The sequence below is a fragment of the Schistocerca piceifrons genome, chromosome 2 (assembly GCF_021461385.2).
Source record: "Schistocerca piceifrons isolate TAMUIC-IGC-003096 chromosome 2, iqSchPice1.1, whole genome shotgun sequence".
NCBI classification, from domain to species: domain Eukaryota; kingdom Metazoa; phylum Arthropoda; class Insecta; order Orthoptera; family Acrididae; genus Schistocerca; species Schistocerca piceifrons.
Genome location: NC_060139.1, coordinates 663,634,880 through 663,705,647, shown reverse-complemented (window position 1 = coordinate 663,705,647; position 70,768 = coordinate 663,634,880). Strand labels below are relative to the sequence as shown.

Genomic DNA, 70,768 nt, shown 5'->3' with positions numbered 1-70,768 from the left:
TAAGTTGGTGACTGGTTAATTCCTTTCTGATTTTCTTAACACGCTACTGGCAAATACAATAATCTTTTGGACAAAGACTGCATTCTCAGTGCGCTTTTGGGATATTTGAACTAGAAGTCCTATATTTGGAAGCGTCTGAAGAGTAGAAATCCTTTTGAGAGACCAGGATGAGCTAAAATAGGTGCCGTGAGCAGTCTCCCTTTCAGCATATCGAAATCTAATTGTGATTTATCGGTTCAGTGCCAAATAGTGTTTCTGCCTGTTAGACAACATAATGTTGGTGGAGTCAAATTTTCAATTTAAAAAAATCTATGGTAAAAATTTATTACTCCTAAAAAGCTTCTGATTTGCCATTTAGTCTAAGCTGGTAGGATTTCCCTGATTGCTTCTATTATTTCGGTCCAGTGGCAATACCTTCTAGTGAAATGATATGGCCTAAAAATTTTACACTCTTATTACAAAAATATGATTTTTCTGTTTACTGTCAGACCTGAATCTTTAAAAATGTGCAACAAATTTTTCAAGTTGGTTCTGCTATCGCAATATCATCGACGTAGATGATGATGTCTCCTTAGTTGTCTGGAAGAATAGTGTTCAATCCACGAATAAATGCTGTTAATGAAATGTTTGAACCAAAAGGCAAATTACAGAACTGGTAACAAGTCCCAAAGCGTAGAAAGGCTGTGACAGTACTTGTTGTTGTTGTTGTTATGGTCTTCAGTCCTGAGACTGGTTTGATGCAGTTCTCCATGCTACTCTATCCTGTGCAAGCTGCTTCATCTCCCAGTACTTACTGCAGCCTACACCCTTCTAAATCTGCTTAGTGTATTCATCTCTTGGTCTCCCTCTATGATTTTTACCCTCCACGCTGCCCTCCAATACTAAATTGGTGATCCCTTGATGCCTCAGAACATGTCCTACCAACTGATCCCTTCTTTTAGTCAAGCTGTGCCACAAGTTCCTCTTCTCCCCAATTCTATTCAATACCTCCTCATTATTTACACGATCTACCCATCTAATCTTCAGCATTCTTCTGTAGCACCACATTTCGAAAACTACTATTCTCTTCTTGTCCGAACTATTTATCGTCCATGTTTCACTTCCATACATGGCTTCACTCCAAACAAATACTCTCAAAAACGACTTACTGGCACATAAATCTGTACTCGAAGTTAACAAATTTCTCTTCTTCAGAAACGCTTTGCTTGCCATTGCCAGTCTACATTTTATATCCTCTCTTCGACCATCATCAGTTACTTAGTTCCCCAAATAGCAAAACTCCTTTCCTACCTTAAGTGTCGCATTCCCTAATCTAATTCCCTCAGCATCACCCGAGTTAACTCAACTGTATTCCATTATCCTCGTTTTGCTTTTGTTGATTTCATCTTATATCCTCCTTTCAAGACACTGTCTATTCCGTTCAACTGCTCTTCCAAGTCCTTCGCTGTCTCTGACAGAATAACAATGTCATCGGCGAACCTTAAAATTTTTATTTCTTCTCCATGAATTTTAATACCTACTCCGAATTTCTTTTTTGTTTCCTTTACTGCTTGCTCAATATACAGAGTGAATAACGACCCTGTCTCACTCCCTCCCCAACTACTGCTTCCCTTTCATGTCCTTCGACTCTTATAACTGCCACCTGGTTTCTGTACAAATTGTAAATAGCCTTTCGCTGCCTGTACTTTACCCCAGCCACCTTCAAAATTTGAAAGAGAGTATTCCAATCAACATTGTAAAAAGGTTTCTCTAAGTCTACAAATGCTAGAAACTTAGGTCTGCCTTTTCTTAATCTATTTTCTAAGATAAGTCGTAGGGTCAGTATTGCCTCACGTGTTCCAATATTTCTACGGAATCCAAACTGATCTTCCCCTAGGTCGGCTTCTACCAGTTTTTCCATCCGTCTGTAAGGAATTCGCGTTAGTATTTTGCAGCCACGACTTATTAAACTGATAGTTCGGTAACTTTCACATCTGTCAACCCCTACTTTCTTCGGGATTGGAATTATTATATTCTTTTTGAAGCCTGAGGGCATTTCGCGTGTCTCATACATCTTGCTCACCAGATAGTAGAGTTTCGTCACTTGTTCTAATGGAATGTTGTCTACTCCTGTGGCCTTGTTTCGACTTAGGTCTTTCAGTGCTCTGTCAAACTCTTCACGCAGTGTCATATCTCTTCCATTTCCATAATGTTGCCCTCAAGTACATCGCCTTTGTATAGACCCTCTATATACTCCCTCCACCTTTCTGCTTTCCCTTCTTTGCTTAAAACTGGGTTTCCATCTGAGCTCTTGATATTCATACAAGTGGTTCTCTTTTCTCCAAAGGTCTCTTAATTTTCCTATTGGCAGTATCTATCTTACCCCTAGTGAAATAAGCCTCTACATCCTTACATTTGTCCTCTAGCCATGCTTTTTTAGCCATTTTGCACTTCCTGCCAATCTCATTTTTGAGACATTTGTATTCCTTTTTCCCTGCTTCATTTACTGCATTTTTATATTTTCTCCTTTGATCAGTTAAATTCAATATTTCTTCTGTCACCCAAGGATTTCTACTAGCCCTCATCTTTTTACCTACGTGATCCTCTGCTGCCTTCACTACTTCATCCCTTAAAGCTACCCATTCTTCTTCTACTGTATATCTTTCCCCTACTCCTGTCAATTGTTCCCTTATGCTCTCCCTGAAACTCTGTACAACCTCTGGTTCTTTCAGTTTATCCAGGTCCCATCTCCTTAAATTCCCACCTTTTTTCAGTTTCTTCAGTTTTAATCTACAGTTCGTAACCAATAGATTTTGGTCAGAGTCCACATATGCCCCTGGAAATGTCTTACAGTTTAAAATCTGGTTCCTAAATCTATGTCTTACCATTATATAATCTATCTGAAACCTGTCAGTATCTCCAGGCTTCTTCCATGTATACAACCCAGTTTAAAATCTGGTTCCTAAATCTATATCTTACCATTATATAATCTATCTGAAACCTGTCAGTATCTCCAGGCTTCTTCCATGTATACAACCTTCTTTTATTATTCTTGAACCAAGTGTTAGCTATGATTAAGTTATGCTCTGTGCAAAAGTCTACCAGGCGGCTTCCTCTTTCATTTCTTAACCCCAATCCATATTCACCTACAACGTTTCCTTCTATTCCTTTTCCTACTATCGAGTTCCAGTCACGCATGACTATTAAATTTTTGTCTCCCTTCACTATCTGAATAATTTCTTTTGTCTCCTCATACATTGCTTCAATTTCTTCGTCATCTGCGGTATGGCGTATAAACTTGTACTACTGTAGTAGGTGTGGGTTTCGTGTCTATCTTGGCCACAATAATGCTTTCACTACGCTGTTTGCAGTAACTTACCCGCACTCCTATTTTTAATTCATTATTAAACCTGCTCGTGCATTACCCCTATTTGATTTTGTATTTATAACCCTGTATGCACCTGACCAAAAGTCTTCTTCCTCCTGCCACCGAACTTCGCTAATTCCCACTATATCTAACTTTCACCTATCCATTTCCCTTTTATTTTCTAACCTACCTGCCCGATTAAGGGATCTGACATTCCACGCCCCGATCCGTAGAACGCCAGTTTTCTTTCTCCTTATAACGACGTTCTCTTGAATAGTCCCCGCCCGTAGATGCGAATGGGGGACTCTTTTACCTCTGGAATATTTTACCCAAGAGGATGCCATCATCATTTAACCGTACAGTAAAGCTGCATACCCTCGGGAAAAATTACGCCTGTAGTTTCCCCTTGCTTTCAGCCGTTCGCAGTACCAGCAAAGGAAGGCCGTCTTGGTTAGTGTTATACGGCCAGATCAGACAGTCATCCAGACTGTTCCCCCGGAACTACTGAAAAGTCTGCTGCCCCTCTTCAGGAACCACACGTTTGTCTGGCCTCTCAACAGATACCCTTCCGTTGTGGTTGCACTTACGGTACGGCTATCTGTATCGCTGAGACACGCAAACCTCCCCACCAACGGCAAAGTCTATGGTTCTCATGAGGGGGGAGGAATCTTGTATGCCATAGAAATTTTTGCAGCAATTCGTTAAGTGTCTGTTGTCTGTTTGTTTCCAGAAGAATGATAGTACTGATATGATGCGAGTCCGAGGCCAACATTATTGAACCATCTCTTTTTTCAACGACATACAATGGGTTGTTGTAGGAGCTGACTGGTGGCTAAATAACACCGTTTTCTAACATCGACTGTTTGTCAGCCTTCATCATCTATCGGTAATGAATCGGTATTATATAAGGTCTTACACAGAATTTGTTGTGCTCTCTGAGCTGAAACTGGTATCGAAATCCTTTGATTGTGTAAACCTACTGCATTTTCTTGTAAAATTTCGCTATGTTCTTTCTCGTTTTGTTCATCACAGTTCTCTGCTTCTTGTATCATTTGCTAGATTAATGTGATTAAATTGATAACCTGATCATAACTGTCGTTGTTTGTACGATGATGAGCTCTTATACTGTCAATAGAATTGGTTGAGCGCGGTAAAGAACCATTATATAGGAAACATTGGCGGTTGGTCTCTTTTTCTTGTGAAATTAACAAATCTTCAAATTTTAAAGCTGCATATTGATCCAAAATTGTTAGATTAATTTCTGCATCATTAAAGTTCATTACTGCTTTGTAATGATTAAAGAAATTTACACCTAAAATTATTTGAGTAGAGAGCAATGGCACAACGAGGAATTTCACAGCAAAACTGTGTCCTGGAGAAGTAAATTGAAGAAAGGTCTCATGTTTAACATCAACAGTTTTCCCGAAATGGAACCTTGTATTTTTAATTTTCCTAAATCGTAGTGTCGGGCAAAGTATTGTTTTTGTAAATTTATTATATGCTGACTCGCTGACAATACATACTGTGCTACCTGAGTCCAAAACTGCGGAAAAATTACTATTAGTAATGCAAATATTGATTACAGGGGGTAGAATTTGTTTTGGTTCAAATTCGTTTTCCTTGAGCAGAATGTCCCTAATATCTTTGAACTGCATAACGTTAATAGTTACGGCAGCAGAGTCATCTGTTCGCTGTCATTTCCCTTCAGCTGCCAGGAGTTAGAGTCATTGTTTATTCCTTTTGCCCTGTCGCTGTCTGTCATTAGGTGCCAGTGATCTAAGTTCGACTATTTCTACCTGCCGTCGTCGTAACGACGTACCAGGGTTCTGTCATATAGACTTGTTCTCCTGCCTGGTATTCTGATATTTGTTGTTGCCAGAATTTCAATGTTATGCCAGGTGTCGTTTTGACCTGACCGACTACATTGGTGAGTACATGAATGTCCACGATCTTTATTTTTGTTATATTTATGACTGTTTTCAAAACGATGTTTATTTCCGGAAAAAGAATTCGAATCGTGGCTTCTGAAACTGCTCCTGTCTGTTTAGTTGTCTTGGTACCAGACTTGTGTATCTTAAGGATGATGTCTTTGATCGTGTTTTTTATTCTTTTTACCATGGAATTTATTATATGATCTACGCTTATTGCTATCGTCATGTAGTGAATATGAGCAATCATAATTACAAAACTTATGATTAGCTGATTTTCCTGTTAGAGCATGGTCGTTGTTTAATTCCAACTCTTGAAATAGGCTCAAAAATTCATTTTTGTCTTAAAATGGTAGGTAATTTCGTGAGGCAAATTCTAATTAACTCGGGTGGACTGAGCAGATGATACAGGTATTGGTTCCACCGTATCATGTCCTCGAAATGCTGTACTGGACCTGAGAATTCCGATTGCTCAAAGTTGTTCAACATGATTATACTGTGTTTGATTCTATCCTGCTTTGGTTAATAATTCCTGGTAAGCCCTCTTTTGATTGACAGTCTCTTATAACTGATCACATTCTGACTGCTGGTTCATTTTCTGGGTATTGACACATGAATTATAGCTTGTGTTCAGGGGGTCAATTTGCTGGTAACGCATACATAGACTGAACAGGTCACGTGATAGGATGAATTTTGTTAGTGAAAGCTCGGAAAACATTGAAATTTCGCACAGTGAGGAAGTGTTCGTAATCAAATGTGTCTTTGTATCTTGGCACAGCGTTTCGCGGTTGCTGCAGGCGCTCTGCTCACTGTCATGTCTTGACATGTGAAACGGTTCACCTGAGTAATGTCCCAAACGTCAAAGTTACTATATGTCGAAAACACAGACAAGGAGAAGGGACAAGATGATGGTAGATCTGTTAAGACATCAGGGTATGACTTACATGGTACTAGAGGTAACTGTAGAAAGTAAAACTGTAGAAGAAAACAGAGTTTGGAATACATATACCAAATTATTGAGGACGTAGATTGTAAGTGCTACTCTGAGATGAAGAGGTTGTCACTAGAGAGGAATTTGTGGCGGGTCGTAGGTATAACAGTAGCTTTAGGGAAACAAGATAGGGAATGGGTAGTCTCTCTTGATGAAGCAACATGTTGTCCCATTTCGACTGTAATGGAAATTTGATTTTTACCCACCTTGAATGAAAAGAGGCTAATGATGTATGATTTTTCAGTTGAGGATCCGCCTGATTAGATGAGTGGTTACGTGTTTGCCTACTGTGTAGATTTTTCCGCTAGTGGACGGGGTGTTGTGTTGTCTTCATCATCATCTCATCATCACCAGCACGCAAGTCACCCAATATGGTGTCACCTGAAATACAACTCACAACTTAGCGATCGAGCTTTCCTGGATGGAGCCTCCTGGCCGTCAGTATCACACGATCATTTAATTTTTTTCATTTCGGTTGAGGTCGCATTATGAGATTATATGAACTTTTGCATGACTTGAAAGTTCTCCACCACCAGCGAGTATGTAGATTATGGAAACCATAATATGAGGAGCACTTGAAGATGAGTATTAATAAATAGCAAAACCACCTCCCGTTTGAAGTTAGGCAAGTGCCGTACATGATGATTTTATAAATGAAAGACAATGTAAAGATATGTAAATATGTATGTTATGACATAATGAGTAATGATGACGTTTTGCGAGTATTCTCAATAGTTAAGTGGACTATGTTTTACCGTTTGTTGACATTCATGTTGAATTTCATGTTGTGATTTTTTAATAAAAAAGGAAGATCAAAATGTCAGACTGTCAAATGGTTCAAATGGCTCTGAGCACTATGGGACTTAACATCTATGGTCATCAGTCCCCTAGAACTTAGAACTACTTAAACCTAACTAACCTAAGGACATCTCACAACACCCAGTCATCACGAGGCAGAGAAAATCCCTGACCCGGCCGGGAATCGAACCCGTGAACCCGGGCGTGGGAAGTGAGGACGCTATCGCACGACCGCCAGCTGCGGACTGTCAGACTGTCAATGTATATGTAGTTGTCCATTGGTGATCACACATGTGAGTGAGCTGATAATGTTTTTATGATAAGTATAGTCTTAGTGTTTTTATGATAAGTATTATCGTGACTTGAAGTTAATGGTGTAATAATGATGTCTTTTTCCCTTAGCTGCTTGATTTACTTAGTTATGTAGCGAATAGTTATCTATGATTTGATGTTTTGATGTTCTTGCTGTGTGCTTCTTGGTCCAGGTTTGTTATATATATGTACTTACTGTTAATGATTTTGATATGTGCTTCCTGGTCCATCTTTGCTGTATATACATATACCTACTATTAATAATCTTGATATGCTTTAGAGAGTATTACATATTTATATTTCTGTATAATGAAGAATTAAAATTTGACTGAGTTTCAGGATGTTAACGATTGTTTTACACTTTTATCTTACGTGAGGATAAAAGGAGCTTAGCAAGGCGTGAGATCATGCGACTCATCAGGTTTTAACATGGATAGCGTTTTACAGATAATCAATCCTGAAAGATTAGATTATGTATAACACTGATAGTAAATATAGCGTCTATGATGTGGTGGATAAAGAAATATTATAGGTAACACTATGATCCAAAATAATCTATTGCTGATGTAAACAAATGACAGTGTTACAATAATTATTAATTTCACACATATTTTGCAGATTTTGTTATCTTAGATTTTATTTATTATGATCCATGTTATGAGCCATGTCATGAACCATAAAAGGAGTTAGTCAGTAGTTTTGGGGTCATTCAGTTGTTGAATTTAGGAGCGTAACTGTAGCTTGGTTAAGGTGAAGGTGGTATGTAGCGGGGGGGGGGGGGGGGATGGGGGAGGGACATAGTTTGATGTATGCAGTTAGAAATGTTGTTATCTAAACTAATATGAGATGACTTTGTTAGCGTTTTACCTATCTGTATGATATTTCTACATCTTTATCTACACGCCGCAAACAACCTTACGCTGTGTGACTAAGGATACTTTGTGTACCAGTATCACTTCCCATATTTCGTGTACCAATCGTATATGGTTTGCAGGAAGAACAATCACTGGTCTGCCTCTGTGTGGGGCTCATATCTCTCTGATTTTATCTTCATGTTTTTTTGAGACATGTACGTAGGTGCAACTTATATGTTGGTTGACTCTTCTATGAATATACACTCTCGGAACCTTAGCAGTGGACCATACCATGATGCAGAGCACCTCCCTTTCAGTGTTTGCCACTGGAGTTTACTGAGCATCTCCGTGGTGTTTTCGCACTTACTAAGTGATCCTGAAATTAAAGGTGTTGCCTTTCTTTTTCCATTTGCTCTATCAACCTTATCTGATACATACCCCAGACTGACGAGCAACATTCACGTATTGGCCTTTGATTTTGTAAGCTACTTTCTTTGTTGGTAGATTGCCTTTCCTGTGGATTCTTCCAGTGAATATCAGGCCGGCATCGGCTTTCTTGCGATTAATTTTATTTCTCTAAACTCCGTCCGAACAGGCCTTGGAAGGCTCAACGGTACCGACCGGCCGCCACGTCATCCTCAGCTCACAGAGTGGATATGGATGTGGAGGGGCATGTGGTCAGCACACCGCTCTCCCAGCCATACGTCAGTTTACGAGACCGGAGCCGTTACTTATCAATCAAGTAGCTCCTCAGTTTGCCTTAAAAGAGCTGACAACACCGTACTTGCCAACAGCGCTCGGAAGACCAGATGGTCACCCATCCAAGTGCTAGCCCAGCCCGACAGTGCTTAACTTCAGTGATCTGACGGGAACCGGTGTTACTATTTCGGCAAGGAATTTTACTTGGGAGTTCCATTTCAAATTGCTCTGTACGCACACCATCAGGTATTTATGGAAGTAACTGCTTCCAGTGATTGTTCTCAAATTTTTCTGTTCGTGTTATCGCATTTGTTTGCAGTCAGGGTCAATTTCCGCTTCTTGCACCATGAGTCGATCCTCTGCAGATCGTCCTGTATTTCGCTACAGTTTTCTAGCGTTGGAACTTGTCTGTGTACAGCAGCCTCATTCACGAAAGGCCTCTTGGAACTTTCGACATGACATGACAGCACCTACTAATGTTCTGATGTTTTATTTCTTGAATTGAATTGTAGAAACTTTGAGAATTCTCTCTTTTTGACCTCCACCTGTCATGGCAATAATTACTGTTACCACATGCACTTTTGCTGAAGAGATGGTATGCATACCAACAATGATGGTGTCAAGAGTAGAAGTAGGGCTATTAGCGAAATCATACCAATATCCATTGAATTTATTTTGTAGCACCAGCAGTAGAGTGAGATGAGATTAGGAAGATATACTGTGTGGGAATGAAGATGTTAGTTATGGCAGTGCAGAGGCTCGTGGATAATACTTTGGATCCATGCTGACTGAAGCCATGCACTACCACTGAACTCAGACTGAATGACATAACAATTAGAAGAAACAGTCGTCTGTAAGGATCACAGAGAACTTCTGACATGCAGAACACGGTATACATGTACATATGAGATCCACCTCCTGACAGTCAGGAAGAATATGTTTACACTTGGGCGTGTAGCATGTGTCAATGTAGTTTTGTAACAGATCATAACAATATCAATTCCCGGAGCGTGGTTTATACTTGGGGTTTTCAGTGGTAAATCAAATTCTTCCCACCTCACATTCAACTACTTCCTTTTCTCTTTCTATAGCACTGTCTTCAAGTTCGTTGCTTCTGTACAGCGGTTCCATCTTTCAACTTCATCTTCTTTGTTTAGTATTGGCTTGCTACCTAAGGTATTATTTTATACAGGTGCTTCTCTTTTCTCTAAAGATTTCTTTAATTCTCCTATAGGTGTCATCTATCTTTCACCTAAACATACATGCCTCTACAGCCTTGTGTTTAACCTTTAGCCATTCTTGTCAGGCAGTTTCTGTCAATCTTTTATTTCAGAGATTTGTATTCTTTCGCTTAGGTCACTTACTACATTTTTATATTTTCTACTTTTGTCAGTTAAATTCAATATCTTTTGTTTTATAGGAGAAGTTCTAATACGAAACGTCTTTTTCCTATTTGATCCTCCTCTGCCTTCACTTTATTTTTTGTCTTTCAGATGTACCCATTTGTCTTCTGTTGTATTCTTTTCCCTTTTTTCACTCAAACGTTGATGGATTCTTCTTTTTGAACTCTTAAAAGTTTCTTGTTATTTCAGGTTACCCGTTTCATATTTCCTTAATTTTCGGCCACGAGTCTCTGCACTCGCATTGCTATCATCTCCATTCCCACACACTATATCTACCAATTCTCATCTCATAGGCTGCTGATGCTACAAAATGAACGCAGTGGGTATGATTTCAGTTGTACTCTGGAGTTCATAACCGGTACATTACTTGTAGGAGCAAAGCAAAATCTGCCTCTGTAAATGTGATTTGGAGTTCAGAATATGGTATCTCTGTGTTACTATATATATATATATATATATATATATATATATATATATATATATATATAGTGCCGCGCGCGTAAATTCAAGTTTCAGCTAACGAGTCAAAGCACTTGTTGGGCAATACCGCCCCTGGCAGGCCGCTTGAATGTGAGAGCGCGACGCCCCGATTGGCTAACTTCAATGCTAAATAACTCGGAAACGGAGCAACGTATCGAATTTCTTTCTTAACATTTATGTCTCAGAACAACCTGCCCTGTAACATCCCTACAAGCATTTCACAGATTTTCTGACCACCCTATATATATATATATATATATATATATATATATATATATATATATATATATCACACCAGGTCTCTTCCAGGTACTTGATACTTGATTCCAATCAGGTCTCCGAATGAAGCACTTGAGATGCGGTGTTGAATTCACGACGTCCAGGAATATATGGCACTGTAAGATAATATCGCTTGTTTTTTAGCGATGCATATGGTGCCTTATGATGGTATAGCGGAATGCTGAAAGTGGTAGTCAAAATTAAATAAAATAACAGCTCAGTTACACGGCTGCTGGTGAATTAAAGTTCGCGCAGTTGTGTCTGATCTTCTGTGTGCCAGCGGCCACTGACTCCTTCAGTGTTGGAATTCACGGATACTCTAAGATGACATGATTGACCGATTATAGTCAATCACCTCGCTGCTCAACTGGACGTCTCTGCTGGTAGTTCTGACACATTCGTCCAACAGTTGGGGTGCTGAAAGTCGTGTGGCTGCAGCCCAGATCTCGCACCTTTCGTCTTGGATCTCTTTGGCCCGATGCGGGATACACTCCACAGGAAGCAGTAGGTGGATGATGGGGAGCTTATTGAGGTAGCAAAATGTCGACTCTGACGTCGAACAGTAGAGTGGTACCACCCGGGAATGGTGCCCCCCCCCCTCCCCCCAGTAGGGTGGAGTAAGGCTGTCGCATTGAAAGAGATTGTATTTAAGAATAGGGTTTTGTAACCAAAACAGTGGGTAATGAATGGTGTATTGGAATCCCAAATAAGAACAATTTTCTTGCAGAAAAAACTGTGTTGCATCGCTTATTGAACATCCCTGGTAGAAGCCTACCAACGCCAGACTCACGTTGTGAAGGAATTTGATGATAGTGTAAGTATTGTGTTTGGGGATATGATACATTAATATTACCACCAATCACAAACTACTCACATATTACTTGTGTTCCCTCCCCTGGGAAGTCCTTCACAGAGTGGCAGATTACTAAACTGGCCAAAAAGAATGCAAGAATGCAATAATGCAAGAATCCCCAGTGGACATTCGCATGCTACCTTTGCAATACTCTTGGGAACATATTGAATTTTCTGTTCTGTTACCCTGAAGAAGTGATTACAGAAAATAGCTGTTCAGGAAATTACATGCATGGTCATGACAAACGGTTTAGTACCGAACCATCGACTATTACAAATACTCGAACAACATTTGTGATTCATTTATACTTCATCCGATGTATCAAATTTTTAATAATTTCCACTATGTATATTTGTGAATAAGGCTCTCCCTATGCATGTAAAAGGGGAGATTCGGCCTTTTATCTTTTGAACGAGGTAGAACTGTGATGCGAAAATCACACCGAAAACTGGAGCAATATACAAAAACCTGTACCGTACATCAAGTGTCATCCAAATACAGAAGGTGTAATGTGTCGATGCCACCTAAAGTTGGACAGTTTCATTGATACTAATTATTACTAGATCATACTCTAAGATAGCCACAATGATATGTGCAAGAAATATTGTGCCGATGGTTTCTTTCAGTCTCTCGCGAAAGGAAACTGTTTACTAACGGAGACCAAACCTTCCGTATGTCGTACCACTCAGCAGACTGGTCTCAGTAACCTCTGAGGTTTGTCAGTTGACCTCACATATACTGTGTATCCATGTAAGTGTTTCGGTCGAAACGCTCACCTCTATTGACATTTGTTTAAAAATGAGATAACAAAAGGATCAAGCATTCGTTACATTCCTGTAAGTACAATCCGCACTAAATATTTCTATTAGTACACGTTTATTAGTGTTAATTGTGTTGTAAGTAGAAAACATGAATATCTTCAGGAAGCAGTGAAGATACATGCTATGAATACAATCCAAATAAATTATTTCTATTAACTATCTTTTATTTGTTTTGGTTTTATTGAAAGTAGAAAAGATCAAGGTCGTCGTGAAGCAGTGCAGATATACACTAGTTTCAGTTTATCCTACGAAAATTGGCAGTCACTTGTTAAGTATGAACTATAGGAAACACTCTGTCACATATATACTTCGAGAGAATGTAAATCGGATACACACACATCTTAGCAAAGTTTACTAGCGGTGACGTACTGTAATTACGTCATTCAGATATGTTAGCGAATTGTGCTGGTCGCTAATGAAGCCTCCTTTTGTAAATGACGATGATTCGACGATTATTTCTTATGGCATCTCTTTCAGAGATGTCGACCATTAGATCCTATGCATTTAAAAAGAGACCAAGAGTTTTCAATATGATCATAAAATTCCTTTGTTAACGAAAAGTGGTGCAAGGTATTTCAAGTAGGACAATGTATACGGATTTCTAAATGACTTATAGACAGCGTCATCCAAGTTCTCTTGATCGTTGAGTGCTTTTGCATACTCTGCACCGTGTTTCTCGGAAGTGAGGACCATTCCACTCAAGGAACTGAAGAAAACGGCGATTACTAAGCAGTGGTCCATGTCGTTCTTCAGCTCCTCGAAGGTGTAGGCCTCTGCCTGCTGTTCCAGTCCCAGACGCCGCAGCAGGCCCACCAGCGTGCTGTGGTACTCGCGCAGCAGGTCCTCCATGTGGTGCCGGTGGACGTCTTCGCTGGCGCTCGAGTACAGGAAGTACAGCAGGTCCGAGGCCGGGCTGGTTACTGATGAACACTGTAATGCCACCAAACAGTCAGCTATTAGGTAAATTTCTACGGAGTACGTCGACTTTCACAAGTACAGAGCGTAGAAGTTTTCGAACTACGTTTCAACTTCAGCTACTGTAAATTATTAATATCAAACAGTGATAGCTGATTTCAAATGAAGAGCCGTGGAAGATCACTGAGCAGCTCGTAGCCAGTTTATAGGCAAACAAGTGAAAGAGGGAGTAGTTACACTGGAGTATTGCTCATCAGTGTGGGATCCGTACCAGGTCGGGTTGAGAGAGGAGATAGAGAAGATCCAAAGAAGAGCGGCGCCTTTCGTCACAGGGTTATTTGGTAAGCGTTATAGCGTTACGGAGATGTTTAGCAAACTCAAGTGGCAGACCTGGCAAGAGGGACGCTCTGCATCGCGGTGTAGCTTGCTGTCCAGGTTTCGAGAGGGTGCGTTTCTGTATGAGGTATCTAATATATTGCTTCCCCCTACTTATACCTCCCGAAGAGATCACGAATATAAAATTAGAGAGATTCGAGAGCGCACGGAGGCTTTTCGGCAGTCGTTCTTCCCGCGAACCATACGCGACTGGAACAGGAAAGAGAGGTAATGACACTGGCACGTAAAGTGCCCCCCGGCACACACCGTTGGTTTTTTTTTTCCTTTATTGAATTTCAATTCCCCCCCAAGGGGGCGGGCTGGCAGCAGCTTAGTATCCCGCTCTTCAGTCTACAGACTTTGTTAGAAAAATGAAGAGAATAAATAATAAAAACAGGCGATAAAATCGGAGACTTAAAGAGTAACATGTCGAAAAGAAATCGTGGAACTTAAAACAAAGAACAGAGGGATGATGACGCTAAGAAAATACATACAAAGCAGACAGGTAAAACAACAGACAGACATTTAAAAAAACACGGCGACAGTCTGGTTTCTGTTCGCAAAAGACATAAAATTCACACCCAGCATGGTTTCTGTTCGCAACACGAGAAAGACGAACAACACTGAACAGTCACTGGAACACTGCACTAAAAAGTTGGCAAATGTGACAGACCACAGCCGAGAGCAGGTGGGGGGAAACTGGACAGATGATGGGAAAAAAGGGGGGAGCTGGGAAAGGAGCTGATGGAGGATGAGGACCCATAAGAGGGGTGGGGGGCGCTGGGCAGACGCGACAGGGAGTGGGGTAGGCAGAGGAGGGGAATACAAAAGGACTCAGGGGGGGAGAAGGGAGGTTGGGAGAGGTTTAGTGGGGAGAAAACAGGACGGAAGGGGGGAAGAGGGAGCCCAGGGAAAGAACAGAGGAAAGGAGGGGGAGTGAGGATCAGAGTTGATAGGAGGGATAAATGGAGGGAGAGAGGGCATCATCCGGGAGGGGGAGTTGATGGAAGCCACCTTGGGAAAGGAGATGTAGGGGGTAGAGATGGAGGGTAGGGGGGACACAACGGTGAAGACGTGGCTGGGTTCGGGGATGGGAGAGGAGAGGAGCAACCAGGGGGTGAGGGGGTTCGAGATGGTGGGAGGTGTAGAGGATGCGGATATGTTTGAGGAATAGGAGCAGATGGGGGTGAGGAATGAGATCATAGAGGATCCACGTGGGGGACGGGAGGCGTATACGGAAGGTGAGGTGGAGTGCATGAAGCTCAAGGATCTGGAGGGACTTATAGAATTTGGGGGGCCAGATATCCAGGCAGGACTGGCATAACAGAGGATGGGACGGATTAACGATTTGTAGGTGTGGAGGATGGTAGAGGGGTGCAACCCTATGTCCAGCCAGAGAGGAGTTTGAGGAGTCAGAGAAGCTCAAGGATCTGGAGGGACTTATAGAATTTGGGGGGCCAGATATCCAGGCAGGACTGGCATAACAGAGGATGGGACGGATTAACGATTTGTAGGTGTGGAGGATGGTAGAGGGGTGCAACCCTATGTCCAGCCAGAGAGGAGTTTGAGGAGTCAGAGGCGGTTGTGGGCTTTGGATTGGATGGAGCGGAGATGAGGGATCCAGGTGAGGTGACGGTCAATGGTGAGGCCAAGGTAGGTGAGGGTGGAGGTGAGGCGGACAGGACAGGCGCGGACAGTAAGGGAGAAATCCAGGAGCCGGAAGGAGCGAGTGGTACGACCTACGATGATTGCTTGGGTCTTGGAAGGGTTGAGTTTCAGGAGCCACTGGTTACACCATGCAGCAAAAAGGTCAAGGCGATTCTGGAGAAGGCGTTGGGACTGTTGGAGGGTAGGAGCGAGGGCGAGGAATGCGGTGTCATCAGCATATTGCAAGAGGTGTACTGGAGGGGGGAGGGGGTTGGGGCATATCTGCCATGTACAGGAGGTAGAGGAGAGGGGAGAGGACAGAGCCCTGGGGCACACCAGCACACCAGCAGAGGGGTAGAAGGTGTGGGAATTGGTATTATGGATGGTAACATAGGAGGGGCGGTGGGAGAGGAAGGAGGCCACCAGACGGATGTAGTTGATAGGAAGGGCGTAGGTTTGGAGTTTAAACAGGAGACCGGGATGCCAGACACGGTCGTAGGCCTTTTCGAGGTCAAGGGAGACAAAAATGGCGGAGCGACGGGAGTTAAGGTGGAAGGAGAGGAGATGAGTGAGGCGGAGGAGTTGGTCATCAGCAGAGAAGGAAGGTCGAAAGCCACATTGGGTGTTTGGGAGGAGGTGGTTTTGGCGGAGGTGGTGATGGATGCGCTGGGAAAGGATGGATTCCAAGAGCTTGCTGAACACCGATGTGAGACAGATAGGACGATAGGAAGAGGCATCAGATGGAGGCTTGTTGGGTTTGGAGAACATCAGGATATGGGAGGTTTTCCACAGGCCAGGATAGAAGCCAGTGGCAAGCATGACATTGTAGAGGGTGGCAAGGATTGAAAGGAAGGAGGGAGGGCAATGTTTGAGGTGGTGGTAGGTAACGCAGTCGTGACCGGGAGCAGTGTTGCGTTTAGTGCGGAGTGTGAGGCTGATGTCCTGTGTAGTGATGGAAGTGTTAAGTTCAGATGGCAGTGTGTGGCCCAAATACTGGAAGCTAGGAGCAAGGGGAGGAACAGAGGTATTCGTACAGTCCATGACGTCAGGGAACAGGGAACAATCAAAGTGGGGATCATCTGGGATGGAAACAACATTGGAGAGGTGAGAGGCAAAGTGGTTGGCCTTACTGAGGAAAGGGACGGTCATTAAGGAGGATAGGGTACTGGGGGTGGGGCGGTTCCCAGTAAGGCGGTGGAAAGCAGACCAATACTTGGAAGAGTTTATGGGGAGTGTGGTGTTGAGTTGTGTACATGTCTGGCGCCAGGCACGGCGTTTCTTCACAGTAAGCAGGTTGCGGATGTGTCGTTGTAATTACTGGTGGCAGGTAAGTGTATCCCGGTCATGAGTGCGGAGAAAAGAGCGGTAGAGGCGGCGGGACTCTCGAAGGAGAAGGACGGCCTGTGGAGGCAGGGCGGAGCGGTGAGGGTGGATGGCTTTGGTGGGGATATGGGTGGCGACGGCGTCAGACAAGGTCTGGTGCAGGAAGGCAGCAGTGCGAGAGATGTCATCAGGAGATTGGAGGGTAAGGGCGTGGCCATCAACCTGTGTATGGAGTCCCAGTAGGCATCCCAGTTGGCATGGGAGTAATCATGGACAAGTTTAGGAGGGACGTCAGGGCGAGGGTGAGATGCTCAGCAGGATTGTTAAGGAGAGGTTGGGGCCAGACAGGGAGGTGCTTGAGGTGGCCTATAGCAACTCCGCCACACACCAGAGGGTACGGGTTATCGGTGCGGTGTAGGGTGTAAGGAGCCGTGGAGATGGAGATACGGGGTTGAAAAATGGTTTCATTTAGGACGAAGGCATCCACGCGGTGCTGACGAAGGGTGTGGAGGAAGAGGATTTTGTGGGTTGGCAGGGAGCGAATGTTGTGGTACAGGAGACGATAGGGTTTGTGTACCATGGGAGGGGAGAGTTAGACGAGGGTGGTGAGGGGGGTGAAGGTGAAGTGGGTCTGGTTGTGGGAGTATGTGGCATAGGTGGTAAGATGGAAGATGGAACGGGCAGCGAGGGTGATTTGGGAAAGAGTATGTGAGCGCTGGAAGGGGTGGATGTTTTGGAGCACAATGGTGGTGAAACGGACGATGTCCTCGGCAGTAGGGGGAGGGTGGAGCGAGTTGTTGGGGTGGATGGGATCATCTACAGGACAGACAGGGATGGTGAGCTCAGGGGTGACTGGTGGAGGTTTCGCTTTACACTTCGAGGAGTAGGTAGGATGTCGTTCGTTGCAAGTGTTGCAGGAGGGGGGAGAGGTGCGGTTGGGGCAGTTCTTGAGGAAGTGTGAAGCTTTGCAGTGGGGACAAGTAGGGGGGTTCTTGCAGGCAGAGGTAACGTGGTTAGCAGCGGTAGGATTGGACTGGGGAACAGGAGGGGTCCACCTTATGATGGCGATTGTAGATGAGGGCTGCCTCGGTAAGGAGGAGGTCAATGGAAGAGGAGGATTCGGTGAATATCCGCATGAGAAAAGTCGGCCTGGCATCATTGAAGATGCGACGGGCCAAGCGGATTTTAATGTCGGGCCGGGAGTTGAGTTCTGCCAACACCTCAGCCTCTGTGATCACGGGGCTAAGCTTCGTTATCACAGCGGTGAAGGTTGGCGGACGTCGGGGAGGTTGAGGCTGACGGGGAGAGAACGGGGTGTGGTAGGGGGTGAGGGTTGCATGTTGGCCAAATTGGATACGGGGGATGCGGGAGAGGAGATCGGTGTGGAAGGAAGCATTGGTGGATTTAATGAGGACCGAGTCCTTGTGAGGAATCAGAAGGGAGATGGGGGCATTGGGGTAGTATTTCCGGATGGTGAGGGTGAGGGAGTGGGCATTGGAGAGGACAAAGATGTGGGTGGCAGGCATGGTGAGGGCGGGGGGCAGGGCCGCGTCCATGGGGGTGGGTGGGTCACAGGGATTGGGGTTTTTTTTTGGAGGAGACTTCGGGGGAAGGGTCAACATTCGGGCGCTTTGAAGGTTTCGTGGTCAGGACCGGGTGCAGAGGGGGCAGGGGGATGGGTTGCAGGGGGAGATGGCGGGGGGCAGGACCACCCTGAGCAGCGGATGATGCAGACGGAGGGGGCGTGGGTGTCATAGAGACTGTGGAACGCCGAGCCGAAATCCGTGCTGGCTTGGAGCCCGTCGGAGGCGGTGCAGGGAGCGGCGGAAAGTCAGTAGCTGTCGATCGGGCGACAGTGATAGGGGAGGAGGAGTTGGGGGTGGTTACAGCCGAAAGTGTCGCAGGGGTGGGGTGGACAGGGAGAGAAGGAAGGACGGGAAGTGGGGTGGAGGATGAGCTCCATGTGATGGTGGTTGGAGCAGCGGAGGGAGAGGTGAAAATGATAGTGGTGGTGGGTTGGGAGATAGTGGCGGCGCGCGAGAAGGGCGGCGGCGGCGGCGGCGGCGGTGGCGGCGGCGGCGGCGGCAGGCGGCGACCAGGCGGCGGCGCCGCGGCAGGTGGCGGCGGCGACCAGGCGGCTACAGGCAGCGACCGAACGGCGGCGGCGACGGCGGCGGCGGCGGCGAGCACCGGGAGGCGGCGACCAGGCGGCGGCGGCGGCGGTGGCGGCGCGGCGGCGGCAGGCGGCGACGGCGGCGGCGGCGGCGAGCACGGGCAGGCGGCGACCAGGCGGCGGCGGCGGCGGCAGCGAGGAGGACCGGACGGCGAGCAGCTGACACGGCAAGGAAATGGTGGGGATCTTCCACGTCGTAGATGCATCCTCAGAGCAGCCCAGGCAGTGAAAGTCTTTGATGAAGGAGTGAGGGAATCCAACCCTCGAATGCACCGTTGGGTGGTTTGCAGAGCATAAATGTAGATGTAGATGTAGAGTGTTAGTGGGAACCTAGCGTTCTACCCTGCCAAACAGAAGGATGTGTCAGGTCTCGAAGAAGAAACATGGAGTAGATACAGACTACTAGCAAGTGTACCCCGAGTCATTTGTCGTGAAGTCTGAAAACTATTTCGTCATTCACCGCAGAACTAACGTACTTTCCGTTCCCCTTTCCCTGTAGAGGTCGTGACGCAATTTTATGACGTATTATAAATGTGTATCATGCCGCTACTCTAACCTGTATGATGGAATTCGCTTCCAGAGATCTTATCGAGTGATATACAGGGTGGTCAATTCATAGTGACCGGGCCAAATATCTCATGAAATAATCATCAAACGAAAAAACTACAAAGAACGAAGCTCGTCTAGCTTGAAGGAAGAAAACAGATGTCGTATGGCTGGCCCGCTAGATGGCGCTGCCATATGTCAAACGGTTATCAACTGCTTTTTTAAAATAGGAACCCCCATTTTTTATTACATAATCGTGTAGTACGTAAAGAAATCTGAATGTTTCAGTTGGAGCACTTTTTTCCATCTGTGATAGATGGCGCAGTAAGAGTTCAAATGGTTCAAATGGTTCTGAACACTATGGGACTTAACTTTTAAGGTCATCAGTCCCCTAGAGCTTAGAACTACTTAAACGTAACTAACCTAAGGGCATCACCCACATCCATGCCCGAGGCAGGATTCCAACCTGCGACCGTAGCGATCGCGCTGTTTCAGACTGTAGCGCCTAGAACCGCTCGGCGATACCGGCCGTCCGCAGTAAGTCACAAACGTATAAGTACGTGGTATCACGTAACATTCCGTCAGTGCCGACGATATTTGCTTCGTGATACATTACCCGTGTTAAAATGGACCGTTTACCAATTGCGGAAAGGGTCGATATCGTGTTGATGTACGGCTATTCTGATCAAAATGCCCAACGGGCGTGTGCTATGTATGCTGCTCGGTACCCAGGACGACATGATTGAAGTGTCCGGACCGTTCACCGGATAGTTACGTTATTTAAGAAAACAGAACGTGTTCAGCCACATGTGAAACGTCAGCCACGACCTGCAACAAATGATGATGCCCAAGTAGGTGTTTTAGCTGCTGTCGCGGCTAATCCGCACATCAGTAGCATAAAAATTGCACGAGAATCGGGAGTCTCAAAAACGTCAGTGTTGAGAATGCTACAACAACGTCGATTGCACCCGTACCATATTTCTGTGCACCAGGAATTGCATGGCGACGACTTTGAACGTCGTATACAGTTCTGCCACTGGGGACAAAAGAAATTACGGGACGATGACAGAATTTTTGCACGCGTTCTATTTAGCGTCGAAGCGTCATTCACCATCAGCGGTAACGTAAACCGGCGTAATATGCACTATTGGGCAACTGAAAATCCACGATGGCTGCGACAAGTGGAACATCAGCGTCGTTGGCGGGTTAACGTGTGGAGCGGCATTATGGGAGGAAGGATAATTGGCCCCCAGTTTATCGATGGCAATCTAAATGGTGCAATGCATGCTGATTTGCTACGTAATGCTCTATCGATGTTACTACAAGATGTTTCACTGCATGACAGAATGGCGATTTACTTCCAACATGATGGATGTCTGGCACATAGCTCGCATGCGGTTGGACCGGTGTTGAATAGCATATTTCCTGACAGGTGGATTGGTCGTACGTTCACCGGATTTCTTTCCGTGGGGAAAGTTGAAGGATATTTGCTATCGTGATGCACCGTCAACGCCTGACAACATGCGTCAGCGCATTGTCAATGCATGTGCGAACATTACGGAAGGCGAACTACTCGCTGTTGAGAGGGATGTCGTTACACGTACTGCCAAATGCATTGAGTTTGACGGATACCATTTTGAGCATTTATTGCATTAATGTAGTATTTACAGCTAATCACGCAGTAACAGCATGCGTTCTCAGAAATGATAAGTTCACAAAGGTACATATATCACGTTGGAACAACCAAAATAAAATGTTCAAACGTAACTACGTTCTGTACTATAATTTAAAAAAACTACCTGTTATCAAATGTTCGTCTAAAATTGTAAGCCATATGTTTGTGACTATTACAGCGCCATCTATCACAAAGCGAAAAAAGTGGTCCAACGATAAAATTCATCAGAATACAGTCTCACGTGGAATGTCGTCTTGCATTTATGCATTAGTAATCACTGTATAATATAAAGGGAAATTAAAAGATTCATGAGACTGGATCCGTGTTAAAGGTCTAAAAAATCAGGTCTTTTAACCAAGAGCGTGGACGAGTTAGAAGCGGCCACAGAAAGACATCGGCGTTCGTAGTTTTGCCATTTAGCACTTTAGGCTGACGTATCAGTGACATCTATCCCAGAGCTGTGTGCAAATTCGAACCGAGTACCCTACAAGTGCATTCGACTGACCGCTGCTCAACGGCAGTTCCATTACTGGCCACGCCAGCCTTAAATTCTCTCTCTTTTCTAATGCAGCACGGTTTCATTTAGGGGGATATGGGAACTCGCAGAGTTCTGAAAACTCTCGTCAATTACAGTAGGAGGCTCTGCACGATGTGGAAACGGGAACGAGATGCGCATTTACTACAGCACCAAGTACTGGACCGAGCTTCCTGTCAAACCATAACCGCTGTGGCGCGTCTGCCGCGGGGCACTGGCGGCCAAATGTTTGTCCGCCAGCCGTGCGGGGTAGCTGCGCGCTCTTAGGCGCCTTATCATGGTTCACGCGGCTCCCCTCGTCGGAGGTTCGAGTTCTCTCTCTGGCATGGGTGTGTGAGTTGTCTTTAGCATAAGTTAGAGTAAGTAGTTTGTAAGCCTAGGGACCGATGACCTCAGCAGTGTGGTGCCATACGAACTTACCACAAAGTTTCCAAAAAAATTTTCTACCGGCCACGCATTTCAAACGCCTTTAGCTACATTCGAACCGCGGCAGGGCCAAGAAGTCAGCGACCAGACCATCAGCTGGCGAAGCGAGTGGCCTTGACAAAATCTCATCTATCTCGTACAGCTAGCATTGTCGTGCGCCGATCAAGACTATGTTGTGCTTGCGCGACCCAGCCAGCCATAAAGATGTAGTACTCCGCGCATCGAGGGTTTAAGCTCGGGCCGGGGCGGGAGAAGGCAGTGACATCACCAGTCCGGAACCGATGAACTTCACCAGAGTTTCCGCCGCTGTCGTCGTCAAGTCTGCCAACACCCACCGCTCTTCAACCAAGACGTTGCGCCGTTCAAGACCAGGCTTACAAGTTCAGCGCGTCTTCGTCATCGTTTCAGTAGCTGTAGCTAGGAACATTAACTTTTTCATTACCTCGCGCTTGGCGCAGACTTACCATTCACCTTGAATGTGCTTGTCAGAACTTTAACTTTTGTTCTACGGGTTACATTAGCCAGCAAGGGACTTGATGCTTTATTTTCCTATTACTGAAGTTTTGGTAGACTGCAATACTTACTACATTGTCCAAGAATATCTCTTCCTGCCACAGTAAACTTCCTGAAGAAATGTTAACTGATTAGTTTTGGAAAACACTTCAAAAAGTATTTTTTATGTTATTGTTAATATTTCACTAAAGGCTCAAAACTGTTCACATTCATCATAAGCGTGTAAATAAATATTTTTCCAATTTAGGTTCCTGGTATCAATTATGTCGGACGTAATAAAAACTTCTCATACTTGTATGAGTAATCTACTGCAACCGTTTTTGGGGAAATAATAACTACTGTATATACCTTAGTTTATTTCACACAAGACAATGCCCAGAACGCGTCTATGATAGTATTACGCAATGTTTTTGGTGGTAGAATAGTTGACTGCCCTCCTCGTTTACCAGAACGAAATCCTTGTGATTTTTTTTAATCTATGGGAATGTTAGGAGAAAATGTGTGCGCAGCCAATCCCCATACATTAGAAAAGTTAGAAGACGGCATTGAGCTTGTGATTTCAAGATTACCGGCAGCCGAAATACGACAACTGTATGGTAGTGTGTTCAGAAGGTGTCTTGCTGCTCTTGCCGTAGAAAAAAATTATTTTGAACGCCTGCTGAAAATAAAGTAAGCAGGGAAGTTGCGCTGAGCTGTTTTGCGACAGCTTCTGTGGAAAATAACAGTGCAAATGCATTCTATGATAACTGCGATGTGCCCCTGAATTGTACGAGAAATACAGTTTACTGTAAGTGGTAGTGTAAAAAGTATCTCATCGCATACCTTTTACACTAACCAGCAAAGTGTGACTGTAGTTGTAGATAGATACATTTCAGGTTGTGACAGAAAATTGCTCGTTGTGTATCTGTCACTTCTTTCCGTGACCTCACGGCTTAGTTGCAACTATATTCTGCTACACTGGGTCCCTGTCCAAAATGTAAGGACGACAGTAACTTTTTCATGATGTGTCACTGCCAAGTAATACAGCTTGATGAAACTTGGACTACTACAATACAGTACTGAAAGAAACTGGAAGATATACACAATGAGACAAACAGAAATGAGGCTTTTCGTCAAAACCAATAAATCACCGCTAATTTTGATGGCCCCTGGATACTAGAAAAGGGGAGAGGCGTGGTTCTTAATAGGGTTTGTGGTCATCACAGGCAGTAGCGCATGCTCTGTGATCCACTCCCATACTGGCTAAGATGTTGGTAAGGAGTTCGTGCGGTACAGCGTTCCACTCCTCCACCAGAGTGGTTTTCAGCTGATAGATGATTATCTTGAGGTTGAAGCTCTTCTATTTGCTTTACCAATAGATTTGGCGGACCCCTTTAGAAACAGGTGTGATGGATGCTTGTTGGTACATGTCCATGTGCTGCAATACATCTCCCCAATGCCTCCCACATAAGGTTAGATTGCTACATTCTTGTCGGACACATGGTCTGTAGGATTTAAGTTAGGGAAAAGAGTAGGTTAGTCCATCTGCCAACTATCCTCTTGTTCCAAAATCTCCTCAACATGTGCTGTCATCCACAAAAATGATGTAAGAATCGAATGTACCCATGAAAATACGCAACTGGGGAAGGAGTACAGCGTCACAATAACGTTTACCAGTAAGTGTAGCGCCTTCCAACGCCCTAACACCTGGACCAAGAAACTAACACATTTGACAACGTTCCCCACATCTCACCATATGAGTGTTCATCCAGAAACACTATGCAAACAACCTGCTCTCATCCGAGAAGCGCGTGTAACCCCACTCCTCATCGGTCAAGTCTTTATGCTCGTGGCACTTTCGCAAATGTCTGAATACAGTACACTCACCTATCAATGTCATTCACACACCCACACACCCACCAAACATTCACCCACTCATCCAACCACACACCCACTCTCACACACACATAATGGTTGATTATCGTAATATGTAGATATAGTCACAGATCTCTGATTTCGAATAAAAATTCGAACTATAGCCCAAAATAAAATTGTTTCTCAAAATATGCAAGTCATCGAACACAAAACATGTGTGATACCACTGTTATAACTGTTCTATAAATTAAGAAAATGTACACATGGCATTCGTATTGCCGCTGCAGATAAAAGGTGTAGGTTAAGTAGTGCATGTTGCTGCCCGAAGTCTGGCATCTGCACCACACTTTGCAGGCACAACAGACACTCAAATTAACTATTTCAACAACTAAATTGTCTGTGTTACCCATTAAAATACTCATGGCATTTATATTAGAACTACTGATAGAGTATAAAAGCGTAGTTTGGTCTCTGTATCACATATTAAATTTATCAAATAACACAAGAAATCGTACTACAACAAAGTTCAAAATATTGATGTGGTTAGGAGTTTCAAGTACCTAGGAGAATAGAATGAATGAAACAACCTTGAGGGGGAAGCAATGGAAGCAAGAAGGACCAAAATGGAAATAGATTTCCAGAAAACCAAAAACACATACAATAAGACAGCCCTTTCTTGGAACACCAAAACAAGGCATTGTAACACAGTGATTAAAATAATTAAGCGGGAAGCATTCTATGCAGCAGAGACACTAGCCATGAGGGGGGGGGGGGGGGGGGAATTTTGAGGAAGATCATGGGTCCCAAACTCCAACGTAACAAACAAGTTTTCTGTACAAATAAAGCCCTCTATGCAAAGTCGGAAAGACTCACGGAAATCATGAGGAAAAGCAGGATCGATTTCTATGGACACATACTCCGAATGAATCCCGACAGACTGACTAAACAAATCATTGACTTCTTTTACAAAAAAAAAAAAATAAAAAAAAATAGACTAGCCCAATTGGTTTAAGGAATGGGAAAGGATTTGACAGAGCTTCAGATTACCGAAGTCATGTTAAGAATGGTACAGCCAAGACCGTGACCAAAGACAAAACTAAGAGGAGAAAAGAAAGAAGAGATCAGATAGAATGAAGAACTATTGGGAGAGAGACAGAGCACAAGCTTTTAAGAAGTGATTGATCTGACATAGCCAAAAGACAGGTGACTCAAAGTGAAAAGAAAAGCAAAACACTTATGGACACTATTGCTTATCTAAATTACAGCTTACACAGCACTTGCCGACAAGAATTAGCTCAATAATGTTGGCACTGATAATATCTTATACTTGCACTGATAACATCTTATGTTTGCAAAACGATATTTTAATCAAATTTCCATTCATTCATACATGTTGTCATGCTTGCAATGCATTTAGCATAGGAATATGATTAAAATGACAACCTCCAACAAATTCTTTTTATTGATACGATAAATGAAGATAGTCTATATGAGTAACAAAAACCAGTAGTCTGCAAATGGTACAGTCTGCTCGCTCAAATTCGCTCTAGCACACTAGGGTCGGACTTGGCGTCTATGAATACTCAGAGGGGGCAGGCTCTGGTTGAACGAGGTTCTGTGGTTTGGGGAGGGCGGAGGTAGCCCAGTTTGGTGTGCTGACTGCTGTATGTGTATGCATGTTAGTGTTGCTTCTGACATACTCCCACTAGATGATATAACACTACTTGCAGCAATTTAGTTATGCAGTAAAAGTGTATTCCTGCGAAGTAGTGTGTAAACGCGATATCATTATGGTCAATAAGATAAAATAGCAGCTTCAAACAATCTCAAAAGCTTGGAAACACGAAGTTTGACGGGAAAACTAAGAATAAACTTTTGTAATGACTGTCGGTCTCGAAATAAAAAATCATCTTGCTGTTTTGTTTATAAGACTATCTCCTTTATTGATACAAAATTACATATGCGACTTTTACCACATAATAAATTAGAATTGTCCCCTAATTATTCTCTGTTACCGTTGTAATTACAAGAACTGACAGGATATCGTCTACTCGTTTCAGGTCAAGTCTACTCCGTCTGTCCAAGTTAAGGTTCTCTGCAGACTGAAATACCTATCGCTAGCTGCTTTTGAGACTACAAAAGAAAACATTCTTCTCATTAATTTTTTTTTTTTTAGATAGCTTGAGAAATAGACCACTGTTATGCTTCCACCTCTCAAGTGGATTGTCGTCCTAACCACTATCCATTTGGTTCAAATGGCTCTGAGCAATATCGGACTTAACTTCTGAGGTCATCAGTACCCTAGAACTTACAACTACTTAAACGTAGCTAATATAAGGACAACACACACATCCATGCCCGGGGCAGGATTCGAACCTACGACCGTAGCGGTCACGCGGTTCCAGACTGTGGCGCCTAGAACCGCTCGGCCACCCAGGCCGGCCTATCAAATTGGGATCAGCACTAGTCAACCACATCAGTTGATTGTGCATTACATGGTCCACAGTCAAGACACACTAAAAACAGGGAATAGGTTTTTTTTAACTGGTGAATGTAGCTGACATTCTCTCAATAACGCAAAATAAATATTTGCAGATATCACAAAACAGGATAAGATAGCGGTCATGCTATAATTTTCTTCTAGCCTATCTGGAACAGATATTTCAACACAAATTTGAAGCACAGTATTTAACATCTCATCATTAGCACAGACAGACATCATTTTTAATAATCTGAAGGGCGGCCACAGGAATGCTTCTGTTCAGGCCAATGTCCGAATCGACTCTCCCCTCTATGAGACGGTAAATGCGCACTTTTGGTGCTCTTAGTATCTATAGTTAATAGACGATAATGCGACAGTTGAACTGTGCTGTCAAATACCAATGACAGTGAAACAGTCGTTCTGCAATTAAGTATAGTTTTCATTTTCTTGAAACAGTACGTTTAGACAAAAAAAACTGAATCTGCAGTAATTTAAACGTGCCTTTGTATCTTCAGGCACTGTGTTAGTAGGGGTTTATGCAACATTACCATAAAAACTGAAAGTAGGATAAATCTCGCCTTACATCACTTTCGTTGCTTCTTTGAATGGCTCTGTAAACGTCATGAGTTCTTTTTCAACGTTGTTATCATAACCAATAATTCTTTCAGAGACATCTTTCGTCGTCATCATTTCCTTGATGTTTCCTTAGTGTATACACGTAGCATTCTAAACAAGCTGTTCCACATAGTCCCCGCTTCCCGCCTGAAGCTTGTCTGTATGGAATTCACATTACTAGTTCATCAGTATCTATTGAAAATCTCTGCCCATCACTGCTACGACCATTACCTTCCGCATTCTGTGTATATTCTTTCGAATTAATTTTCGCTTTCACACTCTTCTTAGTGTCACATTCGCATACCATGATCCTACAGCGGGTGCCTGAGCAGCGATCGAGTAGCTAAATTAGATGGTCAGGCTTTTTGAGCATGATACCCTCGAGTGAGCGTCAGTGAGGTGGACTGCAGTTTCTACACACAGAAGGAGAAGGAGTCTCTGTACAAATATCTGTCGAACTTTCGTAGAACTACAGGTAGCAAGTAATTCGAGAGAGCATAAACGCCACATGCAAACCTCTAACAAAAACCTCTGAGAAGCTGGAGCTGTTGATACATTTACCCAAACAGCACCCTGAACAGTAGTAATACACATTTTATAGGTAAGAAAAGAGGGTTTCTAGGCTTTTAACTACGCAGCTTCATAGACAGGCACACGTTATAGTGACTCCATGCGTGGGTATTAACTTAATGTTGCTCTGCAAAATATTTGTCATCATGCTTTCACAATGAAAACTAAGTGGTACTTCTATGCAATAGCATACTGAACAGTAGTAATAAACATTCATATAGATAAGAAACACGTGCATCCCACTAACACAGACAGTCAAAAATTGTATTGTAGGATGTTAACCTTATCATGCAGTACAAAATATTTGTCAACTTCTTATGATAATAGTAACTTGTCCTAATGCAAAGTGGAAAATAAAGTACTAAGTAAGCCATACAATAATTATTGACACAATCAAATATGCATTAATTACTGAAGTAGTATTCTAAAACCAGAACATGGCAAAGTAGTTGACATAATGTGACGCTGTATATCTCACAGCTTGACAATGTGTCTTTCCCTGGATCTTCAAACAGGGTTGTTCCACCAGTAGCTGACAATGTGTGTGTGTGTGTGTGTGTGTGTGTGTGTGTGTGTGTGTGTGTGTGTGTGTGTGTGCATGTGTGTGTGCAGTGGGTGTCAACCACTGGCGTGCAGCTATGGGGTGTGTCCGATGCTGAAGGTATCAGCTACTGGAGGTGTCAGTTAATAAGACACAGGAAGCTGCTATCAAAAGTGCAACGTAACGCCAGTAACGTATAGTGTGTACGTGCAATAGGTGACTTCCATTATCCCAAATGCATGGTTGATACTTTGCCAATGTTAAAGTAAATATTGCAATAAATAGCACCATGTTGCAACAAAAACTGAATCAGCTCATGTTTTAGCAAAAAATGTAGCTACCAATGTTACAACAAAGTTGCAACAATTTGCCTAGCGTTATGGCTCACGTACTTTTGAGCTTGGTCAATGGTTAGTCTGGGGCTGTATTCCCATTGGCTGATTCATTTTAATGGCTGTGGTAATAGTAGACTGTGATTGGTTGTTTCATTGTAATGGCCGCCACTGTTCCAAGAAACAAGGTGTGGCTTCTTGGAATGTGACAATGTCATAGAGTAGGAAGTTTGTCAAATGATGGTGGTGACGTGATTGATAAGGAGGTGTGGTTTGCGTCATTATGGGTAGTAGAGCTATGAAATCTCTAGCCCAAATGCACTTGTCAAGGTTATTTAAGTGCAGACTAGTCCTGGTCTGACATAGGTACTATCATACTACTCGCTATCTGCATATCTACAAATTTTTATTGACTTCATTTAAGGGGGAACGTAACTGAAGAAAAAGTTAAGTTCGACCTTATTCACCCCCTGCGGGTTCGGGGGTTAGAATAGGCCCACGGTATTCCTGCCTGTCGTAAGAGGCGACTAAAAGCAGTCTCAAACGTTTAGGCCTATATGTGCTGGTCCTATAGTGGGTTTGACCTCCATATTTCCAAATTCTTCTGAAGAGCGAACCAATTGAGTAAGGGCACCTTACATGGTGCATTCTGTCCATCGTGCATTGAGACCTTTTGCCAGCTTTCTCATCGTCGCATTGCTGTCCTGCTCATTCTCCATCTCTTGGGCGGGGATACCTTCCTGGGTACGATTTCCACAATGTACTGTGCAGTGTTGGTTTTTGCGGAGACGACGACCATGGACTGCCTTGCACCTAATATCCAGCATGGTAGCCAGTCCATTGTGGTGGGGCCGCCATGTACCCTGTTGGTTGTAGCCCCCTGACAACACAGGGATCGCTCTGCTGATGCCTGCGCCATTAACTCCCTACGTATGCCAAGGAGTAGATGCCTATCTCCCTGGGGTATCGGGACTCCCAGCAATGGCCGTATGGCCAGGTGGCCCTTGCTGAGGCTGGGTGGCGCCCGTGGGGAGGGCCCTTGTTTGGAGTGGTTGGCACCAGGGCGGATGATCCACAATGAAGCTTGGTACACCATCTCTCGCTGGTGGCCAACAGCCAGCAATCTCTAAGTGCTCTCGGGCTCAATTTAACGCTCAGAAATATGATCCCAAAATGTTCCCCTCCCTGGTAACACTGTGGGAGGAGTGTAAGTCTCAGGATGGCAGTGACAGTTATTTGCTTCAGTTCCTAGTTTGTACTAGAGCTGATGTGGCATCTTTCATGTCAACAAAGCCTCAGTTCTTTGTAGAGCATTTAGAGGACAAGTTTGGGGAGGTGGAAGGCTTGCCCAAAATGTGCTCTGGGTCAGTATTGATAAAAACGGCTTCCTCTGCCCTGTCACGAAGGTTACTTGCTTCTGACAGGTTGGGGGATGTTTCCATTACCATCACACCCCATAAGAGTTTAAATATGGTCCAGGGTATTATTTTCCATAGGGACCTTTTTTTGCAGTCTGATGACAAGCTGCGAGCCAATTTAGAGCATCATGGTGTTCATTTCGTCTTGTGCTTTCATCGGAGTCCAAAGGATAATCAGATTGCTACCAATGCCCTCATCTTGGCCTTTGAGGGTGATACATTACCGGAGAAGGTCAAGGTGATGGTCTACCACTTTGATGTCAAGCCCTATATCTCTCCCCCGATGTCGTGCTTTAAGTGCTGGAAGTTCAGCCATATGTCTTCCCTCAGTACTTCCAGCCTCACATGTTGAGATTGCGGACGCCCATCACGTCCCAATACTCCATGTGCCCCACCTCCCATCTGTGTCAACTGCGGAGAGCATCATTCACCTTGCTCGCCAGACTGCAGGATCTTACAGAAAGAGCGAAAAATTATGGAATACAAGACCCTGGACCGACTGACCTATACTGAGGCTAAGAGGAAATATGACCGACTACATCCTGTGCAAATGACTTCTTCATATGCCGCCACTACAACAACCATGCTAGCCCCATCTGTTCAGCGAATTCCAGCCAGATCGCTGAGCTGTAGAACTCCACATGCTCCCGTGCCCTTGGGGGGCACTACCCACCCTATTGCTCCTGCGCCACCTACCTCAGGAGCAACACCCCCTCACCCATCAGGGATGTCCATCCCCGCATCTCAGCCGGAGAAGTGCCCCACTTCTTCAGCTCCTCTCACTCACAAGGGGTCCCTTGGGTCCCTCCCTTCCCAGGTTTCCACAAGCAGGAAGGATCATGCCCAACAGTGGCATAACTGCCCACAAGCAGCTGTTCGTAGGGCTTCGTGATCCTCCTCCATCCCAGAGATTGAATCTGTGAAGCCCTCCCAGGCAGTGAAACCCAAAGAGCAGCGAGAGAAGTCCAAGAGGAAGACCTCTAAAGCCGAGGAACTGGAGGTGGAACCCTCCCCCCCCCCCCCCACCGCAACCTTCAAGCTCTGCATCTGAGGATGAGGTGGAAATTCTGGCGTCCACTGAGGACCTAGATCTCGCTGGTCCCTCAATAGAACTAGCACAGGTGGTCAATCGGTGGCAGCAGGTGACCCAACGGCGTAATCTGCCTCCCCAGTCCCTTGACGCCTTTCTCGGCCATGGACAATGTCATCCTCCAGTGGAACTGCAACGGTTTCTTCCACCATCTTGCTGAGCTCCGACAACTTCTCAGCCTTCGCCCTTTCCTCTGCACTGCTCTTCAAGAAACTTGGTTTCTGGCAATGTGAACCCCCACTCTCCATGGCCATTGGGGTTATTATAGAAACCGGACAGCTTACGAAAGGGTATCTGATGGTGTATGCATCTACGTTCTTCACCCCCTTCACAGCGAGTCTGTCCCTCTACCAACACCTTTAGAGGCTGACACTGTTTGGGTGTGGACGCCTCAGGCTGTCATTGTCTGAAGTCTGTATCTTCCATCGGATGATGATGTCCAATAGCATGACCTGGCTGCACTGATAGCCCAATTGCCACCACCTTTTCTGTTACTGGGCGAGCTCAACGCTCATAACCCTCTATGGGTTGGATCAGAGGCAACAGGCTGAGGCAGCATCATTGAGCATGTATTGGCACAGCTCGACTTTTCCCTTTTAAACGATGGTGCCTTCACACATTTCAGTGTGGCGCATGGCACATACATGGCCATCGACCTTTCGATCTGCAGCCCTAGCCTCTTACCGTCTATCCAATGGAGTGTGCATGACGACTTATGTGGTAGTGACCACTTTCTGATCTTTCTGTCACTGCTACAGCGTCACTCTTCTGGTCGCCCCTGCAGATGGGCTATGAATAAGGCTGATTTTGACTTGTTCTCTTCCATTGCCAGTATTGGGCCACTTTCTAATGACGCCATTGATGCGGTGGTTCACTCGGTCACCACTGGCTTCAGTTCTGCAGCAGAATCTGCCATTCCCTTACTTCTGGGTGCCCTCGGCAGAGAACTGTGCCTTGGTGGTCGCCTGAGATCGCTGAGGCGATTAAAGATCGCAGGCGGGCGCTCCAGCGTCACAAGCGGCATCCCTCATTGGAACACCTCATCGCCTTTAAATGGCTCCGTGCAAGGACCCACTGCATCAATCACCAACACAATCAGGAGTGCTGGGAAAGATATATCTCCACCATTGGCCTCCGTACCTCTCCATCGCAGGTTTGGGCGAAGATTAGGCGCCTCTATGGCTATTGGACCCTTGTCAGCATACCTGTGCTTTCACTGAATGGAGCAGTCTGTATTGACTCCGACACAATTGCAAACCACTTAGCAGATTATTTTGCGCAGAGTTCCGCTTCTGCGAATTACCCACTGGCCTTTCGCTCCCTGAAAGAGCAATTGGAACGTCAGAGCCATTCATTTCACATGCACCAGCCTGAATTGTACAACGTTCTGTTCAGTGACTGGGAATTCCAAAGTGTTCTAGCCACTTGCCCTGATACAGTTCCCGGACCTTTCGTATCCACTGTCAGATGCTCAAACACCTCTCAGTGGACTGCCAGTGATGCCTCCTTGACCTTAACAACTGTATCTTGGTTGAGGGTGAGTTGCCACTGCAATGGCGGGGAACATCGTAATCCCCGTTTTGAAAGCTGGGAATAACCCATTGGAGGTGGACAGCTACCGCCCCATTAGCCTCACCAACATTCTCTGCGAACTACTTGAACGAATGGTGATCCGGAGGTTGTATTGGCTCCTGGAGTCTCAGGGCCTTCTGGCTCCATCCCAGGATGGTTTCCACCAAGGTTGCTCAATGTAGATAATTTGGTGTGCCTTGAGTCTGAAGTCCACACGGCATTTTCCAGGCACCAACATCTCGTTGCCGTCTTATTTGAGTTACGGAAGGCCTACAACACGACCTGGCACCACCACGACCTTGCCACACTGGATGAGTGGGGCCTCTGTGGCTTGCTCCCAATTTTTATATGGAACTTTCTCTCCCTCCCTACCTTCCGTGTTCAAGTAGGAGGCTCCTTTAGCTCCTCCCATATCCAAGAGAATGGGGTTCCGCAGGGCTCTGTATTGAGCTTTCCACTGTTTTTGGTCGCTATAAGTGGCCCAGCAGCAGCCCTCCTTATACGCTGACGATTTCTAACTTTATTTCAGTTCCTCAACTGTTGGTGTTGCTGAACGCCGACTACAGGGAGCCATTCAGAAAGTGCAGTCATAGGCTCACGACTGTGGGTTTCACTCCTCTGCCGACAAGACCTGCGTTCTGCACTTCTGTCGGCGACGTACTGTCCACCCTGACGCTGCCTTTTTTCTTAATAGACATCTACTATGGGTAGTCAAAACGTATCCCTTTTTAGGACTGGTTTTCGACGCCCGACTAACATGGCTCCCCCTCATTCGTCAGCTGCCTGAGCAACACCACTTTGGGGACAGATCGCTCTACATTGCTGCGGCTCTACAAAGCCCTAGTTCAGTCATTACTCGACTATGGGAGTGTAGTGTATGGTTCGTCAACACCTTCAGCATTAAAGCTGCTTCATCCTGTGCACCACTGCAGGGTTCGTGTAGCGTCGGGCGCTTTTCGAACGAGTCCAGTGGCCAGCCTCCTAGTGGAGGCTGGAGTCCCTCCATTGCACATCAGGCACCGCCAACTGCTCGCTCACTATGCAGTGCACATCCATAGCTGTCCTCAGCATCCAAATTACCATCTTTTGTTCCCGAGCACTGTGGTTCATCTCCCGGAACAGCGGCCCCAGTCAGGGATAACGATCGCTGTATGTGTTCGTTCCCTACTGTTGGAACTCGAGTCCTTACCTTTCCAGCGTCTCATGCGGGTCCATAAACAAATGCCTCCATGGTGTATGCCTCGGCCGGAACTATGGCTGGACCTATCGCGCTTTCGTAAGGACTCTGTTCCTCCTGAGGCACTCTGCAGTCACTTCTTATCCATCCTTGACAAATCCCAGGGTTCCGAAGTCATCTATACTGACAGCTCGTTGGCTGATGGCCGCGTCGGCGCTGCCTATGCTCACTCGGCCCATGTCGAACAGTGCTCCTTGCCGTTTGGCTGCAGTGTCTTCACTGCCGAGCTGGTGGCGGCCATCTCTCGTGCCCTTGAACGTATTCGTTCCTGCCCCAGTGTGTCCTACATGGTATGCAGTGATTCGCTGAGTGGTTTACAGGCCATTGATCACTGCTACCCACGCCATCCTCTGGTAGTTTCCATCCAGGAGTCGGTTTATGCTCTCGAATGATCTGGTCGATCAGTAGTCTTTCTATGGACCCTGGGGCATATCGGAATCCCTGGAAATGAGATGAGCTTGTTGACAGCCTGGCCAAACAGGCCACTGGTAAGCCGCTTCTGGAGATTAGCATATCTGAACCTGACCACCGATCGGTGTTACGCCGCAAAGTTCTCGGGATTTGGGATGCTGAATGGCGCAGCTTAGTTACGCCCAATAAACTCCACGTCATCAAGGAGAGCACAAATGAGTGAAAGTCTTCTCTGCAGGCTTCTCGCAGGGGTCTGTGGTCCTCTGCCGCCTTCGATTCGGCCACACTTGGCTGACGCATGGCCATCTTCTCTGGCGTGCGGCCCCACCATGTTGTCGCTGTGGCTCACGTTTGACAGTGGCCCACCTTTTGGTTGTTGTTGTTGTGGTCTTCAGTCCTGAGACTGGTTTGATGCAGCTCTCCATGCTACCCTATCCTGTGCAAGCTTTTTCATCTCCCAGTACCTACTGCAACCTACATCCTTCTGAATCTGCTTAGTGTTTTCATCTCTTGGTCTCCCTCTACGATTTTTACCCTCCACGCTGCCCTCCAATACTAAATTGGTGATCCCTTGATGCCTCAGAACATGTCCTACCAGCCGATCCCTTCTTCTGGTCAAGTTGTGCCACAAACTTCTCTTCTCCCCAATCCTATTCAATACTTCCTCATTAGTTATGTGATCTACCCATCTAATCTTTAGCATTCTTCTGTAGCACCACATTTCGAAAGCTTCTATTCTCTTCTTGTCCAAACTATTTATCGTCCATGTTTCACTTCCATACATGGCTACACTCCATACAAATGCTTTCAGAAATGACTTCCTGACACTTAAATCTATACTCGATGTTAACAAATTTCTTTTCTTCAGAAACGCTTCCCTTGCCATTGCCAGTCTACATTTTATATCCTCTCTGCTTCGACCATCATCAGTTATTTTGCTCCCCAAATAGCAAACCTCCTTTACTACTTTAAGTGTCTCATTTCCTAATCTAATTCCCTCAGCATCACCCGACTTAATTAGACTACATTCCATTATCCTTGTTTTGCTTTTGTTGATGTTCATCTTATATCCTCCTTTCAAGACACTGTCCATTCCATTCAACTGCTCTTCCAAGTCCTTTTGGTGGACTGTCCAAATCTCGCTGCTCTAAGATGGAATTTCAATCTCCCTGACTCCCTTCCTTCTGTTTTAGGAGGCATCTCGCCGCTCTAAGAAGTAATTTTAATCTCCCTGACTCCCTTACTTCTATTGTAGGAGACGATACCTCCACGGCTAACTTGGTTCTACATTTTATACGTGACACTGGTTTTTATTCTTCAGCTTAAGTTTTATTTCCTGTTCTTTGTCTGCCCGTGCTTTCTATCCTGCTCATTTTAGGATAGAGATTTTAATATGTTGCAGAGTGGCTGGCTCATCCTTATTTAGCCTCAGGTCTCCTGCTCTACTGTTTTAAGCTCTTCTGCCTGTTTCTTGTATGTCTGTGCTCTTCTTGTCTTCTGTTGTCCCTGGTGTTTCTTTTGTCCCTCTCGAACTCCTGTTGTGTCTCTCGTCGCATGTTTTCAATTATAACGCATGGACTTGGTGCAATGGAACAAGGGACCGATGACCATGCATTTTGGTCCCTTTAAACTTCGAACCCACCACCCAACTTTACTGAACATTAAAAACAAAACGATAACCAAATAACGTACATTTCTGCACACTTTAGAAACCTAAATCTGGTACTTAGTAGCATTCCCCCTGTGTTGCTTCACCCTATGCAATGTACATAACATGCTTGGAGCCTCCTTGTAATGCAGTCTAGAAGTTGTCTGCCGAAATGCTGCTGAGCAAGCCTGCTGATTTCTTTTACAGTAGTCCTACCTTTGTCATCTAATGTGTGAAAAGGGTACTTATGATGGAGCACTGCAAGTTTCAGCTGGTCTCAGGGTTTGGGTTGCTATTAACAGGTATTGAAGGCCTCTCCATTTTATTTATTTCTGCCTTATAGAGGAAGGTAATCACTAGAAGGATGTAGTGTGCTAGTGCATTAACACCCTGGAAGACGAACGCATTGCCAACATGTTGATTATAGGGGTGTGAAAATTTATTGGAGAATCTTGCATAGCCATCAATTACATTCTATAGCGAAAAGATAATGAATGAGAAAAGAGGGATGCGAATAACGTTCTATGGACAACATAGTGAACATATATCGTTGCTGAGACAACCATGAATCCAGCGCCCACCACAGTAGTACAGGTTTATGTGCCACCTAGCTCCGAATATGAAGAGAATGAAAGAATGTATGATGAGATAAGAGACATTATTCAGATAGTTAAGGGACAGAAAATGTGAATATGAGGGGAGACTGGAATTCGATAATAGGAACAGGAAGAGAAGGAAAAATAGTAAGACAAGGAATGGGGGAAAAGCATGAAAGAGGAAGCCACATAGTAGAATTTTGAGAACAGCATAACTTATTCATCGCTAATACTGGGCTTAAAAATTATCATAGATGTTTGTATACTTGGAAGAGGCTTGGTGGCACTGGAAGATTTCAAATCCATGATACTACTCCAGGCGGGTGTAAAATGAATGTGCGCAACAGAGAATAATAAACGCTAAGAGCCGGCTGGAGTGGCCGAGCGGTTCTAGGCGCTACAGTCTGGAACCGCGCGACCGCTACGGTCGCAGGTTTGAATCCTGCCTTGGGCATGGATGTGTGTGATGTCCTTGGGTTAGTTAGGTTTAAGTAGTTCTAAGTTCTAGGGAACTGATGACCTCAGCAGTTAAGTCCCATAGTGCTCAGAGCTATTTGAACCATTTTTTGAAACGCTAAAAATGAAGATTTAGCCCTGTCTGAACACCCCATGAAGCAGATCTTAGTATCTCTGAATTCTATAAATTACCATCTAAACATAAATGAATGATATACGCAACTAATCCTAGTAAATGATAAACGTTGTTCCTGCCTATAAATTTGTTGTAGATTAGAAAAAACCTTTATATTACACAGTTTACATTTCCCAAGTAAAATCACCAATCAATTGCTCAAATCTGCCCCTTATTATGACTGCGCAGTCTAATATCAATAACGCGAAATGACTAACATCATCTACTTACCAAACACTAGAAGACACTACTTTCAAACATGGTGGTGTGGGACCTCAGTGGAAATAAACTAACGTGATCACAGCTGTTTAGTTTTTATAGCCCCAATAAGCCGAAGCAATTTGCGATATCACCGTATGTACTGCGTCCGGTGCGTCGAAGTGATGGTTCTCGTACTTGACCTCGTCGATAGAAGAATTCCAACCACAGATAAACTCTTTCAGACACTAGGACGGCAAGAGGCGGTCCTCTGACTAATATACTCTAATACTGTATTCTCCTCTGAGTGTTCTACAGACGAGAAACTCGAACTCCCAGCCACAAGGACGGAGTTCAGGTAATGTCTCAACGTATGTATAGGCAGAGGAAGTGCTCTCAATTACTGAGCGCTGCGTACTCAATGACGACTTCCACCCCGGACGCGAAGTCCAGAATCGTATACGTTCGCAACAGTACAGTGCCTAACTGTTCTAACTATAAACTCTCCTGAGAGCAAAGACAGTAAGTCCGTCTGTACCAACAAAAGCCGATATGGTGTGAGCTTCACACACGGGCGCTCACAATGGAAGACCTCTTTTCTCCACTGCTAGCCTCCCAGCAAGGCTCGGCTCCCCACCATCGTAATTCCAAAAACGAATCATATTCCCAAAGCCATGGAATATTCTCACTCTCTACAGATTCTTCCAAACGTTGACCAACCATATTTTAGCCTTTTGTCGTCCAGCGTGGAAAGTTGGTGAGGAAAAACCTATAATCGTACAATGGTACGCCTCTGATTAAAAATCCTTGGAAATAACCCAGACTGTGTGGTTTCCGAGGTGTCGCTTCTTCATTCCTCTCTCCTGCGTCCAAGATTTTCGTAGTTTCCGAAGTATAATCCTTCCAAAGTATAATCCAACCGGCCAGTCGCGACTCTATTGTACTCCAGCACTTATGTGCTACAATGTCCGTCTTGTTATTTCCTGCGTTTAAGCAGGACCAACACACATGTGTGGGCCTTCCACCCAGGACTTGAGTTCCGTCTGACATTTCATTTCCATTGTCGTTAGAACCTCTACTAGAATAGGCAATCATTCATTACGCCGTTTTTATAATAATGCCACTCCGTCACCTTTCATGCAATAAGCGTTAACAATTATTTACAAGACGTAAGTGACAATGTCAGTCCCCTTTATATATTCATATATATGATGTGCTACCTATCAAATAATACATAATGTGGTTGTAGATCACGGCAAAGTATGTGGATGAGTGCTTGTAAGGTTGAAAATTGTAGCCACCTTACACAGTCAGATTCTTTGTTGCTAAGACAGAAATTTCAGAACCAGATCATAAACAGTGAACATTTCAAGCGGCAGATGTAGTCTCTGACCATAATTACCTGGCTACCAACTATAGATTAAAACTAAATAATTTGCAGAAGGATAGGAAATTCAGGACGTGGGACCTTGATAAGTTGAAACAACCAGCGTTTGATGAGCGTTTAGAAGTGAACATAGGACAAAGACCGACAGAAAAGGAGAAAGGAACACAGTAGGGAACGAATGGGTAGCTTTGGGAGATGAAATAGGGAAGGCAGCAGAGAACCAAATAGGTAAAAATAAATAAAAAAATCCTTGCGTATCGCATTTTTACTAAAAGTAACCGGTGAAAGGAGAAATGTAAAAAAAAAAAAAAATGGAAATGAAGCAGACGAAAGGGTATGGAGGCGACTAAAAGTAAGACTCACAGAAAATGCAAAATGGCTAAGCAGCAAGGGCTATAGGACAAACGCAAGTCTATAGAATTATGTACAATGAGGTGAAAGGTAGTGACCACCTACAAAAATATTAAAAATACCTTTTGAGAAAGAAGATAAACTTGTATTTGTATTAAAAGCTTGTATGGGAAATCAGTGCTAAGCAAAGAAGCGAAAGTTGAAAGACGCATGGAATATGTAGAGGGTCTAAGTAATGGAAATGAGGGCAATTATGTACAAAGGGAAAAGGTAGTAGGTGAAGATGGGATGTGAGGTTTGAGACTCCGAGAAGAATTTGACAAAGCACTGAGAGACCTAACTCGGAATGAGGCCCCTGAAGTAGATGACATTCCGTCAGAACTGCTAATACGCTTGGAAGAGCCAGTCCCAAAACCATTCCTTTTTGTGTGCTAGATGTGTGAGACAGTGGAAATACCCTCAGATTGCAAGAATAATGTAATACAAAAACTGTAGTGGCCGGCTATCAGTTTAATAAGTCGTGGTTTCGAAATACTGGCGAGAAGTATTTACAGTAGAAAGAATGAACTGGTAGAGGCTGACTTTAGGGTAGATCAATTTGGGTTCCCAAGAACTGCAGGAGCACGCGAGGCAGTACTGACATTACAGCTTATCTTTGAAGATAGATTGAATAAAGGGAGACCTACCATTATATCACTTGCAGATTTGGAGAAAGCTTTTGACTATGTGGACTTAAACACAGGGAGAATGGAGTTAGTACAATTTGCACAGAAAACATATTAGGGCTGTAAAACCAAACAAAAGTTCAGATGGGCGTCACACAGGGTTCTAGCCTATCCCCAATGTTATTCCATCTGTAAACTGAGCGACATGTGGAAGAAGCTAAGAAGGAATTTAGAGGGTAATTAAAGTCCAGGGAGAAGAAAAAAGAACTTGGCGGTTGGCCAATGACATTCTGTCAGAGACGGCTAATGACTTAGAGAGAAGTTAACGGAATGAATAGCGTATTGAGAAGAGATTATAAGCTGGAAGTTTATAAAAGTGGAACTAGAATAATGGAGTGTTGGCGAATAAATTCAAACGATGCTGTGGGAATTAGATCAGCGAATGAGACACCATAAACGGTAAATCAGTTATGCTATTGAGGCAGCAAAGTAACACTATTGGGTTGCAAAATAACTAACGTCGGTCGAAAGAGAGACGATATAAAAGAGCAAGAAAAATTTTTCTGCAAAAGAGGAATTCGTTACGTCAAATACAAAATTAATCCATACCACAACGGAACGAGTACTACAGATTACGCAGGTCCGACACATGCGAATTACAGACCAGAAATTCGACGGAAGATAAATATGAAGGCAGGTCGTCTAACCAGTTACCTTTCATCGTCTTTTATGCTATCAACTTGAGTCTTGTGGTGAGTAGAAGTGGCAAGGACCCTCATGCTCTTCTATCTAAAGGATACTTTTCCATTTTCGCCATCATTCTGCAGACAAATTTCTGTAGCGGTAGTTTGTGAAGTGCTACTAGATTTTATGTGCGTGTGAAATAGTGACTGAGTTTATTGTGTGTGTTAACAAGAAAAGTAAAGTTTACGAAACAGTTGGCAACATCTCATGGTTTTCATTCGCGCAGTTTAAAATGCGAGCAGAACAAGAAAGCTAAATGCAGTCAGCTGCTGTGAAGGATTTAGCTAAATGCCCGGCACCTGCGATTGATCCCTTCACTCCAATTATGCAAAAGCTTAGTATGCTATTTGTTAATATGTCTTGTATAGTGCAGGCACAGTCGACCATGGTACAAGCGCAAAAAGATATGAAAACTATAGTCGATCACATGCCGCAGGCACAGTCTGAAATCTAGACACAGGTTGACTTAATACCACTGATCGTGCAGAATCAGAACTAAATGCAAGAAAAGATGCCTGATCTTATCGGAAAGCATGAGGCCATGTCGAATGAGTAATTGGAGTTGCGACAGGCTCAAGACAAATTTCCGATAGAGATCGAAAAGGTAGGTGATTGTCTCAATGAAATTATGAATCGACAGAATTAGGTAGAAGAAACGGTGGCTAGCCTCAGAAAAACAGTGAAAGATGTTTCCTCAGAACAGGAAGGTGAAATCAAAAAGTACACTACTGGCCATTAAAATTGCTACACCGCGAAGATGACGTCCTACAAACTCGAAATTTAACCGACAGGAAGAAGATACTGTGGTATGCAAATGATTAGCTCTTCAGAGCATTCACACAAGGTTGGCGCCGGTGGCGACACATACAACGTGCTGAAATGAGGAAAGTTTCCAACCGCTTTCTCATACACAAACAACAGTTGACCGGCGTTGCCTGGTGAAACGTTTTATGATGCCTCGTGTAAGGAGGAGAAATGCGCCCCATAACGTTTCCGACTATGATAAAGGTCGGATTGTAGCCTATGGAGATTGCGGTTTATCGGATCGCGACATTGCTGCTCGCTTGGTCGATATCCAATGACTGTTAGCAGAATATGAAATCGGTGGGTTCAGGAGGGTAATACAGAACGCCGTGCTGGATCCCAACGGCCTCGTATCACTAGCAGTCGAGATGACAGGCATCTTATCTGCATGGATGTAACGGATCGTGCAGCCACGTCTCGATCCCTGAGTCAACAGATGGAGACGTTTGCAAGACCACAATCATCTGCACCAACAGTTCGATGACGTTTGCAGCAGATGGACTATCGGCTCGGAGACTATGGCTGCGGCTACCCTTGACGCTGCATCACAGACAGGAGCGCCTGCGATGGTGTACTCAAAGACGAACCTGGGTGCACGAATGGCAAAACGTCATTTTTTTGGATGAATACAGGTTCTGTTTACAGCATCATGATGGTCGCAACCGTGTTTTGCGACATCGCGGTGAACGCCTATTGGAAGCGTATATTCGTCATCGCCATACTGGCGTATCACCCGGCGTGATGGTATGGGGTGCCATTGGTTACACGTCTCGGTCACCTCTTGTTCGCATTGACGGCACTTTGAACCGTGTACGTCACATTTAAGATTTGTTACGATCCGTGGCTGTACCCTTCATTCGATCCCTGCGAAACCCTACATTTCAGCAGGATAATGCACGATCGCATGTTGCAGGTCCTGTACGGGCCTTTCTGGATACAGAAATGTTCGACTGATGCGCTGACCAGCACATTCTCCAGATCTCTCACCAAATGAAAACGTCTCGTCAGCGGTGGCCGAGCAACTGGCTAGTCACAATACGCCAGTAATTAAAGAACTGTGGTATCGTGTTGAAGCCCCATGGGCAGCTGTACCTGTACATGCCATCCAAGGTCTGTTTGACTGAATGCCCAGGCGTATCAAGGTCGTTACTACGGCCAGAGGTGCTTGTTGTGGGTACTGATTTCTCAGGATCTATGCACTCAAATTGCGTGAAAATGTAATCACATGCCAGTTCTAGTATAATACATTTGTCCAATGTATACCCGTATCTCATCTGCATTTCTTCTTGGTGTAGCAATTTTAATGGCCAGTAGTGTAAATTTTGAGGTACTTAAGAGATGGAGATCGAGAACTGGGCAAAGGTGAAGGAACAGCAACTGAATCAGGCAATAACAGATGGTGTAAAATGTGCTGTCTCATCCTTATGCCCGGATGAATTTCTTTAAGAAAAGATTAGAAGGAACAAGTCGAGAAATCTATTAACATGACCAAAGGAAAGCTAGAATGGCTTCGAGTGGCTGTGAACAGTAGCAGCAAGATACATCAAGCCCCACGACAACAATTTATAGGCGACGCATCCAGTTACGGAAAAAACGTGTATTCGCCATAATACAGCCCCATATTCTGGCCACAAGAAGACGCTACAGGCCATTACATGTATTCTACAACTAATATCGAAAAGAAATTGCTCGAGTATCGGCAGTTGCAGGTATTTAATACCTATAGGAGGACCATAAATCCCGTAGTGTTCGTGCGAATGTTCAGGGTAGCTTTGCCAAGGAACGGGACTGACTCACAAAAGATACGCTATGTATCAGGTTGTATTCAAGACGGTGCCCTATAGGCAACCGACGCATGTGAATCTATCGGACTTACAATAAATATGAACCGACATTCTCAGTAAAATATTGGTCGCGCGGAACTCAACAAAAGTCGCATCAAGAAGTATTCTACCCGTTGCATCAACAAGTATCTTACCCTGAACAATTCTCATTTAAGCAAGGGACATTAAGAAAGTACTTCGAATAGTTTCTTAATAACTGTCGCTACTAGGACGATATGTTAACACAACAGAATGTATTGAGAATATTAAAAGCTAGATTATCGGCCTGTGTCAGAAATCATCTAGTTAATGTTTCAGACGAAAATTTGAAGTAATTTGTATTTGTGTTAAATTCGATCAACCTGATGCAGGAAGACATGAAGTCCACGTCAAGGTCGAATAACGAGTATAATAATGCGAACACTGATGTCTATCACTCACCAACTGGCCGCATAAATGGTTATAATGTGCAAAGAACCAAACAAATGGATAAAGCAAATCCAAGCAATGTACCAAATAGTAATGTGAACAATAGTTGGAATAACAACACTAGAAATGCTTGTGACTTCCGACGGGCCCCAAACAAATTTAATAGAGACGATCGGAGGTATAATCCAGTCCAACCTAGCAACCACCAACTGTCAACTAGGCAGTTTTAGAACAATACCTTCCGGCAACAGCAAAGACAGAATCAGCCGCAGTCTGCACCAAACCAGGAGATTGGCACATGTAGACTGTTGTGTTGGCAAAAGAGCCAACACCGTGTTACTATTGGAGGCCGAAATGCACGCGTTTTAGCTCACGCAGGCAGGCGTGAGGAGGAAAGAACTATACTGGCGTGAGGTCTGGAGCATGACAAGGAATTAGAATTCAGAAAACGGACGTAATTAGTTTGATACTTAACTTTAACCCATTAATGATGAACGTCGCTCTTGACGGTACCTGATTCACAATATTATCTTTTCAGAGTACATTCTTTAAGAATATGGCGCCTTCCTAGGTCGTAGCAAATGACGTAGCTGAAGGCTATGCTAACTATTGTCTCGGCAAATGAGAGCGTATTTTGTCAGTGAACCATCGGTAGCAAAGTCGGTTGTACAACTGGGGCGAATGCTAGGAAGTCTCTCTAGACCTGCCGTGTGGCGGCGCTCGGTCTGCAATCACTGATAGTGGCGACACGCTGGTCAGACGTATACTAACGGACCGCGGCCGATTTAAAGGCTACCACCTAGCAAGTGTGGTGTCTAGTGGTGACACCACATAGACACCAATAATGACGGAGATAACAGACGACGCAAGTAGTGGCAGTGAAGCACGTCCAACAAACTAATCGTGACTGCCTCGAGTCCCAGTGACGCGTTCAGGGATTTAATAAGGTCTACGACCTGCAGCTGCTGGCGCTACGATACATCGATGGAAAGGAATTATCGGAGTAATTATGTGAGGATGTTTGTGTGACATCCTTAATCCTCCCGTTCCAGTGTCAGAAATCCTTTTTACAATCGAGGGATGTCAATAACTGTAGCTTTAAAAACGGGAAATTCGGCTAAGGTGATATCGAGCGCCTTTTTCGAAAAGCTGTCGCGAAAATAAAAACTACTAATTTTCCAGTGGAGAAATGCAGAATTATACGAGCCTTAAGCACGATTCAAGATTTGAAATTGGGAAATGAAACAATTACATGCACGTTCCTGATTGTTGAAAAACTGATGTGGATTGTATCCTGGGCATTAGTAACATACGAGAGAGGGACAGAGGCACCGACCTCTCAGCGGCGAAAGCGAAATTTTGGATCGACGGTGCTTTATTGGAGGTTGACTTAATAAGGAAAGAAGGAGTACATGAGCGGTATTACCATGCGGCCCGCATAAGCTTCATCATCACAAAAAACGAACGCCGAAAAAGTTTTCCCTGAACACAATTAAAGCAACTGCACTTTCAGCTCAAGTAATCGAGAAACTAAAGTAATGTATTCACCTTACTGATGAATAGTAGCAACAGTTATCAAGCCTCCAATTGTCTCATTCGGTTGCTTTTAAAGAAAACCGGGAATTATTAAAAGATATGTCTGTCGTATTGACGTTATGCTGCATAGGACCTACTGTCACAGCTTATATCCGGTTCCCTGGCGTCTTAAGAAACCTGCAGAAGAGGAAATTATGAACAACTTGCTTCACGACTCAAACAATTTCACGCCTGATGACCTGATGTTTAGATGAAAGGAAAGAAATTTACGGACGGATAAAATTCCGAAGGCAGAACATACAGACACACCTTAGGAAGAGAAAATTAGACAAGCTGTGGTTAATCTCACCGAGAAGGCCAGGACCCGCAAAGAGGTTTATTACAGAAAACTCAAACGGATGCAGATTCAGGATCGGCGAAAAGTATTGATGCGAGCACACCCGTGTTCTTCATTACTTTCCAGAAAGAGTAAGGAGTGGCAATTATTATAGACTAGACCATTGGTAATTGTGAAGATTCCAAACCCTGGTTCGTATTTATTGGCGTATCTAGAAATTCTACGAATCAGATGACTGTATCGGCATCAGGATATTAAAAAGTGTCACGTGAACGGATTAACTCTCTGAAAAGGGCTATGATGATTAAATTCATAGTAATTAGGAATTACATAGTGACGATTGATGGACTATAATTAAATTTATAGTAATTATGTTTGGCGTTGGACTATGACGCACTTATAGTGAGACCAGGATTACTAGTAAGAGACTATCTACAACATAGTGAGTACTTTAGAGAATTAATGATAGGTTTATCTAAGAAGTAACTAATTAATTCTTTTTAGTGACGACCAAGTTAATTATTTTTAGAAAGAGTGATTATATATATTTGTAAGGCTGTGTGATCTTGAATTTTAATTATTTATGTTTTGATTTAGGATGTGCCTATGTGTTTTATCCATACAGATTCCTGCATGTACCTAAATTGACTGAATTTACTCGAAGGAGATATTGTGATTTATAATGATGGTGACATTTTAGGAAATGCAGGAATTATCGATAATGAGCAGTTAATTTTGCTACATTCTTCGAATTAGTAGAGTCGAAATTTGATTGGAATATAATGTGTAGATTGGGATTGCTTTGATGGTTCCCGATCCTAATTAATTTTACTTTCAGGAACATGAAATCCCTTATATGTTTGTGTGATTTATTTGATGAAAGATGATCACGAACGTCAAAGGAATTAATGTATCTATCTGCTCTAAAGTGAATTCCGATTCGGACGTGGTCCGAAATGAAATTGATAAAACATAGGAGTTTAAGTGAAAAATGTATGATGAAAGAATAAAAGTGATAAGAAGACAAGGTGATGTATAGTCTTCGTCGGAAGCATTTCCCAGTAGAATATTTATTTTGGAGATACAAAAATTTTCTATAAAGGATTATAATGTGATATTGATGCATAGAGAGAAGGACTCCTAATATGAAGAATTATCTTTCTTGAATATGGGCTCATATGAAAAATTAGTATATGTCGAGTTATTGGTATAAGTTAGAAAAGTTATTGGATGATCTACCAACTTCATACAGCCGAAGAACACCCGTTTGTAATGAAATGATCATAAGCTGTGATTTACTTTGGTGAGAATTATTTAAAAATACATTAAATCCATTGCTATGAAGTGAACACTGACGTGGGCCATACCTCTTCCGAAGCTCTTGAATTCATGAAGGATCCGATGGAGAAATGTGATACTAGCCCATTCGTATGGCAAGATCTCCGACTGATCCTTTGTTTAAAACAGTTTCATGGCCCATTGGTCCACTTTGCTGCCGTGAGGTTCGAGATCATCCCATTTTCCTACAACCTGGTTCCTGGTACCTGCAAGATTCGTCCTACATCAACCTCCAAAAGTTCCATTCAGCCTCCAGCATCCATCCATCCATCTGACGACAAACTCCATCCAGCTCCATCAAGCTTCGTCGAATACGTCTATTCAAGCCAATTAGGAATCTGAACATTCAACCACTTTACCAAACGAAATTAGTTTAACGTTTTAAACATCCAAGGTGATCTGTACATGCTATTTCACTTTCCTCTTTTCCGTATGTAATTTTCAAAATTTTAATATCCATTTTAACCATATATCGCGAATAGGTTAATGTTGAGGTCTGTATTCGGGGGTTTTACTCTGCAATGCGGCTCCCTAATAGGTAGACCTGAATTTAGTGTGATCTTCCATGGTAGTGTGGTAGAGTGAGATATTAGCCTCTCCACATGTGAAACTCAGCAACCTTGTACCAAATGAGGTAGTTTTCTGTAAACCCATGCGACCCTAAACTAATATAGAGGAATTCTGTACAAATGGTTAAGGTACCAAATTTTAGTCTATTTTCAAATGAACACGGTTAATATTTATTCATTCTCATTGAATTGAAAATATTCGACAACAACTTTTAAAATGGTAGCAACCAAATTTAATTGACATTCAAATTTGTTGCTTCCAAGAATGCCATTTCAGTATCACACATTTTCTGTTACTTTTTCTCTTTTGACGCAAATGTTCGTGCGTAACTGCGCAAGTAGTTTATATGGATAAAAGACTCATTAGGACTGCAAGAGAGAGAGAGAGAGAGAGAGAGAGAGAGAGAGAGAGAGAGATTATCTCTGCCTCGTGATACAAAAACTCTGTGGATATAATGTGGAACATTAAGTATACTATGAGCTTACTTACATCTGATTTAGCAATTGCGGAGAGTATGATAGCAGCGGAACTGTAATTAGCGGTATTGTTTGAAGCTGCCGTTTTGAATACGGAATGCAATTTCATTAATTGTGATAACATTTCATCTCATACAAGAAGATGATGTATCCTGAAACGAGTAGACAGAAAGATTATTTATGGAAAATGTAAACAAAATTGAAATTTGGCGCCAGACTCTCTGCTGAACAAATGAACGCTGACTGAGCTGGGATAAACAATAACCTCAATTACAGTCTGTTATGGTGAAGTGTAAAGTACTTTTTGCGACCAAATTTTCTGGAAATATGAGTTACATTTACGTGTGCTTCAGAGCACCTCACCAGAATGCTGAGGAATAAGGGCTTTCCACACAAAAACGTAAGTAAAAACGAATATTTGCGCGAAATATCACGACAAACTAAATTACGTCTTAAAGCATAAAATGATAGGTTAACTCCTAACAAAATTTCTCATCAACATCGTTCGGTTGCAGTTGACAAGCTACCAGTACGAAATAATACGCAAGTGGTCCTGGAAAACCATGCAAACCGAATGTAAAGGTATTAACTAACAGAAACAAATAGTTGTTTGAATTAAATATTTCCGTAGTTTTGTAATCACTTAGTAAAAACGTTCACATTACAGATTAAATAAAATAGAAACCCACTGACGATGGCACAGAGGTGTTGAAAAATGTTTGGGAACTTTGAAAAAACGGGGATTTGCGTAACTGGCGGACCTTATATCCAACAATCTAGAAAATACTGAACTCACTGGATTAACTCTATGCATGTAGGCAACTGCATATCGAGTAAGTTACTATACAACAACAATGTTCATCAAAACTTCAAACCAAGTGTTTTATGTTGTGTTCTGCCCAGACACTTTTACGAATAAATTACAAAATATTGTTTGTTAGATGAGCAGTTATATTACTGAACAAAAATATTAAATGAAGAGTTATATTATTGAACAAGAAAAGTTCATTCTCACCTGAAAGTCAACCAACCGTACTTCTGAAACTTCTTCATCCATGTACTTAAACATCATGTTGTTCTTCCAGCAGTCACCGTGAGTCAGAACTGGAAGTTTTGTTTGCTTCTTGATCTTCTCCATCCTTTCATATGTAACATCGATAAAGCGGTTGGCGAATGTCCTGTATCTTTCTGAATATTGTTCGTAGCCAGGACATTTTTCAAGCTCATTTGCTAACCCATTTATGTACTTTGTGGCTAGAGATGCCAGATGCTGCAAAGAAGTTTCATCCGTGAACATGTTTAAACTATATTTGTCCTTGTAATGGGGCTGTTTGCTGAGCACATAGACTGAAGCAGCATGCAGCCGCGCATATGCCCGCAGCGCGACCGCACAGTGTTTGAGGTTTAGCGGTTGGCCAGCCTGAGCCAGTTTGAAGCCAGCCGCTGACAGATCCTCCAACACGAGAAAAGTCACGGGCTGCCGACCCCATTGGTAGCACTTGGCTGCCAGCGGCCGGAACTCCTCTTTCTCCAGCGCTGACAATATCTCATGGATCTGTGGCATCATATCATGCAACATCTCTGCCTCGGTCTTGAATATATCTAATTTTTCTACTATGTCCTTCAATGCACCAGATTCAAGAAGTGTTTTCACTATTAGGGTTTTCTTCTGTGTCTCTTCATTGTCTTCATATCTCAGAAAGACAGTTAGTCTGAACATCAAGCTTGCATAGCCCAGACCTTCAGCATTTGCGTACTGGACATTCATGGAAACGATGGTAATTTTCTTTCGTTCTGCATTCTTCAAGGCAGATTGTATGAAATCGTGATTTATCCATGAAGGTGGAGGAACTCGGGTATCAGTTGATGACTCCATGATGTTAGCTCGTCTCTGAACCAGTCCTGTAGACAGAATACAACATTGTGTCACAGCCTACGTAGATAGTCATATAATCATAATGAGGCACACACACACACACGCACACAAACACACACACACACACACACACACACACACACACACACATATATATATATATACATATATATATATATATATATATATATATATATATATATATAAGTAGTTTCGCATCTCACTTGCTTTCGTACTATTGGATAATATACAGCTGTACAGCTGTTTTATTCATATGTCTACTTTGAAGGTGGTGGAAGGTATCTGTTTTACATTGTTTCGATTGAGTATTGCAGTGATTCCGTTGACATGCCATAGCTGCTGGCTGATATGAGAAGACACATGTACGCCGTTGAGAAGCATTTAGCGGCGTGTGTGTCTCAGTTTTAACTAGCCAGGGTTGTGTGCAGAGCCAGAAAGGTATCTTTCGTGAAAAACGAAATGGCTATAATTAGTATTTTAACACTGTTCTTCATATTGATGAAATATCACACTTCAATCTCGAAAAAAGTTCAATAGTTGAGCTATCACAATGTGATTCATGTGACAAAAGAAGAGCTGAATTTCAAGTACTATTTTCAACAATGTGTGATTTATGTACACGAAATGATATGAAATAGTGTCTGTGAAAGATTTGATAACTTTCTCAAGCAGTAATATGAAGACCTTGGTGGCGCTGTTTCTAATTGGGGCGCCTCAGTTATGACTGTTACTCTCTGACTATAAACATGTGATATATTGTAGTTCACACATGAGGAAAGTAGTTTTCTGATCTAAGGGAAATTATCATTGCACGATAAGGTTAGAAGGGAACACTCCCCATGTCATAATTGGGCCAAAATGCCGTCACGATACCTTTTTGGACTATAATTTTTCGAATGATTTGTGATGGGAAATTTGTCTTTGCACATGTTGCAGACACGGCTAATACCTCAGCTACAAAAGAAGGGCGTCGTATGTCATTCTTGATTACATTAGTACAGAGCAGCAGCATACGTTTGCCTTCAGGTGCCTGAGTCCCTTTACGAAAATTTTCAGAATCGCTGGATTGGGTGTGATTTGTCAACATCTGCAACCCACTGAAATGGCCACTATGAAGCCCGGACCTTACCATGCCAGACAACTCTTTATGGAGTGTAATAAGGTTTCATTCAGCTCAAAGTTGGTACAAGACAAATTAAGCACTCCATCTTCAGGCCACAAGTGGCCCATCGGGACCATTCGACCGCCGTGTCATCCTCAACTGAGGATGCGGATAGGAGGAGCGTGTGGTCAACACACCGCTCTCCCAGTCGTTATGACGGTTTTCTCAGACCGGAGCCGCTAGTGTTCGGTCGAGTGGCTCCTCAGTTGGCATCACGAGACTGAGTGCACCCCGAAAAATGGCAACATCGCATGGCGGCCCGGATGATCATCCATCCAAGTTTCGGCCACGCCTGACAGAGCGTAACCTCGGCGATATGACGGGAACCGGTGTTCCCACTGCGGCAACGCCGTTGTCACTAGACTAATGACCATCTGCGTAAAAGTGTTGGGAAAGACATGTGATGGATAGCATATGAGACGCTTTGTGAGATGACATTAAACAGAATGTTACCATAACCAAATAGACATCAAACACGTTCATGTACCCATTCCGCAATGCACCTTCCCCTTCTTCAGTGAATCTTAGCTTATTCAGAATTTGATAAGAAAATTATAGAAATAATGTACTGATAAATGTATAATACAGCTTATTACCCTTCATATGTATTCTGACCGCCATGCGATAAATCAATACAAAATTTTTGCAACAATCAAGTGAACCCTGTAGTGCTTGCAAGAAATGTTTATGAAAACCATGTGGCACAGTAACTGCACGTGTTCGTTAAGTGGAATGGACAGAGCTATGATAAAACGGGGGATGATTTGTTGAAGTATAACTTTGGAGTGTGGCAGTGCATGGCTGTCAGACCTCGACTCTGGGAATTGAGTACAGGAAAAGACATAATTCGTTTGAGACGTGGTGTTAGGGCACATCCTGATAGCCAAAGGGAGCAGTAAGATCACAAATCATATATTTCTTACAATAGTGAAAGGATGAGGAGTATATGAGCAATGGAAAAATATCTAGAAAATGGCTACGACTAAAGTGCATAGATCAAAGTGTAAATGATGTTAGCCGTAGATATTAAACAGAAATGAAGACGATGTAACGATCTAAAGTTAGGGAACAGTATTGCCAATCAATCTGTTGCAAAAATTCTCGGATTCCACACTAAAGAAATGAAGGAAATATTTTCTGAGAAGCAGATGAGGCAGACGAGCACATAAATAAAAAAGTGAGGCGGTGGCTTGTTTTAGGTCTTTCTCCTCGCATTTTGTCCTATTTGCATACGAGACTCTCTAGCTTGATTTACTTCCAAATTCAGTTTTCAGTTGTCAGCTTTTGACTGATATAGCACGCTGATTATACTCGTATGAGAGGTTAGTGGTAGCTTGTAACAGTATAGGTTAACCACCTCTCTGTACCTAATGTAACATTTCATTCGAGTAGTAGCTCTGTTTCCCACTGCATCTGGTCTTGGCCAGGTGAACTCCTTATCCATCGCGTGAAAACAGGAGGAAATTTCACAGGGTACGCTAGCAGACCGCGTGGACAGTCAAATGAGCCTTTCAGTGTTTGTCCTCAGACAATGAGCTGCTGAATGGACGATTGGTGTCCGCTATAGCAAAACAGGAAACCATTGGTGGAAGGCGTGAGAACTCTGCTTGTTAGTAACCTTTGGGTAGAGCTCTCAGGCGACCACGTGCCACTGTCCTGCTGTCTGTAGTAGCCACTGCTGTGTCGGCATATTTATCATCCCATGGGAACGTTGTGCGAAGTCCGCAGCTCGTGGTCTAGAGGCTAGCGGGTCTTTCTCTGGGTCACGGGGTCCAGGGTTCGATTTCCGGCCAGATTGAGGATTTTCTCTGCCCGGCGGCTGGATGTCTGTGTCGTCCTCATCATTTCATCGTCACCGTCATCATTTGTGAGAGAGACTAGACTGGACTGTGAAAACAAAATGAACTGTGTAATAATTGGGCCCTTGTACAGGCGCTGATGACCGCGCATTTGAACGCCCCACAAACCAAACATCACCATCATCAACGCTGTGTAAACACCCAACAAAGTTCCCAGAATTACCGACGAACAGGTCAGTACGTGAGAACAGGCCGATACTAGTCTTGCGTTTCCATATACGCGTATCTCATTCACGGTCACATTTTAACATTATGGTGGGAGCCAAGAAACGGACTTCCATATCAATAATGAAAGAGCATTTAGGTCTTTTCTGCTATAGGCTTGAACAGATTGTGCGAGGTACCTCTCCGAGGTTTGAAGGAAGCCTACCAAAAGCTGAGACAGGCAGTCGGAGTCGGTTTTGGGATTTGTATGGGTATTATCATTCGAACTTCTGCTTGGTGATGCTACTACGGACTCTGCGCTTGTACGTGTTTTTCTGGACTTCATCCCCCCGACAAGTCTTTGATGTCTTACTTTGAACATACGCGCATCGTCAGCCTGTAATCAAGAGTACGATGAGATCCGGCATTCGCAGTCTCATCAGCTCAGTTCAGGAAGAATTAGCGCCAGCCGCGACATACCACGTCAGTAGCTGTTAAGGTAAGATCGCATTTGCAGTGCACACCCCCACCTTCGGAAAGGGGGAAGGGCTGGAGGAGTTTTCTCCTGGTTTCTATCTTTTGTTTCTCTGTTTTTTTGTGCGACTTCATTCTTGCTTCAAAAGGGATTATTTCCGTAAGAGAATTAACGCTTTGGAACTCACCCGCCTATTCGCGCTTCTTTGTGACGCGTCGTATGTATATTGTTTTGTTGTGTGTTTCTGTTCGTATTCATGCCTATTTTGTGTAATTACATAGATGTGCTATCGCGGTTGAAAACGTAATTTGTTCCCTTTATGTGTCTGGGCACCAACTTAGTCATTTTCGAGTATGATACTGGTGGTGACCCTAACGACTACTCTTTTTCTTATCATTGTTCTGCTCTAATTATGTAAATTCATTCTCAAATTGTTTTATAAACTCCACATTTTTTAAGTCCTGAGTGATTTTTGCATATGGTTTGAATAAATATTATTTTACCAGATCAGCTCTATCATTCGGAAATCATTAAGGTAAATTATTGTACTGAAATGCCTGGGTCCTCCATCCACAATCAATGGAAGAGATCCCTGACAAGTTCTGGAACTTGTCAAATAACGCTGATATGTGCGGCAATTAATTTTTTTCAAACAGCTGATTACCTTCATGTGAGTAACGTATCATTTTATATGACGTGGGGTAATAGATTCAGGATGAAGAGATCGTGTTCACAGCTCCCCCGGCTTTTGGCATAAATCGGCGTCCCTGCCATTTCTTTTCTGTCAGGGTACGGGATTCGACCTTGCTTTCCTCGATTCGCAATCAGATACTATTTTGTCTTAATCACAAATAAATAAATATATTAATGGAATACTCAGGTGAATTACGAACAAGACCAAGCAATTGTTAATGAATATGTTTGAATTTTTTGGGGTACATTTTACATTAGTTAATAGTGCATCGCTTTTCATTATTGTGTAAATTTTTTCCTAGCGTCTTGTTTGTGCCGTCCACATCTTCTCTCGTATTTCTTCTTCAATGTCAGTAATAAATCTTATTGAGTGTTCCTGCGCACTGCACTGTATGCGAATAGGCAGGTGCATCGGATCTTTCAGCGAATGAGTACTAGAAGCCAGACGAGATACTCATGAAATATGAGAACAGTCAGAGCTTTGGTTCATGAGGAAGCAGGCGAAACTGCAGGTAGGACTATAAATGTGGAGCAGTTTCAAGGGGAATAGAGTAGTAATGTGGAAGGTACCCTGTTGCATACAAGCGGGATCAGGCAGCGACAATGAGTGATGAGAGTGACGAGATAGGCGGTAATGTAGAAAACACACACTGCATGGAAACACATTTGCCCTAACCAACGGTGATGACTTCACCAGTGGTAGGAGTAACATGCGGAGGCGAGAACACAGTGAGCATACTACGGATAATCGCAGCTGACAACGAGGAGACTACGACGTTACAGAAAGAACGAGACGAGAAAAGAGATAGGAAGTGTGGTGTCACCGCCAGACACCACACTTGCTACGTGGTAGCCTTTAAGTCGGCCGCGGTCCGTTAGTATACGTCGGACCCACGTGTCGCCACTATCAGTGATTGCAGACCGAGCGCCGCCACACGGCAGGTCTAGTCTAGAGAGATTCCCTTACACTCGCCCCAGTTGTACAGCCGACTTTGCTAGCGATGGTTCACTGACTGCATACGCTCTCATTTGCAGAGACGACAGTTTAGCATAGCTTCCAGCTACGTCATTTGCTACGACCTAGCAAGGCGCCATATTCAGGTACTATGAATGTATTCTGAACAGATAATATTGTGAATCAAGTACCGTCAAGAGCGACGTTTATCATTAATGGATTTAAGTTAAGTATCAAACTAATTACGTCTGCTTTCTGAATTCTAATTCCTTGTCATGTTCCAGACCTCACGTCAGTATATTCCTTCCCTCCTCACGCCTGCCTGCGTGAGCTAAAACGCGTGCATTTCGGCCCCCAGTAGTACCACGGTGTTGGCTCTTCTGCCGACACAACAGGAAGCACGAAATGTCATAAGAGGAACTTGCTAGGCGGATAGAGGCGACGCTACATACGTTTACTGAGGTGCCACAGAAACACGTGGATCAGAATACTAAAGACATAAAAGAACCCCAAAAATCCCACGAGGATTTCCAGACGAAAGGGACAGAATTTAATAAGAACGTTTCAGATGCATTAGAGACTCAAAGACCAATAATTACGAAAGTAGCGGAACAGATAAAGGAACTCCAGCAATCAAACAGAAAATAAATGAGGTAGAACGCAAAGTCAGCGAAGAGGAAAAGATTGCGGAGAAGGACCTGACAGGCATCACTTGCACTGAGTTCCGACACAGCAGAAATGCAAGACCTGTTAAGGTTCAAGGAAAGTCAAGAAAAGACATCATGGTCCGCAAGCAACAGGAGGAAATAATTATCGAGGAACTCGGACATCTGCCACTGAAAGTGTCACAAGCGTTAGGAGTGGTAAGAGGTACCGGCGCAACTGAGTGCAGCATCCCGTCTGCACTTGACATCGTGTTAGGTACGATAGGCAGTAACCAACATCGGCCACTCACAGACAATAGGAACATGCCATCGTGGACGCCGAGTGCCTCATGTTATGTCCACGGGGTCGACGGAAGGGAAAGCCTTCGACTTTAACTACTACCTGAAACTTCGTAAATTACATATATTTTTTCCCTTGAGACATCAATCTTCTACTTGTTTGATGCGACCGCCAAGAATTCCTCTCCTGTGCCAGACCCTCATCTCAGAGCGGTACTTGCAACCAACATCCTCAATTATTTACTTGATGTAGTCCAGTCTCTGTCTTTTTCTACAGTTTTTACCCTCTACAGCTCTCCACGGAAATTATTTTCTAGTGTTTTAAGGGATGTTCTAACAGTCTGTCTCTTTTTCTTGTCAGTATATTCCATTATCAGTCCACATAATTTTCAACATTCTTCTGTAATACAGCATCTCAAATGCTTCGATTCTCTTCTTTTCTAGTTTTCCTACAGTCCTTGTTTCACTGCTATACCTAGCTGTGCCCAAAACGTACATTATCAGAACTTTCTTCCTCAGATCAAGGTCTATGTTTGATAATTACCTTGGCCTGGAATACCCTATTTGACAGCGACAGTGTGCTTTTTATGTCCTCTTTGCTCCGACCATCAAAAGTTGTTTTGCTTCCTAGGTAGAAAATTCCTTAAATTCATATACTTCGTCATCACCAATCTCGATGTTAGGTTTCACACTGTTCTATTTTCTGATACTTTTCATTACTTTCATCTTTCGTCGATTTACTCTCAGTGCATATTCTGTACTCATTAAACTCTTCATTCCATTTAGCAGGTCCTGCAATTCTTCGTCATTTAAACAGAGTATAGCAATGTCTTCACGAATCTTATCACTGAAATGCTACACCAAAATTTCAGTCCCACTCTTGAACACTTTATTTCTGTCATTGCTTCTTCGACGTATAGGTTGAACAGTACGGGAACAATAGCAATGTCTTCACCGAATCTTATCACTGAAATGCTACACCAAAATTTCAGTCCCACTCTTGAACACTTTATTTCCGTCATTGCTTCTTCGATGTATAGGTTGAACAATAGGGGAGCAAGACTACATCCCCATCTTACTCCCTTTTCAATTCCAGCACTTCGTTCTTCCTCTCCCACTCTTATTGTTATCATTTTGTTTTTGTACATATAATATATTAACCGCCTTTTCCTATAGTTAATATTTCTCAGTTAATATTTCTCAGAAGTTCGAACGTCTTGCACCATTTTAAATTATCGAACGCTTTTTCCAGGCCGACAAATCCTATGAAAGTGCCTTCAATATCTTCAGTATTGCCTCCATTATCAACCGCAACGTCAGAGTTGCCTCTCTGGAGCCTAGACGTTTCCTACAGACAAAGTGACCTTCATCCAACAGATCTTCAATTTTCTTTTCCATTATTATGTATATTGTGACTGTAGGCTTTCCCGTCGTAAACTATTGATGAAGGTTCCTCGGGTCTCCATCCGGGTGGTAGCGTTGATATCTCGCGACGTTTCGGGAAGTGTCATACTACCCATCTTCGCCAGATGGGTAGTATGACACTTCCCGAAACGTCGCGAGATATCAACGCTACCACGCGGCTGGACACCCGAGAAACCTTCATCATTATGTATATTATTCTTTGCAGAAACTTGCATACATGAGCTGTGAAGCAAATTGTGCAATAATTTTCCCACTTGTCGTCTCTTGCACTCTTCAGAACTGTGTGTGGAAGATATTTTTCCGAAAGTAAGGTAGTATGTCGCCAGGCTCATACACCAACGTGAATACTAGCGAATTACCCCAATGATTTTAGAAATGTTGATGAAATATTATCTTCTCCTTCGACCTGCTCGATATTAAGTGTTCCAAAGCTCTTTTAAATTCTGATCTTTACACTGAATCTCCTATTCCTTCTGTATCGACTCCTGTTTCTTTTCCCATCACGTCATCATAGAAGTCACACCTCTCATAGAAGCCCTCTGTGTACTCTCTCCACCTATGTGCCCTCTCCTCTGCATTTAACAGTGAAATTTCCATCGCACTCTTAATGAAACCACCAATGCGTTTCATTTCACCGAAGATTCTTTTGATTTTTCGATATGCTGAGTCAGTGCTTTCGACAATAATTTCTTTTTGGATCTTTTCACATTTTTCCTGCAGCCATTTTGCCTTAGCTTTCCCACACCTCCTATTTATATCATTCCTGAGTGACTTGTATTCTGTATTTCTGAATTCCTCTGCTCGTTTTTGTACTTCTTTCTTTCATCGATCAGCTGCAGTGTTCCTTGTTTTACCCATGGTTTCTTCTCAGTTACCTTCTTTGTACCTTCTTTTACGCTCCTGTGATTGCGCTGTATAGAGATATCCATTCCTCTTCAACTGAACTGCCTACTGAGCTATTCCCTATTGCAGTATCTAGAGAAATTCAAGCGTATATCTCATTCCGCACTAGTTTCATATCCCGCTTCTTTGGGCACTGATTTTTCCTGCCTACTTTCTTAAACTTCAGCCTACTCTTCATCACTGAGTCTATATCTGCTCCTGGGTACACCTTACAATCCAGTATCTGACTTCAGAATCTCTAGGTGACCAAGATGTATTCTAACTGAAATCCTCCCGTATCTCCCTGTCTTTTCCAAGTATACCTCGTCCTCTTGTGATTCTTGAACTGTGTATTCGTCAATACCAGCTTTTTTACGCTGAGTTAGTCTTAGTCCTGATCAAATGGTTCAAATGGCTCTGAGTACTATGGGACTTAACTTCTGAGGTCATCAGTCCACTAGAACTTAGAACTACTTAAACCTAACTAACCTAAGGTCATCACACAGATCCCTGCCCGAGGCAGGATTCAAACCTGCGACCGTAGCGGTCGTGCGGTTCCAGATTGTAGCGTGTAGAACCGCTCGGCCACTCCAGCCGGCCTTTGTCCTGTCTCACTCCTAGTACAAAGTCTATATTCTCTTATAACCCTTTCTTCCACTCCTTCCCCTACAAACGCATTCGTGTCCGCCGTCACTAATAGATTTTCATCACCCTTTAGGTACTGAGTTACCCGTTCAATATCAAAAAATACTTTATCACTTTATCTTAGACTTACGACTTCGCCATGTGTACGTGAAGTATCGCTGTCGGTGTTGGTTTGCTGTCAATTCTGATGAGAACGACCCAGTCACTGAATTGTTCACATTTACTCACTGTTTGTCCTATTTTCCAATTCATAACGAATGCTACTCCGGTTATACTATTTTGTGCAGCTGCTGGTATTACCCTACACTCATCCGACCAGAAGTCCTTGTCTTCTTGCCATTTCAGTTCACTGGCTGCGGCTAATCTAGATTGAGTTTTAGCGTTTCACTTTTTAGATTTTCTAGGTTTACTACCACGTTCAAACCTCTGAGATTCCACACTCCGACTCGTAGAACGTTGTGCTTTCATTATTTATTCAATATTTTGCTCATGGTCACGTCCCTCTTGCCAGTCCACTCCCTGAGATCTGGTTGGGGGACCAGTATGGAATCTTTTGCCAATCCAGAGATCATCATACACTTTTTCAATTACGGGTCACATGTCCTGTAGATATCTGGATACACATTTATTAAGTGTCTTTAATGCAGTAGTTTCCATTGTCTTCTGCATCCTCATGCCGTTGATCGTTGCTTACTTTTCCTCATTTGGGGGCGGTTTTCTCACCTCAAGGGCAAGGGAGCGCCCTGAACGTCTGTCCGCTCTTCCGCCATCTTTGACGAGACCGTTAGCTGAATTAGGGTGATTTCTTATTGCGGAATCCTCTGGCGCAATTGTTGATGATTTTATTCAGAACTTAAGAGATGGCAGAGTTATTTCACGCAGTGTTGACTGTCTGATAGCACTAACAACTCTACGCAAACGCATCTGCTCTCGTTCGTTAAGTGGGGGCCGTCGGATACTGCGTTGTCCACGGTGAGAGTAGTGAATGGAATTTGGTATTCTCGGCACACTCTTGACTCTGTGGATGTCAGAATACTGACTTCCCTAACTATTGCCGAAATGGGATATTCCATCCGTCTAGCTCCAACTGTCAGTCGGCCTTCAAAGTCTTGTACCTTCCTTCGTGCGACCACAACCACATCGGAAACCTTTTCACAAGACTTGTTGTTGTTGTTGTGGTCTTCAGTCCTGAGACTGGTTTGATGCAGCTCTCCATGCTACTCTATCCTGTGCACGCTTCTTCATCTCCCAGTACCTACTGCAACCTACATCCTTCTGAATCTGCTTAGTGTATTCATCTCTCGGTCTCCGATTTTTATCCTCCACGCTGCCCTCCAATACTAAATTGGTGATCCCTTGATGCCTCAGAACATGTCCTACCAACCGATCCCTTCTTCTGGTCACGTTGTGCCACAAACTTCTCTTCTCCCCAATCCTATTCAATACTTCCTCATTAGTTATGTGATCTACCCATCTAATCTTCAGCATTCTTCTGTAGCACCACATTCCGAAAGCTTCTATTCTCTTCTTGTCCAAACTATATATCGGTTTCACTTCCATACATGGCTACACCCCATACAAATACTTTCAGAAATGACTTCCTGACGCTTAAATCTATACTCGATGTTAACAAATTTCTCTTCTACAGAAACGCCTCCCTTGCCATTGCCAGTCTACATTTTATATCCTCTCTACTTCGACCATCATCAGTTATTTTGCTCCCGAAATAGCAAAACTCCTTTACTACTTTAAGTGTCTCATTTCCTAATCTAATTCCCTCAGCATCACCCGACTTAATTCGACTACATTCCATTCTCCTCGTTTTGCTTTTGTTGATGTTCATCTTATATCCTCCTTTCAAGACACTGTCCATTCCATTCAACTGGTCTTCCAAGTCCTTTGCTGTCTCTGACAGAATTACAATGTCATCGGCGAACCTCAAAGTTTTTATTTCTTCTCCATGGATTTTAATACCTACTCCGAATTTTTCTTTTGTTTCCTTCACTGCTTGATCAATATACAGATTGAATAACATCGAGGAGAGGCTACAACCCTGTCTTACTCCCTTCCCAACCACTGCTTCCCTTTCATGTCCCTCGACTCTTATAACTGCCATCTGATTTCTGTACAAATTGTAAATAGCCTATCGCTCCCTGTATTTTACCCCTGCCACCTTTAGAGTTTGAAAGAGAGTATTCCAATCAACATTGTCAAAAGCTTTCTCTAAGTCTACAAATGCTGGTTTGCCTTTCCTTAATCTTTCTTCTAAGATAAGTCGTAAGGTCAGTATTGCTTCACGTGTTCCAGTGTTTCTACGGAATCCAAACTGATCTTCGCCGAGGTCGGCTTCTACTAGTTTTTCCATTCGTCTGTAAAGAATTCGCATTAGTATTTTGCAGCTGTGACTTATTAAACTGATAGTTCGGTAATTTTCGCATCTGTCAACACCTGCTTTCTTTGGGATTGGAATTATTATATTCTTCTTGAAGTCCGATGGTATTTCGCCTGTCTCATACATCTTGCTCACCAGATGGTAGAGTTTTGTCAGGACTGGCTCTCCCAAGGCCGTCAGTAGTTCCAATGGAATGTTGTCTACTCCCGGGGCCTTGTTTCGACTCATGTCTTTCAGGGCTCTGTCAAACTCTTCACGCAGTATCGTATCTCCCATTTCAGCTTCATCTACATCCTCTTCCATTTCCATAATATTGTCCTCAAGTACATCGCCTTTGTATAGACCCTCTATATACTCCTTCCACCTTTCTGCTATCCCTTCTTTGCTTAGAACTGGGTTTCCATCTGAGCTCTTGATATTCATACAAGTCGTTCTCTTATCTCCAAAGGTCTCTTTAATTTTCCTATTGGCAGTATCTATCTTACCCCTAGTGAGATAAGCCTCTACATACTTACATTTGTCCTCTAGCCATCCCTGCTTAGCCATTTTGCACTTCCTGTCGATCTCATTTTTGAGACGTTTGTATTCCTTTTTGCCTGCTTCATTTACTGCATTTTTATATTTTCTCCTTTCATCAATTAAATTCAATAATTCTTCTGATACCCAAGGATTTCTACTAGTCCTCGTCTTTTTACCTACTTGATCCTCTACTGCCTTCACTACTTCATCCCTCAAAGCTACCCATTCTTCTTCTACTGTATATCTTTCCCCCATTCCTGTCAATTGTTCCCTTATGCTCTCCCTGAAACTCTGTACAACCTCTGGTTCTTTCAGTTTATCCAGGTCCCATCTCCTTAAATTCTCACTTTTTTGCAGTTTCTTCAGTTTTAATCTTACCTGAGTACAAATGACAGTTATTCGTATGCACTGCGCTTTTATACTTTGTACAAGCGCTAATACCACCATACGTATATGTGCAAAATGGTTCATATGGCTCTGAGCACTATGGGACAACTTCTGAGGTCATCAGTCCCGTAGAACTTAGAACTAGTTAAACCTAACTAACTTAAGGACATCACACACATCCATGCCCGAGGCAGGATTCGAACCTGCGACCGTAGCGGTTGCGCGGTTCCAGACTGCAGCGCCTAGAACCACTCGGCCACTCAGGCCGGCAATATGTGCAAATCGCTGTCCCTTGTCTTTGTCACCTCCGTGTATTTGGTAAATTGTATGGCCCTATCAGCCTGTCACCGACAATTCCTACCCGTACATTGATACTGAATCGAACGTGATACCTCATCTGTACGATTGCTCTAGGCTTTGTATCTGCCTAAAAGTGTATAATTACTATAGCATATCTTGTGAAACTGTCCTTATCTGTAAATAAAATGCAGGCTTTAAACTGTGGATCTTAAGCAATCGGCTGTAGAAGGCACTGCCAAAACTGTGATCAGGTGGCCGGAGATATTGGACGCAGTGCATATGACAGGGATAAAGCACATGCTCGTGCAGACCAGACCATGCAGTGGTGTGGCTGACAGTACAGCAGCTACCGTTCTTCGCACACTTGCTCGAGGAGGATTACCTCCTACATACCGAAATGCCTGCTCCTTCATCACTGGCGTCCGTAATCTGGGGGGCTTAGCATGGCCCATTGTCCATGGTGCGAATGACCCACTTTGTGCAAGTCTCTGGAATAACCTGCTGTACATTTCTAAAAAATGGTTCAAATGGCTCTGAGCACTATGGGACTTCACTACTGTGGTCATCAGTCCCCTAGAACTTAGAACTACTTAAACCTAACTAACCTAAGGACATCACACACACCATGCCCGAGGCAGGATTCGAACCTGCGACCGGCGCGGTCACGCGGTTCCAGACTGAAGCGCCTAGATGTACATTTCTGCTAATAGCCGGCATACAGTTCACGGACCTCGCGATTAGGACCATCAGCTAACCTATATCAGAATACCCCTTATTCCATTTACTTCGTGAAATAAAAGGCCTCCACTGAACTAACAAGTTTGTTGGTGTAGCCATCCTCCGCAGCAAGCCCAGAATTATTTATTTTGTAAAAAAAAACTGCCTTTTGTTACTGCACTCAATTTATTTCTCCCAGACGCGTTTCACCTTTTTCCTACTCTAAGGCTTCTTCAGTTTTTTGCTGAACGATCAAGCACAGATGAAAAATAATTCATTGTATACACAAGCAGATAAAACAATAGAATAACACTCCAAAAAAGGATTGTTATCATAATATTAATAATAATACTACCCAACACCTTTTCACTCACTTGTCCATAAACCCTTCCAAACAACATTTAAGCTAAAACTCAAATAAGCTGACCACCAAAGCTTTCAACCACACTCTCTAACAGCTATTACATTCATATTCAACACTCTACAACTCAAATCACCTACCCTTTCCCCCCTATCCCCCTGCCAGCCAACCAGCACTCACCCACACACACAGACACGCACCTACACAGTGCCATCTCCAGACTACATGGAAGGAAACGCAATGCCAACAAACTTAAGTAATTACTTATTTACATAAAAACGCGACGGGAACTGTTTGATAATGTAAAAATAACAACATCAAAACAAAACTGTATCGCTCTCGATCCCATAAAGATGTCTTAGAGTAAAAAAAGGCGCAACGCGTCTGGGAGAAATAAATTACAGTACACCAAGAAAACAAATGTGCTCCACTGAACTGTTTACAGTACGGTATGTGCGAACTGCACAGAACAAAGTCGTTCAGCTAACGTAACGCATCTGCAGTGTAACATCAATTGACTGATGCAGCAGATTGCTGCACTGTTTTGACTCACATCAGCGCCTCTAACAATGTCCTGAAAATTACAACTATTCAAACATGTGAAATCAACTGCAACAGTAAGAGAGCCTGCACCACCGAATATTACTTAATATTAGTCACAAGACGACCTATCTCTCAACGGGAATTGGCTTCCGGGCATGTCACTGCAGTAACCTACCACCTGATGTTGGAATACATGACCTTCTTTGAAACACCCTGTGTTATTTTAAATGTATAAAACTGGATTTTAAAACGAAATACATTTTCAAATTTTAGATGGTGGAAAGCTCCCTGACCAACATTACTGGCCATTACTGCTATTCACCTTTGGAATCATCTTTCCCAGTGTGACGTAACCAAATTTAACTTTGACAAATTATCTCGTAATAAGTATATCACAGTCTCTTTTATGCGGACATATGAATGTATTTTCAGATCGCTAAAATCATTCATGGTGCGCCCTTGAGAACCACCAGCACTGTCAGAAATAACGATTCAAATCTGGATACTGCCCTGGCTAATGACCATGCCAAACATTATACCCTCACTTAAATTTGGATGTCATGTGCAATCGAGCAAGCAGTTAAGTTCTGTTGTCAAATGCCTCTCCATCTAACTTCACAGTCGCCACTTTGTGAAACATTATAATGATTACAGAGTACTTCATTTTACTAATGTTTACTGCAAAAGTAAACACTTACAGTATTTCCTTTATACAGGTAGTGTTTGGATTATAGACCTACTTTAGAGTATAAATTTGACAGAAAAGATGCTGCTGTATCATCTGAACAGTGCTCAATAATTAAATCCTGCATGTCTCTGAGTAAATCATTGACTGATAAAGCATCTAAAACGTTTTATTTTAGACGAGCTATTTCTCATACATTGGAATATGTTATCTTAGTTCAATTGGTTCAAATGGCTCTGAGCACTATGGGACTTAACATCTGAGACTATCAGTCGCCTAGAACTTAGAACTACTTAAACCTAACTAACCTAAGGACATCACACAAATCCATGCCCGAGGCAGGATTCGAACCTGCGACCGTTGCGGTCGCGCGGTTCCAGACCGAAGCGCCTAGAACCGCTCTGCCACACCGTCCGGCTGTTATCTTAGTTAAATATGCTTAAAACCTTCCAAATTCGGTGATCATGTGTCTAATGTAAGTTACAGATTATTTATAAGGTAAAACGAATCTAAAACGACACGTAGGATATAATATAGATGCTTATTAAGCGATTACCCACCACACATTCTCTCACAAAGCGTCTGGCCATGATCGCATTATTAGTGACACAAAAATTATTTCCCCCATCGCGTTTTCGCCGAAACTGTAAAGGATAAACCTGTGGCCAAAATACTAAGCATTATTTCAAAATATTCCTTCGCGAGTCATATAGGGGAGTTTTTCCGATCGTGCTACTCACACATCAGTGCAGGAAGGGACAAAACGCACCTAAGAAAACGTTGTATTTTGTTGTAGTAAATATATAATTAAGAAGTGTTTCATCATATGCTACTAACCTTTAGATGTAAGTAAGAAATGTCAGCAGCAAATTTGAGTTTCAGATTTTTCGCGTTTTGCAGGAGGTCTCTTGCGCTAGAGAAGGCCAGTAGGATTCTGATGCCCCGATAAACAAGCTGCTGCTTTTATAGTGGAGGTCATGACGTTGCTAGCCGATGTGCGCAGCGAGGGAGGGGGGGGGGGAGAGATAGGGAATCATGGAGGGGATGAGGTTTACGTAACGCGTTGAGGCAGAGTGGCGGAAAATGAATTCATGTTGTGAAACGCTGATACTGCAGAAAACAGTCAGTTTCCTTTGGCTACGCTATATTGTCCAATGTGTTCAAATATCTGCGAAGAATAAATATTGTAACCGATTTTAAACAACCTTGTACATGAGATAAATGTTAGTAAAAGTCTTGACGACGTTGCGTCGTTACTCCACAGCTAGTGTTGGCGAAGCGTTCGGAGGGCGAGGACAGCTGCCGCAGTTTTCTGAAGACCACAGGTACAATTTTTTCTCAGAAAGACGATTCTCAAACAACATGGTCATCAAAACCTATTATAATATTTGTCATTCTAGTACGTTAGCACTGTATAACAACTAATCGTGTAATACATAATCGCCTACTCATTAGATCCGGAAATGAAAAGTAACATGTTGCATATCAGCAGCAGTTTTCCTGAAAATCGTATGAAACGAAGCGACCATCTCGATGCATTTTAATAACTTTCAGATGTTGAAATTCTTCCAGTCCATCTGTGGCATGAATCAGCAAACCAGTGTTCAGTATTATTAGCTGAAAAACAGTCTTGGTTGCAATTTTAGTTTTTTTATTTATCAACTACGCGTTTCACCTTATTTAGGCATCTTCAGGCTGATCCTACTTTGGTATTTATTAGGACTATCCTTTAGACAGTGTAGCTAAGGGGCATCGTCGAATACATAAGCCCAACATCGCCTTCGTTAACCTCAGTAAATACTTTCTAGATGGACATGAGTGACTCCAAGGCCTGCATAGCGCGTTCGGGTTCACAGGAGCAAATAACAGAATAAGATCTTATTCTATTATTTGCTCCTGTGAAAATCACAACCAGATTTGTGTCAACCTGCTTTTATAGTAGAGATCATCACGTTGCTAGGCGGGTCTGCGCAGCGAGGGAGGGGGGGAGTGATAGGGAATCATGGAGGGGATGAAGTTTACATAACGCATTCAGGCAGAGTGGCGGCAAATGAATTCATGTTGTGAAACGGTGATCCTGCAGAAAACAGCATTACATCATTATTACATCATCTACATCTGCCTGCTTCACAAAAGTCGCAGTACCCGACAAAGGTCCTATGCAGAGAGCCACAAAATAGTCCTAGTGTGCGGGTGATACAACGATTTTACTTCGCTTTTGTAGGAAACAGCCTTTTGGAGGTTGTAAGCTCATATGTGAGGGTGAACACTTAACGTTCTCTGATTAATAGCTCGGCTTAACATTACACTGATCGCTCCCAGTAATCAAATTACTGAAGTTGACATCATAACATTTAACAGTACCACATCTATCCGCACAGTATGTGGTGGGACCACAATTAATAGCACAACAAATAATGCAATGGAGGAGAGTAATCAGGGAACACGTCGTAAACGGCTTTAGGCTTTCCTACACATTGTATTCCTATTTTCAGTCAGAACTTTGGCCAGTATCAGTCTCCACACTCAAAGTGTGAGGACGCCTCAGCGTCTGGGGTGGTGGGGGGTGGGGGAGGGCTGCCGGGGGGTATGATTTGCATAGGACTAGCAATGGCTTGGGTGATCTGAAATCATTTGCATGACCATCAGGGTTTCCATTTATTTTGTAATTCACATTTATTCTCTCAGAGCCGGGGATCTGGTGGGAATATCTGGAACGAATTTAATACATTCATTAAGCAAACAAGTGTCAAATTTGTAGTAAAATAATTGATCTCATAATTGGTTTACTGAGGTATGCAGGGTGTGACTGGGAATGGACAACACTAACGATCAGTGACTAGTTTGGGCGATTCAATCACACTTACAGCACCACAGTAAATAAAACAACAGTCAACCACATGGGGTATCAGTTAGGTGGACAAGCTAAGAAAAGGATGAACGCAGTGGATAGCGTGTAACACGGTATATAATCATAGCATGCAAGCAACAGTTTGCACCATTGTGTGGTACAACAGAGTCCGAATACAGCAGGTCACAAAAAGCTGTCTTCATCATATATATATATATATATATATATATATATATATATGTGTGTGTGTGTGTGTGTGTGTGTGTGTGTGTGTCTGTGTGTGTGTGTGTGTGTGTGTGTGTGTGTGTGTGTGGTATGATTCCATGAACACAAGTGGTGGTGGGCAAGACAGACCCACTAACCACAAAGAATAGACAGCAGTGTCAGCTCAATCAGATCTAAAGCATCTCCCTTGGGGGTGTAATGGCGACTTCTGCCACCGAATGTATCAGGATGACCAAATGTAGTGGGAAGACACCAAACGTAGTGGATGGGTGCCAGGAGGTGCTGTATTAAAACTCAGCGAGAACTTTCCAAATGATTTATTGTTTTTTAGCTACAGTGCCCTCGTTCCTCTTGGTCTGTGTCAAAGGGCACCGCAATGCTGAGGAAGCAACCCAGCAGCCTGTGTAATGCAATGCTGTGTCGAGCCAGCCTTGTACACCAGCGGAGTTGCAATGTTGTCAGGATGCCGGGAGTTGGCTCAGCGGTCTGCGTCACTGCTGACACAGCTGTCCCCTCCCTCGTTGCCTCCACGCTACTCCAAGGAGCCGCCGAGCCACCCGCTGACAGCTGCAAGATAGTCCGCGCCGTGTTCTTTCACCAGTGTGGCTTAGATCACAGCAACAACGAGTGCTCGCAATCCGGCGCCTGAAACTGCGGCACTCGCGTCGGGATGCCTCCGGCGTGTGTTGAAAGCTAGGGTGCCTGCTCGCGGTAGTGAGCCGTGGAGTGGCCTGCTGCTTGCTGGCTGGCTGACTACAGGCCCCGTGTTGGCCTCAGGGGGTCAAACCAACGAACCGCCGTGAACTGGAATGCTGGCGCCCCATCTGTTGCTGCATGTAGCCCAGTGGTGTGACACACCCCGCCGTCCAGGGTAGCTGCCACACTTGAATGAATCTCATTAGAAAACAGCACCTATTTATACTCAGCTGTGTGCCTCTGTTTTACCAAGTGCGCCATTTCATGTTACATACACATAACTCGCTAGCCTGGCCAGTGGGCCCCTTCTGCCTGCGCCATGCGCCATGCAAACTGCTGTGTGTGCCTTCTCTGGCATTCTACGCCCCTGTGGCGTCTATTTGCCTTCGCAACTGCTGGTATGCGTAACTCACTTTTGCTCAGAATATCGCACAAAACAAACTTTCCCTATCCTAATTGGTGGTGCTGCTACAGGTGATTAATTCAAGAAACAGACCAAATATGAGTAGAAGATCACTGTCGGTAAGAGCAGCAATTTCTCTGACATCAGCATCAGCACATTATTATCATCAAATTCATCTGAATAAAAAGAGGAAAGAGCGGAATCCGAAAAAATTAGGTGTTGTATAATTCTCCAAAATCTTAATTATTTGGAAATTGGGAAGAGTCATAGTGACCACTGTAGAAATCAGATACATAAATCAAAGTGAAATTAAGTTATGTAGATACTTGATAATTTCTACTGCGAATTATCTATTTTGTCGTTTCATTACGAGATGTGCTGGTAATCAGATTCCAAAAGATCGTTTGCAGGCAGATAAGTCTGGTGACTATGGACCGTGTGTGTATTAAACATGATGCAACAAATAATTTTGCGTTACGTGGAATAGTATAGGTCAGACTAGGTGATATAAATTTAGATTCCAAAGGTTCGACGTTTCTGGTTTGTACAAATTTGCACTTAATAGCGCGGAAATGAGCATGTCATAAATTTCCAACTTCAGTCACATTGAAACATAGAAATATTGTTGTCGTTAGTAACAAGGGTAAGCAACCATATTCTTAAAATGAAGCATAGACAAAGGTATAGATTTATCTATTATTATTCAGCTTCTTAAAAGCTAATTCATTGCTGCTTAATCCTAAGCAAGCGAGCAAGAAGGCTTACAAAGAACAAATGATGACAAAAGATAAGAGGCGAATGTCTCACATATTTACAAAGGGATGTCGTAATGCTCATCAGCGACCGCTGCACAAGCGTATGACAATATTTGTGTGTAACGTCTTCTTGAATGGGTGTTGACATCATTGGCATCAATATGGAAGCAGCCATTCAAGAGTAATCTCATGGGGATTTGCTTCCAAGTAATGTGGTACATATAAGTTGTAGTAGTAGTGCTACGCCACATTTCATTCGGTAGGAAGCTGCACTACTTTTATGTTTCCTGCATTAATTTGAAAAGA

At 43.4% G+C, this 70,768-nt stretch overlaps 1 protein-coding gene across 1 annotated transcript; it reads right to left on the bottom strand.

Moving 5' to 3' along the window:
• Positions 1-12,980: 12,980 nt before the first annotated feature.
• Positions 12,981-66,451, bottom strand: LOC124777698. The gene is made up of 3 exons (XM_047253183.1): positions 66,370-66,451; positions 49,563-50,449; positions 12,981-13,694 (listed from the first exon to the last, which is right to left on the bottom strand). The coding sequence occupies exons 2-3, from the start codon at positions 50,421-50,423 to the stop codon at positions 13,299-13,301; spliced, it is 1,257 nt and encodes a 418-aa protein (XP_047109139.1). The 5' UTR covers positions 50,424-50,449; positions 66,370-66,451; the 3' UTR covers positions 12,981-13,298.
• Positions 66,452-70,768: the final 4,317 nt, after the last annotated feature.

Excerpts from the sequence above, each read along its gene's own strand:
- LOC124777698 (XM_047253183.1), bottom strand. The coding sequence starts at position 50,423 with ATGGAGTCATCAACTGATACCCGAGTTCCTCCACCTTCATGGATAAAT. Across the intron at positions 13,695-49,562 it reads TACGGTTGGTTGACTTTCAG|TGTTCATCAGTAACCAGCCC; the intron begins GTGAGAATGAAC and ends GTGGCATTACAG.